This window comes from Cibotium barometz, chromosome 24 (genome assembly GCF_041138505.1).
Source record: "Cibotium barometz isolate CiBa-2024 chromosome 24, ASM4113850v1, whole genome shotgun sequence".
NCBI classification, from domain to species: domain Eukaryota; kingdom Viridiplantae; phylum Streptophyta; class Polypodiopsida; order Cyatheales; family Cibotiaceae; genus Cibotium; species Cibotium barometz.
The window spans coordinates 37,807,823-37,879,911 of record NC_141069.1 but is presented as its reverse complement, the minus strand read 5'-3'; the positions used below and the strand labels follow the sequence as shown (position 1 = coordinate 37,879,911).

General features: G+C 40.4%; 1 protein-coding gene across 2 annotated transcripts; it reads left to right on the top strand.

The window, feature by feature from the left end:
• The first annotated feature begins 26,194 nt into the window (after nt 1-26,194).
• Nucleotides 26,195-45,619, top strand: LOC147625263 (ubiquitin-conjugating enzyme E2-23 kDa-like). 2 transcript variants are annotated; one of them, XM_086818569.1, is made up of 6 exons: nt 26,195-26,460; nt 26,627-26,706; nt 28,419-28,533; nt 28,733-28,785; nt 28,947-29,075; nt 45,306-45,619. In XM_086818569.1, the coding sequence occupies exons 1-6, from the start codon at nt 26,417-26,419 to the stop codon at nt 45,431-45,433; spliced, it is 549 nt and encodes a 182-aa protein (XP_086674695.1). In that variant the 5' UTR covers nt 26,195-26,416; the 3' UTR covers nt 45,434-45,619. The 2 variants fall into 2 exon arrangements, with proteins under 2 accessions (XP_086674695.1, XP_086674696.1); XM_086818570.1 differs by having other exon boundaries at nt 26,458-26,522.
• The last annotated feature ends 26,470 nt before the right edge of the window (nt 45,620-72,089 follow it).

Here is a 72,089-nt window from a genome sequence, read left to right as displayed (position 1 = left end):
ATATATATTGCCAGTAGTAAAGAGCTATAGTTTATACCCACGGTATATAGGGTAATCACGGTCCTTGGAGCTATAAGGTAAATACCATCATATCTAGGCCTCAAGCAAGTTAGGGATTCCACACAATTGCGATACTTCCATCTGAAGACCCAATTTCCAATTCATGAATCTTCATTCTGAATATCAATTTGTATGAATTTCATCACATAATTACAATCTTTTACTGGTACATAAATTTTTGAGATTTCTTACTTCTTGGTTGATCCATGTAAGATTCCTCCTTAGCCTAAATAATGAATAAGCTTTTACCTCAATCCCCTGTAATCATTTCGTATTTCAGGTTGGAAGAAAATATTATTTTTTCCTTGTTTTTGCCTAGAGAGAGGTAATTCAATATTGAGATATTTTTGGATATAAAAATTCTCCTAATATCTAAAATATATTTCCCTGAAACAGAAGTTCAAAATAAATTCTCCAATATGCATTAGGAATCAATTAAAATGGTATAAGGGAACTTAGCCTAAGGGTCTAGATTTTCAGAAATTTCTGGATTAAGGTTCCAATGGGCCAATAGGATTAATCCAAGTGTTGAGATGAGATAAATTCAAAGAATAAAAGAAAATACCCAAAAATGAGTAAATTCTCACATAAGATGAAGAGTTAACTGAGTACAAGGTTTATTAGTTAAAAATTAAGAGATATTACTTAAAAAATGAGATATTTTAGAGAAATGATGAATTTTTGACACCTTGGTAAGGAGAGGGGGACCTTTGAGGTAGGCACCTTTTTCACATGTGTGGAAGGGTTTTTTAATTCAAAGAATTGTGATATTTTTATCTCTCCTCTCTCCTAGATCAAATTGGATCAAAAAGGGAGCCAAACTGGTCCAAATCTTGTCCAAATTGAGCCAAACTGGTCCAAATCTTATCCAAATTGAGTCAAACTAAAGCTGGAAAATTCTAGAACCCAGTTGGACTTAATTAGTGGCCTCCCTCACCTATAAATAGACCCTCATTCCTTTGTAATCCTATCTGTGAGCTATACCATGCCAGTATTACATTAAAATAATCATATTTTCTATTATTCCTTAATTTTCCTCTACTTTTGGGGAGTCTCTCTCTTCAACAAATCTTGGAGCTCTCTTCTCCTCTTGCTAAACCAATTGATTGGTTGGGGGCTTCACTTCTAGAAAAAAAAAGCAAGCTAATCCTTGAGGTAAGAAGGAATTTTATGGTTTTTTGTTAATTTCCTCAAATGACCTCTTCTCAACACCTCTCAAGCTTGAGAAGTTTTCTAAATGGTTGTTTTAATTCAAATCAAGTTTTCCCTAAGAATCATAAGGTTCAATTAGGAGAAAATTAATCATTATGCTTATTTTGAATGCTTTCTTATGTATATCTCTCTCTCAAGAAAAGTCATCTCTATGATGACTAATTCTTTATCAAAAGAATGCTTCTCATTGATAATTTCTTATTTCAAAACCAAACTCTAGGCTTGATAAGCTAGAGATTAAGAAAATGGTATTTTCATGATTTTGTGTTAACAAAATAATGGTTCATTCTTTTAGATTATTTATAAGTAGTTAAAAACTACTTTAATTGATTCTAAATGAGAAATAGATTATCCTATCAAATTGGGAAAAGAGGAATAATGGAATTAGCTTAATCTAGTGGTGTGATAATCATAATTAAGTTTATGATTATGGTTAAAATTATGATTTAAATTCATAGTTTAGATTTAAGCTTAAAAATAGATCTTCTATTGTATTTTCATTATGATTTATTCTTTTAGAAAAATTAAAAATTATCAGTAATATACATATCTTATTTTTATGCATAATACTAAAAAAGGAACTCCTACCATATTGTAGATTTAGAAATTTAAAGCAAAAAGAATGATTTTTTTCATATTTAGGAAATAATAATAATTTTTTGTAATTATGTATAATTATTTAATTAAGAAAAAGAGAAATTTTTAATAAATTTATTTTATGTATAAAAAATTTTAAATGATAAAAATCAATTCCCATGACATTTGGAATTCAATCATTTAAATGCAAAAAGATGAATTTTTGGCATATTTAAAATAATGGATATTTTTATTTAATTTAAAAAAGAGAAATTTTAGATAAATTTATTTTATGTATAAGAATTTTTAAATGATAAAAGAGGAATTCCCATGACATTCGGAATTCAATCATTTAAATACAAAAAGAGGAATTTTAAGCATATTCAAAAAAATGGATATTTGTATTTAATTATAAGATGAATTTTTATGGTATTTTAAGTAGAGAAAGGTTTAAATTAATTTTTGATGACAAAAGAGAAATTTTCACCATAATTCCACCTAGAAAATTAGGGTTGATAATTAAATTGGTGGTTCTTGGATATTTTATGTGGATAAATCACCAAATTGATACTTACCCAAAATTAGATTAATGGAAGAAGAGTATTTTTATAAAAACCCGATTTTCTCGCATAGAACCATTTCTTAATTTATTATGGTTAGGAAGGAATGAAATTCATAAAGTTAGAATTTTCCTTACGGTTAGAAGTTCAGTAGATGTTTATCTGAAGAAAATCCTTAGGAATCAAAGTTAGAGGTAAACTGAATAATTTTGGTTATACCATGACTGTGAGAATGGCGGCAAGTAAACTACTTGCCCATCTCTCGAATCTGAATCAAGCAAAAACTTCATGAGACCATTTCCAATTCTTGACATAAAGAATAGACTACCATTGAATTAGCATAGTTTTCCCTTAATCGAAATCACCAAGAATCTAGTTGAAAATTCAGTCAAATGATGGGTAGATTACCCTGATGAGAGATTCATGATTCTCATTAAGAAAATCTGGATTAACGAAAAAGGGTAAAAGGGTTTTGTGGAACCAATCTCGAACCGGGAATTCTACTTGCATAGAACCTCTATTTTCTTTTAAAGGACTGTTTTACGCCAGAGTGCTGGAGGAAGCATTTGGTATGTGATTAACTAGGAGAGACTCGTTGCACACAGCTGGCGGGGAGTCGTCGAGGGACATCACTCGCGGCGCGGCAAAGCCTGCCGAGGTCTTGACTAGCCTCGATATGGTTAAAATGGTGCTCTTCCAGTACGATGGGCGAGGATTGACAAAGCGGTCCTTGAGTGAAGTGCTAGGACACCTAAGTAGGATCCTAGAGGGTTCTGACCAGGTGATGCACGCGCTCAATTGATAGGACACCCATGCATACGTCGAGGAAGATATGGATGAACTGAAAAGAATTACTTTTGTGAACTGAATTTTGATATTGGATCTCGTTGGTTGACCAGCTGGTCTTCAACGGAGAGTCCGGATGATATATTTTGTAAAACAATAGACTCAATATTTTGGAGGATTATGATCAGTAATATTATGATTTCATTGAAAGATTGTTTTAAAGCCAGCCAAATCTGTTAAAATGGCAATTTCATATTGGGTGTGTAAGTGGTATGACTATAAATTTTTCTTGAACCGCCAGCTAGGGGGCCTGGGAACTCTTTTCCTCGGTACCTGGGAAAAACATAACCAAATTTTTATAAAGGAATCCCACCAATACAGTGGTTATGGGCGGTTGGCTAACCCATGGGCCAATTGGCTAGATCGGGGGATTCCTATGATATAAATAGTTTACGATTAGATTACGTTAGTTAGATTAAGTCCTAGGAAGACCCTTGTTCTATGGGAGGGAATCAGCGTGCCTTGCTAAAGGGGAAAAAAGCGATGATTCTATGTCTCTTCCGTGATCTGACCATGTGACTTTTGGGTTCGGTCAGATCAGTTTGGTTAGTTAAGACTTTTACTCATTAGATCAATTCTCCCATTAAATGATTTTTCTGGCGGAATCCCATGAATTCCGGGCGAGGGAAGTTTTTTCGGGTTTGGTTTCGGAGGAACCGTCAGGTTAGTCTCTTGTCGTCCAGATATCCGTGGGGCGAGGCCCCGAGTGTGGATCCCTGCCCCGCGCAAGAGGCCAATGCTACTTCCGCGCCAGCACCCTCGAAGGGGGCATTGCAGAGGGGGCGGGGGTCTCACAATCCACTTTAGCTCACCCATGAATATCTGGACAAGAGACTAATCCCTCGGTTCTTCCAAAACTGAATCCAAAAAAACTTCCCTTGCCCAGCAGAGACATAGGCAATTCCACCAGGAAAATCTATTCTATCATAGTCAAGAGCCTTAATTTACCCATTGACATTCCGACCTAACACGCAGGTCACATGGCTGGGTCAAGGGAGGGACTTGCACTTGGATCATAGAGACCAATGCTTTTTTCCTCATCAAGAGGCACAGCCGTTGATTCTTTTCCATAAAGTAAAGATTATTCGTGATTTACTTCAACTATCGTAACTTAACAGAATTTAGTCTTATTTTACAGATCCATCAGTACAACCTAACCCCATCCGATCCCATGGGTTAGCCAATCGCCCACCCACTGTATTGATAGGATCCATTTAGAAATTTGGTTATGTTTTGCCCCAAGTACCACGGAAAAGAGTTCCCATGCCCCCTAGCCAGCGCTTCAAGCAAAGTTCAAGATAGTCACACCACTTACACACCCAATATGAAATTACCTTTTTTTCACAGATTCAGCTTAGAATGAGTTAAAGCAATTCTTTTCTACTCATAAACCATCTAAAAGGAATTAACCATTGTTTTTACTAACTCAAAATTATGAAAATATCAATTCTTAATCTCTAGCTTATCAAGCCTAGAGTTTAGTTTTGAAATAAGAGATTATCATTGAGAAGCATTATTTTGCTAAAGATTTAGCCATAAAGATGACTACTCTTTTGAAGAGAGAGATTTACTTAAAGAAAGCATTCTAATTAAGCATAAAGATTAACTTAATACTAATTAAACATTAAGAATCTTAGGAAGGCTTGATTTGAATAAAAATAATCATTTTGAAAGCTTCTCAAGCTTGAGAGGGGTTGAGAAGAAGAAAGTCATTGAGATAATTGAAAAAAACCAAAAACATTAACCTTATCTCCAAGTTTGGCTTGATTCTTAATTAGCAGTGAAGCCCCCAACCAATCAATTGGCCCACCAAGAGAAGAAGAGCAAACTTCAAAAGTTGTTGGAGAGAGAGAGAAGCTCCAAGCTCCCAAGAGAGAGGAAAATTTAAGGGATAATAGAAATATTATTATTTTAAGATAATACTGGCATAGTATAGCTCCAATATGAAAATACAAAGGAATGAGGGTCTATTTATAGGTGAGGGAGGCCACTAACCAAGTTGAACTAGGTTCTGGAATTTCCTAGCTTTAGTTTGACTCAATTTGGATAAGATTTGGACTGGTTTGGCTCCCTTTTTTATCTAGTTTGATCCAGGAGAGAGGAGAGATAAAAATATCAAATTTTTTTGAATTAAAAATCCCAACCACGCATGTGAAAAAGGCGCCTACCTCAAGAGTCTCCCTCTCCTTACCAAGGTGTCAAAAATATATCATTTCTCTAAAATATCTCATTTTTTTCCTAATATCTCTTAATTTTTAACTAATAAACCTTGTACTCAGTCAACTCTTGATCTTATGTGAGCATTTACTCATTTTGGGGGTATTTTCTTTTATTCTTTGGATTTATCTCATCACAACACTTGGATTAATCCAATTGGCCCATTGGAACCTTAATTGGATCATAATCTAAATTTTTTTGAAAATGTAAACCCTTAGACTAAGGTCCCTTATACCATTTTCAATTAATTTCTAATGCACATTGAAAAGTTCATTTTGAACTTCTGTTTCAAGGAAATCCATTTTAGACACTAGGAGAATTTTTGTATCCAAAGATATCTCAATTTTTAATTACCTCTCCTCTAGACATTTTCTCTCTCTAGGCCAAAACAAGGTAAAACAAGATCTTTCTTCTATTTCAGAGAGGGGATGATTACAAGAACAGAAGGGAAGGTTCTTACACCTTTACACCTCAAAAGCTAGAGGGAGGAATCTTACATCTTACCCCACTTAAAAAAACGCGAGATGTCCTCATCTCACAAAACTGGAGGATAATCTCTCTCTTTTTATTCTTCTTCCATCACTTCCAGTGTTACTGCCTTGGAAGTGGACGGCCGATCTAGGAACCTCTCTCTTTGACTTCCCCTAGAGGTCGTGCATTACTTTGCATCGAAGCTGAGGGTTGGTTAGAGGGTCTACCTTTTGGATTTCCCTAATTTTGACGGAAAGGAACCTGATTACTCTAGAAGGAAGGAGCCTGATTACTCTGGAAGCTGAGGGTTGGTTAGAGGGTCTACCTTTGGGATTTTCCTAATTTTGATGGAAAGGAACCTGATTACTTTGGAAAGGAGGAGCTGGAGTCTGGAATCTTGGTCCTTGACTTCCTGCCCCAAAAACCATGATCCAAAAGGAGGTGGGCAATCCATATTGCGATGTCCAAATCGTTGATAGTTATAGCATTTAACTTCTTTGTTCAAGGGTGGAACTTCTTAAGTTCAATTCCAGGAAATTGAGTTCCGGGAATAGGACCTTTCTTCCATTCTGGAACTTCCCATATCCTGAGTTTGACCTTGTTGTCTCTTAGGCGGTGGAAAGTTGAAATCACCTTCCGGAGCTAGAAATCTTTTGAAAGATGATAGTGTTGGCTTCGGCGGGACCTTGACAACAAAGGCCTTGGCGAAATCCTTCGCCATACGTATAGCTTCAGCCATAGAAACTGGCTTGGCATTTTTCACCAGGGTATTCAAGGGTTCATTCATTCCTCGAATGAACTTGGCCACCATCAGCTGTTCTTCATCCAGCGGTGTGGTGAGTACTTAAGGAGGAGAGCGAACGCAGGGTGATATTCTTCAATAGTTCTGCTCCCCTGGGTTAACTCTAAGAATTCATTCATCTTGGTTTCCAAGAAGCCGGGAGGACAGAATCTCTTCCTTAGGTAAATCTTGAGATCATTCCATGTGTGGGTGTTCCAATCTAGACGGTTTGTATCGCAATGGTTTCTCCATGCCACTCTGGCTGTTTCTACTATCTTCAGCCTTGCAAGAGCCATTTTACTCTTCTCGTTGTACCCGGTAACATCGAAGTATCCTTTCATTGCTTCGATCCACTTCTCCACAGCTTCACCCAAGTTTTTCCCTTCACCCTTAAAAGGTTCAGGCTACGAGATCTATGAAGAGTTTTACGAATATCTGGGTCGAGCTCTTCCTCATCGAGTTGGGGGTTAACATTCCCACCACGACGACCTCAATCCATGATCCTATCAATACGAAAAATCTTGTTAAGTCTCTTTTTTTCAAATTTATATGCAACATCATTAATTTTGTGAATCACCTTAAAAGGTCCATGAAATCTTGGGGCAAGCTTAACAGCTAGGAATTTTTCAACACTTTTAAGTCGACGCTTTTTAATTCTCAAAACTACATAATCTCCAATTTCAAAAGATATCGCTTTACATTTACGGTTTGCTTTCTTAACATATTTTTCTTGAGCATGAGTAGCAATAGAATGTTTTACATCATTCAGAATTCTACTAAAATCGATAGTGAATTGATCAGCAGCTTCAGTTTTGTGAGAAAGTCTAGTTGCCAGGATAGGCAAAGGTTTTCCATACATAGTTTCAAAAGGTGCTCAACCAGTAGCCAAATGAGGAGTATTACTGTAAGCAAACTAGAGAAGATGAATGTACTTATCCCATGAATTAGGGAGGTTGTTGTGGGCAACATAGGCTCTGAGTAGATCCAAGATAGTACTATTAGTAACCTCAACTTGTCCATTCACTTTTGGATGATGGAAAGCTATAGAAAAACTACCTTAGTGCCTAAGTTTGGGAATAGAGTGATCCAAAAGTTACTACAAAATCTTGAATCTCTGTCAGAAACAATGACTTTTGGCAATCTGTGATGTATAAATATTTGTTTAATAAATATATTCATGGCTTGCTACGAAGTCAAAGTTTTCTTACAGGGTAAGAAATATGATTGCTTACTTAAACAGTCAACTATAGTCCAAATCATATCATTATGACTCGATGTAGTAGGCAAACCTGTAATGAAGTCCATGGATATTTGTTCCCAATTATCATTAGGAGTTAGTAGAGGACTCGTAAGAAGGCCTTGGGTCTTACCTTTTAAGCCTTTAGATTTCTAACAAACAAAACATTCAACCACAAAGTTTGCTACATCTTGTTTTAGATGAGGCCAAAAGAATTCTCTAGAGATTAATTGTAGAGTAGCTAAAACACCTCGATGTCCCATATATGGTGGTTGATCCATTTCCTCAAGTATGAATTGTCTAAAAGGTTGTGTAACACACAATCTCTTTTGGAAGAAAAGATAACTATCATGGCATGAATAATCACCAATAGGGTTCCAATTATTGTCTCTAAGCTTAGTCCAAACATCACTAAAATTTGGGTCCATATCATAGGATTCTCTCATAGGACTCAATGGTTCACTTTGAATAACGAAAATGTTATGGACACTAGGACGTCTTAAAGCATCTATCACAAAATTTTCTTTGCATGGTTGATATTGAATCATGGGTTGAAAACTGTGGATAAATGAAGCCCATTTGATATGTTGATCAGAGATCAATAGTTAGGCTAACAAATGACGAATGCTTTGCTTCTTGATTAAGAATTCAGATCCCATTAAGTAATGTTTCCAAAGTCTTAAAGCATGCACAACAACAGCTAATTCTTTTTCATATGTACTATAATTTCTTTCTGCTGGTTTAAGCTTACGACACAATGGGATGTCCATCTTGCATAAGAACAACACCAAAGCCTTGTCCACTTGCATATTAGTAACTACAACAAAGAATGGTCGTTGAAAATATGGTAGTGTAAGAACTGGTGCATGGGTCAATGCTCACTTAAGTTCAGCAAAGGAATGATCCTATCTACTAGTCCAACAAAATGTGTAGTTTTCTTAAGGAGTTCAGTCAAAGGATGTGTAATGTATGCAAAATTTCTAACGAACTTCTTGTAGTAGCTACATAATCCAAGAAAAGATCAGAGTTCGTGAATATGAGGTGGTCTAGGCAAATTAGTAATGCTTCTGATCTTTTTGGAGTCTACTCAAATACCATCAACAAAAACAATGTGTCCTAGATATTTAATTTCTTCTTGGAAGAATTTGCTCTTTTCCAAATTGACATAGAGTTGGTTCTCATGAAGAAGTGAGAACACTTTTTCTAATTGTTGTTCATGCTCTTCATGCTCTTGAGACAATTCTTACTGAAAACTAAGATAGCATCAAAAAATACTACAATAAATTTTTGATATTTCAATAATATTTTATTCTTCATTCTATTGAAAGTAGTCGGAACATCAATCAAACCGAATGGCATAACTAAAAACTCATAATTACTAGTTTGGGTTCTAAAGGCGACTAGTCTTCAAGATATCTCCTTCGTCCATTGAATCTAATGATAACTGGACTTTAGGTCAATCTTGGTAAATACTTGGGCTCCCTTAAGCATATCTAGCAAGTCATCCACTCGAGGTATCGGATATCTATTCTTAATAGTAATCTTGTTCAATGCATGATAATCGATATGTTCCATTCTTCTTTTTAACGAGAAGACCCGGAGCAGTAAATGGAGAACTACTGGGTCTAATCAATTCTTTATCTAATAGTTCCTCGACTTGCCTTTGGATCTCCTTTTGCTCAAATGTCTTCTCCTTTTTCCATATAGCACTTTTTTCTTGAGTATGGGTCAACAAAAATGGACCTAATTCACCTTTGGTCTGACATTGAAGACAAATTTCTTTGTCACCTTTTATTAACCACATGGTATGGGTTTCATAGTCAATTTGGGGATTATTCTCATGTCTCCATGGCATACATATAATGACATCCACACCTTGCAAAGGAGCCACTAGGAATGTTCTCTTTCAACCCATTTCTAATTCTAAATCTTTAACCTCTTTTGTGCAGTTGTACTTAGTACCTTGAAATGCAGCTTTTACTTTGTAACTGGAGTATGATGCATCTAGGTTAAGTGCTTTCAATGCTTTTTCAAAAATGAAATCAGGCGAGCTACCATCATTATGCAATATAGAAATTGATTTTCCTTTTATTTTCCCTTGAATTCTCAATAAAGCATGAATTAAAAACGTATCTTCATCCAAATAGTCAAGATCAGAGCTACCCTCTTGCTTGAAAGAATCTTCATCATCTTCTTCAATAACGCTGAGTCAAGCCACCAATGCGGAATTCTTCTTTTTGTTAGGACCGTCTTGTGCGAGGTGTCCTTCCTTGTGACATTTGTAACATTTGAAGATTCTATTCTTTGGTTGACCATTCAAGGGTTTGTTATTGTTGTCCTTTCGAGCATCTCCTTTAATCACATCTTTACCCTTTTGCATCGTGGATTTATCAAAAGTACTAGAAGGGAAAGAAGATTTAGTAGACTTTGTAAAAGATTTATCCTACATCCTGAAATCTCTAGATATAGATGTTTTATGTTTTGAATTTAAAGCAAGGTCCATAGCAAAACTAAGGTCGTGTGGATGAAACATATTAACATCAGCTCTAATTGTAGACTTAAGTCCATCAATGAATTTCCTACGTTGCTCTTTTTCATTGAATTTTTCAATTACTTGAACTTGGAAAAGAATATCCCAAAATTTGTCAATATAATCTTGGACATTCTCTTTTTCAATCTCGCATAGAGTGTCCCATCATTGATGTGCTTTAGCCTTGTACTGAGATAGTAGAAAATGCTTCTTTAAGAGTTTTTGGAACTCTTTCCATGTTGAAGGTCTATGTTCACCTTGTTTGATCACATTCCACTATAAAGCAGCATTTTTTGATCAAGTGATTACATGCACACTTAATTTTATCCTTTTCTGAGAACTTTTTGCCAGAGAAATAGTCATCTAGTTGGCTAATCCATGCAATACGAACTCGTGCATCCTTCTTGCCATCATAATTTTGAAAAGTGAACGCCTTTCGGCTAATTTTTGAGTTTTTCCAAGAATTTTGAGCGTGCCAGGTAGCTTTAACAATGTGTTTAACATGATCACTTTCCTCCTCGTCTGAGTTGGAAGAGTTAGAAGAATCACATTTGCGTTTGGAATGCTTCACTTGATGCTCTGTGTGAATGCAAAACACTCAATAACTTGACTCTCATAAAGAGACCTTACAATCTAAATATATATGAAGCAACCCATTATCAAGGCAAGTTACAAGATTATAGAAGATAAAAGGGCAAGTGATTGCACACTCTCATGTCTTGGATGGGAAATATTATAAATTTTAAGATTCGCGACATCTAACACGAAGAAGGTCATGAGAACTTGTGCAAAGACATTTGCTTGGTTAAAGTGTGTACCTTATAAATAGATGGATATCTAACATGAAGAAGGCCATGAGAACTTTGTGCAAAGACGTTTGCTTGGTTAAAGTGTGTACCTTATAGATGGACATCTAACATGAAGAAGGCTATAAGAACTTTGTGCAAAGATATTTGCTTGGTTAGAGTGTGTACCTTATAGATGAACATTTAACATTATTTTAAGCCCTCTTTAAAATATTATTCTACCCTCTTAGATAATTTGGGGACGCTTGTATTATCTTTACGTCAAGCCAAATTATGTTAATATCATGGGTGATGCCATTATAAATATTAAGATGTTTGGTGGATATTGACGTATGTTTGGGATCTCCAATGCTTGTTTCAGTTGGTTTGTATGGAGGGGTGATTCACCGGTTACTTACGCCTGGCAAACATGTGTTCTTATGGTTTGTATGCTTATGAAATATTTGCTTCACCAATTTATTGTTGGTTATTTTATAGGTGAAGAGGATTTCGAAGATTGAGGAGGAATTGCATAAATTTATTACTTGGCACACCATTTTCGTAAGCAAGCTTTGTATATACATGTGCTAGCTTGTACACAATTTGATTTATTTGAAAAACCTTAGTTTATCAAACATAGACTTGATCTTTAATATTTTTGTAAAGCGTGATATGCTTTAAACCCTAGCCTCAATTTATGGACACTCTATTTTTGAACATAAGAGAGTGTCGTGCAAGAAAAGCACCTTTTTGCATTTTTGGAGGCTATGGCCTAAATTGGAATAAAGTATCTCGTAAATACTCATATAAGAGGGAAATAGGCCATACACACATGAGGGGGAATGATTGCACCCAATCTTGGAGTCGTGCTTTGTGAGCTAAGCATTTTTATTTGTTTTTCTTTCAATTATTGAATATGCTGAGCATGTGATGTTTGATGAATTATTTGAATTAAATCAATTCTTGCAAGTTTTTTTAAATTCTATTTTCCTAGAAAATTAAATCTCACAGCTAGATAGAGACAAGAATTGAGAGCTTAAAAGCTTAATTTAAAAGTTTTTGAAGAGTTGCAGACCACATAAGGGGAGGGTGGCAAACCACTCTAAGGATAAGGGAGGGTGGTAAACCACTCTGAAGAAAACCACAAAACCACCTTTTCTATGAAAAGCGGTTTTACCAAATTCTTAGCCTCTTCTTGATCTATTTGTATATGGATGAAGTCTACAATTGAAGGGGAATCAGGCTTAGCTTTTGGATTGCTAAACTACTACAACAAGAAGAAATCCATAATGGATAATACATAATCTCCCATACATCCATTTATGGATAAAACGTTTGCAGGCTTCTTTTTTCTTTTTTGGAATTAAAAAGAGAAGAGCTTGATTTAATTGGAATAAAATCAAGCTTTCAATTGAGCCCAATAAAAAGCAATTGGATTCTTCTCTGGAGGACAATATCTAGCCAACTACTCGACGACGAATTTAAGAACTAAATCTTCCATCTTCATTTGCGTTATTAAATTGCAATGGCTACTTTACCCATACCACCCACAGTGCAAGAACAAATATTAGCACTTCAAGAACAAATTGCTAGTGAGTGAGAACTCCGACGCAAATTAGAGCGTCAAGTGAAGTCTTCCAAACGCAAACGTGATTCTTGCAACTCTTTCGACTCCGCCGATGAGGAGGAAAGTGATCATGATAGACACACTGTTAAAAATACTTTGCGTGCTCAAAAAAGACTCATGAATCAGCTGAAAGGCATTCACTTTCCAAAATTATGATGGCAAAAAGGATGCTCGAGTTCTTATTGCACAGATTAACCAATTAGATGACTATTTCTCTAGAAAAAATTTCTCAGTAAAGGATAAAATTAAATGTGCTTGTAATCACTTGATTGAAAGTGCTGCCTTATACTGAAACGTGATCAAACAAGGTGAACATCTATACCTTGAACATGGAAAGAGTTCCAAAAACTCTTAAAGAAACATTTTCTACCATCGTAGTACAAAGCTAAAGCATGTCAACAATGGGACACTCTACACCATTGAGAAAGAGAATGTCCAAACTTATATTGACAAATTTTGGGATATTCTTTTACAAGTTCAAGTAATCAAAAAAGTCAAGGAAAAAGAGTAACGCAAGATTTATCATGTGTTGATCCAACCATTGATCTCTAATCGACATATCAAATGGGCTTCATTTATCCAAAGTTTCAACCCATGATTCAATATCAACTAGGCAAAGAAAATGTTGTGGTAGATGCTTTAAGTAGATGTCCTAGTGTTCCCAACATTTCTATTATTCAAAGTCGACCATTGAGTCCTATGAGAGAATCCCATCATACAAACCCAAATTTTATTGAAGTTTGGACTAAACTTAGAGACAATAATTGGAACCCTATTAATGATTATTCATGCCATGATGGTTATCTTTTCTTCCAAAAGAGATTGTGCATTACACAACCTTTCAGACAATTCATAGTGGAGGAAATGCATCAACCACCATATATGGGTCATCGAGGTGTTTCAACTACTCTATAATTTATTTCTAGAGAATTCTTTTGGCCTCATCTTAAACAAGATGTAGCAAAATTTGTGGCTGAATGTTCTGTTCGTCAAAAAATTAAAAGTTACAAAGGTAAGACCTAAGGACTTCTTACTCCTTTACCAATTCCTAATGATATTTTTTGGGAGTAAATATCTATGGACTTCATTACAGGTTTACCTACTACATCAAATCATAATGATATGATTTGGACTATAATTAACCGCTTGAGCAAACAAGCATATTTCTTACCTTGTAAGAAAACTTTGACTTCTCAGCAAGCCACGAATATGTTTATCAAACAAATCTTTGTACATAACAAATTGCCAACATTCATTATTTCTGACAGAGACTCAAGATTTTGTACTAACTTTCACTCTATTCTCCAACTGACACTAAAGTAGATTTTTCCACAGCTCTCCATCTGAAAACGAATGAACAAACTCAGGTTACTAATAACAATACTATCTTAGATCTACTTAGAGCCTATATTGCACAACAACCTAATTCACAGGATAAGTACATTCATCTTCTCTAGTTTGCTTACAATAGTACTCCTCATTCGGCTACTATTGGAGCACCTTTCAAAACTGTGTATGAAAAACTTTTGTCTATTCCAACAACTAGACTTTCCCACAAAATCTAAGCTGCTGATCAATTCACTATCGATTTTACTAGCATTTTGAATGATGTAAAACATTTTATTGCTCATGCTCAAGAAAAATATGTTAAGAAATCAAACCATAAACATAAAGCCATATCTTTTGAACTTGGAGATTATTTACTTTTGAGAATTGAAAAGCATCGACTAAAGAGTGTTGAAAAATTCCAAGCTATTAAGCTTGCCCCAAGATTTTAGGGACCTTTTAAGGTGATTCATACAATTAATTATGTTGTATATAAACTTGAATTACCTTCTCATTGGAAAATTCATAATTCATTTCATATTAGCTTGTTAAAACCTTTGAAAGGACCACTTCTCACTCATCCAGTGTATGAAGAACCACCTCTTATTGAAGGTGAGCAAGAAGTTTTACTCCGAGACACTATCATTGATCATTAAATTACATCAACTCGAACTGGAAATCAATATAGCAAATACTTAGTGACTTTCCTAAATCATCCTCTCGTGAAGATGCAAGATGGGTGCCTGAGAAATATTTTTGTCCTTTCCCTGAGATCCTCAGTTCTTTTCAACAAGCTGGCAAGAGGGCAATTGCAAACTCAAGCAAGAGGGAATGTTATGGGAAATATTTTAAGCTCTCTTAAAAATATAATTCTACCCTCTTAGATAATTCAGGGACGCTTGAATTATCTTTGTGTTAAGCCAAATTATGTTAATATCATGGGTGATGCGATTATACATATTAATACATTTGGTGGATATTGACGTATGTTTGGGGTCTCCAATGTTTGTTTCAGTTGGTTTACATGGAGGGGTGATTCTCAGGTTACTTACGCCTGGCAAACATGTGTGTGGCTATGGTTTGTATGCTTATGGAATATTTGTTTCACCAAATTATTGTTGATTATTTTATAGGTGAAGAGGATTCCAAAGATTGAGGAGAAATTGCACAAATTTATTACTTAGCACAATGTAAACAATCTTTGTATATACATGTGCTAGCTTATGCACATTTTAGTTTATTTGGAAAACATTAGTTTAACAAGCATAGACTTGATCTTTAATATTTTTGTAAAGTGTGATATACTTTAAACCCTAGCCTCAATTTATGGACACTCTATTTTTGAGCATAAGAGAGTGTCATGCAAGAAAAGGACCTTTTTGTGTTTTTAGAGGCTATGGCCTAAATTGGAATAAAATATCTCGTAAATACTCATGTGTGGGGGAAATAGGCTATACACACATGAGGGGGGATGATTGCACCCAATCTTGGAGTCGTTCTTTGTGAGCTAAGTATTTTTCATTGTTTTTCTCTCAAATATTAAATATGTTGAACATGTGGTGTTTGATGAATTATTTGAATTAAATCAATTCTTGTTTCTTTAAATTTTATCTTCCTAGAAAATTAAATCTGTGACATGTGATAGTGGAATGAGAGCTAGACCTAGGAAGATGGAGACAAGAATTGAAAGCTTAAAAGCTTAATTCAAAGGTTTTTAAAGAGTTGCCTCTATTATCCAAGGGGCAAAGACCAAAGGATAAGGGGAGGGTGGCAAACCACTTTGCAGAAAACCACAAAACCACCTTCTCTATGAAAAGCGGTTTTGCCAAATTCTTAGCCTCTTCTTGATCCATCTGTATGGATGAAGTCTACAATTGAATTACTACAACAAGAAGAAATCCATAATGGACAATACATAATCTCCCATACATCAATTTATGGAGAAAATGTTTGCAGGCTTCTTTTTCTTTTTTGGAATTAAAAAGAGAAGAGCTTGATTTAATTGGAATAAATCCAAGCTTGCAATTGAGCCCAATAAAAAGCAATTGGATTCTTCTCTCTAAGCGATGAAAGGCGGCCGCGTGAATTATTCTTCTTTTTTTTCTTTTTACCTTCTTCACAGTTGCGTAGGGCGGCCAGCTGCGTTTAAAAGCTTAATAAAGCCTTACACCCACAAAAAAACGTAAAGAAAGAGAACTCCTTTTCTTCTAATTGTGGGCGGCGAGCGGAAATCATTAGCGATGCCCTCTTGTTCTATTGTGTAGCCCGCCGGTGCTTGCTCTAAACTCGTCGTTTTTCTAGAACTAAATCTTCCATCTTCATTTGCGTTATTAAATTGCAATGGCTACTTTACCCGTACCACCCACCCACGGTGCAAGAACAAGTATTAGCACTTTAAGAACAAAGTGCTAGTGAGTGAGAACTCCGACGTAAATTAGAGCATCAACTGAAGCGTTCCAAACGCAAATGTGATTCTTGCAATCTTCCAACTCCGATGAAGAGGAAAGTGATCATGATAGACACACTGTTAAAGCTACTTTGCGTGCTCGAAATTCCCAGAAAGACTCATGAATCAGCTGAAGTCATTCACTTTCCAAAATTATGATGGTGGCAGAAAGGATGCTCGAGTTCTTATTGCACGGATTAACCAATTAGATGACTATTTTTCTAGCAAAAATTTCTTAAAAAATGATAAAATTAAATGTGCTTGTAATCACTTCATTGAAAGTGCTGCCTTATGGTGGAACGTGATCAAACAAGGTAAACATCTATACCTTAAACATGGAAAGAGTTCCAAAAACTCTTAAAGAAACATTTTCTACCATCGTAGTACAAAGCTAAAGCACGTTAACAATAGGACACTCTACACCAGATTGAGAAAGAGAATGTCCAAGCTTATATTGACAAATTTTGGGATATTCTTTTACAAGTTCAAGTAATCAAAAAAGTCAAGGAAAAAGAGCAACGTCGAAAATTCATTGCTGGACTTAAGTCTACCATTAGGGTTGAGATTAACATGTTTCATCTACATGACCTCAGTACTGCTATGGACCTCACCTTAAATTTAGAACATAAAATGACTATATCTAAAGATTTTAGGATGCCGGATAAATCTACAAAGTTTACTAAATCTTCTTTCCCTTCTAGTACTTTTGATAAATCCAGGATGCAAAGGGTAAAGATGTGACTAAAGGATATGCTCGAGAGGACAACAACAACAAACCTTTGAATGGTCAACCAAAGAATCGAATCTTTCTTCAGATGCTACAAATGTCACAAGGAAGGACACCTCGCCACGCAAGACTGCCCTGACAAAAAGAAAAATTTCGCATCGATGGCTCGACTCAACGTTATTGAAGAAGACGACAAAGATTTTTCAAGCAAGAGGATAACTCTAATCCCGACTATTCAGTTGAAGGTTAGTTTTCAATTCATGCTTTATTGAGATTTCAAGGGAAAATAAAAGGAAAATCAATTTCTATATTACATGATGATTGTTGGAGGAAAGTGATCATGTTAGACACACTGTTAAAGCTACTTTGTGTGCTCAAAATTCCCAGAAAGACTCACGAATCAGCTGAAAGGAATTCACTTTCCAAAATTATGCTCGAGTTCTTATTGCACGGATTAACCAATTAGATGACTATTTCTCTAGTGAAAATTTCTCAAAAAAGGATAAAATTAAACGTGCTTGTAATCACTTGATTGAAAGTGCTGCCTTATGGTGAAACGTGATCAAACAAGGTGAACATCTATACCTTCAACATGGAAAAAGTTCCAAAACTCTTAAAGAAACATTTTCTACCATCGTAGTACAAAGCTAAAGCACGTCAACAATAGGACACTCTACACCAAATTGAGAAAGAGAATGTCCAAGCTTATATTGACAAATTTTGGGATATTCTTTTACAAGTTCAAGTAATCAAAAAAGTCAAGGAAAAAGAGCAATGCAGGAAATTCATTGCTGGACTTAAGTCTACCATTAGGGTTGAGGGTAGCATGTTTCATCCACATGACCTCAGTACTACTATGGACCTCGCCTTAAATTCAGAACATAAAACGACTATATCTAGAGATTTCAAGATGCAAGATAAATCTTTTACAAAGTCTACTAAATCTTCTTTCCCTTCTAGTACTTTTGATAAATCCAGGATGCAAAAGGGTAAAGATGTGACTAAAGGAGATGCTCGGAAGAACAACAACAACAAACCTTCGAATGGTCAACCAAAGAATCGAATCTTCAGATACTACAAATGTCACAAGGAAGGACACCTCGCACAAGACCGCCCTGACAAAAAGAAGAATTTCGCACATTGATGGCTCGACTCAACGTTATTGAAGAAGACGACAAAGATTCTTTCAAGCAAGAGGGTAACTTTAATCCTAACTATTAAGATGAAGGCTAGTTTTCAATTCATGCTTTATTGAGATTTCAAGGGAAAATAAAAGGAAAATCAATTTCTATATTGCATGATGATGGTAGTTCGCATGATTTCATTTCTGAAAAAGCATTGAAAGCACTTAACCTAGATGCATCGTACTCTAGGTAGTACAAAGTAAAAGTTGCATTTCAAGGTACTAAGTACAACTACACAAAGGAGGTTAAGGATTTAGAATTATAAATAGGTTCATAAAAGAAAAGAGAACATTCCTAGTGGCACCTTTGCAAGGTGTGGATGTCATCTTAGGTATGCCACGGAGACATAAGCATAATCCCTAGATTGACTATGATACCCATACCATGTGGTTAATAAAAGGTGACCAAGAAATTTATCTTCAATGTTAGACCAAAGGTGAATTAGGCCCATTCTTGACTCATACTCAAGCAAAAAGAGCTGTACGAAAAAAGGAGAAGACATTTTTTATTTTTGTCAACCAGCTTACTCCAAGATGACTCCAACTCAAGCAAAAAGAGCTGTACGAAAAAAGGAGAAGACATTTTTTATTTTTGTCAACTAGCTTACTCCAAGATGACTCCAAATCAAATGTGTCTCACAACCCTTTCATCTCTAAGTTCTCTAATTGCTTCATAGATGATTTACCACTTGGCTTACCAAGACCACATCTAGAAGACCATACAATCGAGATAATTCCTGGTAGCTCACCGCCATGTAATGCTCCTTATAGAATCAACATGCTTGAGCAAAATGAGATCCAAAGGCAAGTCGAAGAACTATTAGATAAAGAATTGATTAGACCTAGTAGTTCTCCATTTGGTGCTCCAGTTCTTCTCGTTAAAAAGAAGAATGGAACATATCGATTGTGTATCGATTATCGTGCACTGAACAAGATTACTGTTAAGAATCAATATCCGATATCTCGAGTGGATGACTTGCTAGATAAGATTAAGGGAGCCCAAGTCTTTAGCAAGATTGACCTAAATTCTAGTTATCATCAGATTCGAATGGACGAAGGAGATATCTTAAATATACTAGTCGCCTTCAGAACCTAAACTCGTCATTATGAGTTTTTAGTTATGCCATTGAGTTTGACTGATGCTCCGGCTACTTTCAACAGAATGATGCATATAATATTCTTGAAATATTAAAACTTTGTTGTAGTGTTTTTCGATAATATCATAGTTTTCAATAAGAATCGTCAAGAACACCAACAACATTTAGAAAAAGTGTTCTCACTTCTTCAAGAGAATCACCTCTATGTCAATTCTAAAAAGAGAAAATTATTTCAAGAAGAAATTGAATATCTAGGACACATTATTTCTGCTGATGGTATTCAAGTAGATCCCAAAAAGATCAAAAGTATTGCTAATTGGCCTAGACCATGTGATATTCAACAACTCCAATCTTTTCTTAGATTATGTAGCTAACTACATGAAGTTCGTTAGAAATTTTGCATTTATTGCACATGCTTTGACTGAACTTCTTTTAAGAAATTTAGACATTTTGATTGGACTAGTAGATAGGATCATTCCTTCGCTGAACTTTAGAAAGCATTGACCCATGCACTAGTTCTTACACTACCAAACGACCATTCTTCATTATAGTTACTGATGCAAGTGGGCAAGGCTTTGGTGCTGTTCTTATGCAAGATGGACATCCCATTGCTTATGAAAGTTGTAAGCTTAAACCTGTAGAAAGAAATTATAGTACATATGACAAATCTGAGTTATTCATGCTTTAAGAATTTGGAAACATTATTCTTAATCAAGACAGACGAGCAAAGCATTCGTCATTTGTTGACCCAACCATTGATCTCTGATTGACATATCAAATGGGCTTCATTTATCCAAAGTTTCAACCCATGATTCAATATCAACCAGGCAATGAAAATGTTGTGGGTAGATGCTTTAAGTAGACGTCCTAGTGTTCACAACATTTCAGTTATTCAAAGTCGACCATTGAGTCCTATGAGAGAATTCCATCATACAAACCCAAGCTTTATTGAAGTTTGGACTAAACTTAGAGACAATAATTGGAACCCTATTGGTTATCTTTTCTTCCAAAAGAGATTGTGCATTACACAACCTTTTAGACAATACATACTGGAGGAAATGCATCAACCACCATATATGGGTCATCGAGGTGTTTCAGCTACTCTATAATTTGTTTCTAGAGAATTCTTTTGCCCTCATCTTAAACAAGATGTAGCAAAATTTGTGGCTGAATGTTCTAGAGAATTCTTTTGCTACATCTTAAACAAGATGTAGCAAAATTTGTGGCTGAATGTTCTGTTTATCAGAAAATTAAAAGCTACAAAGGTAAGACCTAAGGACTTCTTACTCCTTTACCAACTCCTAATGATATTTGGGAGCAAATATCTATGGACTTCATTACAGGTTTGCCTACTACATTGAATCATAATGATATGATTTGGACTATAGTTAACCGTTTGAGTAAACAAGCATATTTCTTACCTTGTAAGAAAACTTTCATCAAATAAATCTTTGTACATAACAGATTGCCAAAAGTCATTGTTTCTGACAGAGACTCGAGACTTTGTACCAACTTTTAGATCACTCTATTCTCCAACTTAGGCACTAAAGTAAAATTTTCCCACAGCTTTCCATCTGAAAACGAATGGACAAACTGAGGTTACTAATAGTATTATCTTAGATCTACTCAGAGCCTAGGTTGCCCAACAACCTAATTCATAGGATAAGTACACTCATCTTCTCCAGTTTGCTTATAATAATACTCCTCATTCGGCTACTATACTGGTCGAGCACCTTTAGAAACTATGTATGAAAAACTTTTGTCTATTCCGGCAACTAGACTTTCCTACAAAATCTAAGCTGCTGATCAATTCACTATCGATTTTACTAGCATTTTGAATGATGTAAAACATTCTATTGCTCATGCTCAAGAAAAATATGTTAAGAAAGTAAACCGTAAACATAAAGCCATATCTTTTGAACTTGGAGATTATGTACTTTTGAGAATTGAAAAGCATCGACTAAAGAGTGTTGAAAAATTCCCAGCTGTTAAGCTTGTCCCAAGATTTGAGGGACCTTTTAAGGTGATTCATAAAATTAATGATGTTTTATATAAACTTGAATTACCTTCTCATTGGAAAATTCATAATTCATTTTCATGTTAGCTTGTTAAAACCTTTCAAAGGATCACTTCCCAGTCATCTAATGTATGAAGAACCACCTCTTTTATTGAAGGTGAGGAAGAAGTTTTACTCCGAGACACTATCATTGATCATCAAATTACATCAACTTGAACTGGAAATCAATATATCAAATAGTTAGTGACCCTCCTAAATCATCCTTGTGAAGATGCAAGATGGGTGCCTGAGAAATATTTTCATGCTTTCCCTGAGATCCTCCATTCTTTTCAACAAACTGGCAATTGAGGGTAATTGGAAACTCAAGAGGGAATGTTATGGGAATATATTTTAAGCCCTCTTAAAAAGATAAAAACATGTGTGTGGCTATGGTTTGTATGCTTATGAAATATTTGTTTCACCAATTTATTGTTGGTTATTTTATAGGTGAAGAGGATTCCAAAGATTGAGGAGGAATTGCACAAATTTCTTACTTAGCACACCATTTTTGTAAACTAGCTTTGTATATACATGTGCTAGCTTGTGCACATTTTGGTTTATTTGGAAAACCTTGGTTTATCAAGCATAGACTTGATCTTCTTTAATATTTTTGTAAAGCGTGATATGCTTTAAACCCTAGCCTCAATCTATGGACACTCTATTTTTTAACATAAGAGAGTGTCGTGCAAGAAAAGCACCTTTTTGTGTTTTTGGAGACTATGGCCTAAATTGGAATAAAGTGTCTCGTAAATACTCATGTGTGGGGGAAATAGGCCATACACACATGAGGGGGGATGATTGCACCCAATCTTAGAGTCGTGTTTTTTGATGAGCTAAGTATTTTTATTTGTTTTTCTTTCAAGTATTGAATATGTTGAGCATGTGGTGTTTGATGAATTATTTGAATTAAATCAATTCTTGCAAGTTTCTTTAAATTCTATCTTCCTAGAAAATTAGATCCGTTACAAACAAGAAGAAGGCTATGAGAACTTTGTGCAGAGACGTTTGCTTGGTTCAAGTGTGTACCTTATAGATGGACATCTAACATGAAGAAGGCCATGAGAACTTGTGCAAAGATGTTTGCTTGGTTAAAGTGTGTACCTTATAGATGGACATCTAACATGGAGAAGGCCATGAGAACTTGTGTAAGGACATTTGCTTAGATAAAGTGTGCCCCTTGTAGATCGATAAATTTGAAGATTCGTGACATCTAACATGAAGAGGGCCATGGTGGCTTGTTCAAGGACATTTGCTTGGTTAAAGTGTTTGCCTTATAGATGGACAATGAAAGGGCAACCTTAAATTCTTAGGAATTACATGCGTTTATTCTAGAAATTATTGATATCTATGATTGGGTAATTGTATTTTTGTGATTATGTAGCATTGTACATATGGATGAGAGTGAGAGGGAGATGAGCCTCCACTGTAATGGAAGGTTATGCATGCCTCTTGAAGCATGTGGATCTATGAGGAGATTAATACGAGAGGGAGACGAGCCTCCACTGTGGTGGGAAGGTTATGCATGTCTCTTTAGAAGCATGTGGGTTCTCCGAGGAGTTTACGGAATATTTGTAATGAGAGTGAGAGTGAGATTGGTTACCACCATGGTGAGAGACCTCGATAGCACTCCACAGAGGCTATTAAAGTTTTTTTTTGGGGAAGGATTTGGGTGGTATGAGCTCCTAATGGGAAAATATTTTCCCAATGCAACTAGTCATCAATGAAAGACTATGGTTTGGGCAGTGACCGCGGAGTCATTGAATGAATAGCTTGCCACATGTTGGTCAGGGCATTGTTGCAGATGTCCACAACAAGACATGCACAACTTATTCTAATGTTAGGGGACCACAATGACAAGAAGCACCTCAGGGAATGAAGGGAGGAGACTAGAGCATGCTCTAATTTCAAGCTAATTCTATTATTCGAAGCACGAATAGTAGAAATTGAATGCTACACCAATTTTTTTTTTGTTCATTAAGTATAAATGGATGTAAGTTATGGGCATCACACAACACTTATTATTGTGAAACGACTTGAATGAAAGTTTTTCCTTGTTCATAAGTTATGGGCATCGCACAACACTACAAAATGAAAAGGTCCTTGTGAAATGACTTGAATGTGAGTTTTTTCAAACTACAATTATGCTCTTTTCTTGATATTGGCCTATTCTTGAAACTTAGGAAGAAAATAGAAATGAAATATTTTAACCCCCATACTTCCCCTTAGAAAATAACACTACCCCTCGATTTGCTAAGGTTAAATATGTTTCCACCTGCCATGCTAATCAACATGGCATGCGCATATGCACAACCATCTCAATGATTAACAATGAGGAAGGGGCTAAGTTCCTAGCCATGCTTTGGTATTGTATGGTTAATACAATACCTACTTATGCTAATGTGCTCCTAGCAACAAGGTTTTTTTCCCAAAATTTATTATTATGAATCCCTACCCCATACACATGATGTATAATACACAATATTCTCCCACCCTTATGGTTGATTTAATGAGTAGCGATTGCTTACAAATGTTTTTTTGAGCAAACTCACATGTGGTTAATAATATTTTTTTGAAAATTGTAAGTTTGTGATTTCTATAATAGTGAAACCCTTGCCTTTTTTTAAAATGGTTTATTGCTTTGAAATGTATGCTTGGAAAAAAAAACATGTAAACCATTAAGAAGTGGACTAGATTTTTGATTCAAACTTTGAGTGTTTATGGCTATGGTAGACCCATTTACAAAATAGGTATACTAGTGGTGTATACATTTGCTAATATAACAACACTATTCAAAAGTGGTAGATTTTTAGTCCACCAACTATATGGTTCTTTATGCCATTAAGTACTCCACTCCATCAAGTACATGCACATGACCAAAAAAAAAGAGGACACTTTTTGTGAGTGTCAACAATATGATCTCAATTTAGGAAGTAAAGAAATAATGTATGGTAAAATCGAATCTTTATAAAGAGGATTGGTTACTTGTATGGCATGTATGCAAATGCTTCATGGCCTACAAAAAACCAGATATATTTTATATTTCGATTTTAGAATCCAAAACATGACTTGGGTTTTTCGGATTAGGGCCTTAATTAAGGAATATGTTTATTTATGTCAAACAGTGTGGTAGTATTAATTAGAAAACAAATTGATGCGTGAGTAGGGTGGAAAGTGGGAGGATGGAATGCCCTGACGTCACCATCCTACGGACGGGTGGACCCGATTAGTCGGGTAGCTTTCCAACGGATTAAGTGAAAGCCCTACGTTAGATAGTTAGGTTCTTGGGCAACTCTATTCTAGAAGACTAGGCCAGCGGCGGCTGTGCCTTGCATAAAGATGAGGAAAAAAGCGTTGTCTCTAGAAATCAAGTCTAGTAGTTGCCCAATTTTTGATCAATTGCCCTATGGGTGATTTGATGTTTAGAAGATCACGCTCCCCCTGCGGGATAGAGCTAGGTCATACCTATAAATCGTATCCTTGAATCTCTACAGGGTCAAGGTGTCGATGAATAGGAAATTTTTCCTAAGATAAGACTTAGCGGACTATCTTAAGTGTTTCTCCCATTTTTAAAGGGAGGAACCTTACAATTGGTATCAGAGCCTATCTTAGTTCCTAGAATTTGTTTTTCAAAGGGTAACTATCAAGGGATTAAAATAAGTGATTGGTTATCATATGAGGACGAATCAATCATCTCTACTGACCATAGAAGTGATTTGAATATCCTCACATGTTGAGACAATCATCCTACAAAATTGTACTTGTATCTTGGGGGTGCACACGCAAGATATTTGTACAATAAATTTTAAAAAATAAGATTGGGGAGAAAACCTTTTGTGAGGAAAAATATAGGGAGTTGGTGTACTTCTTCTTTGAAATTTAGAAGAAGACCAACTCCTCTCCCCCCCTTCTTTGAAATTTAGAAGAACACCAATTCCTCTCCCCCCCCTCCTGGTGTACTTCCTCTTTGAAATTTAGAAGAACACCAACTCCTCTCCCTCCCTCCTCGTGCACTTCCTCTTTGAAATTTAGAAGAACACCCGCTTTCACCCCAAACTAGATATACTTGTTGTTATTTATAGGCAAAATTCTTATGTCTTACCCTCGCTCCCCCACTTATTAGGAAGAAAGAGCAAGGTGATGATGCCACTTGGCTTTCTGAGAGCACAAAGCCCTCCAAGCCTTAGTTATAAAAACATATAAATGTATTGGCAAGAATCTTCTATGATAAAAACATATAAATGTATTGGCAAGGATCTTCTATGATAAATTTATTTTTTAGTTATAAAAACATATAAATGTATTGCCAAGAATCTTCTATGATAAATTTATTTTTGATAAAAAAACAAATTTATTTATTTTTTAATAGTGTCTAGTTGTTGTTGGAAAAGGAAAGGGGGAGTCGGACATTTATAATGCTAGAAAATGAAGCAATTAAATAAATCTACAATTTGTCCGTGTGTATGGATGCCCTGTCTTCTTCCCTTTCCAAACATTTTGACTGCGATCACCAACTCTTTCTAGTGCATTTGTTTTTATTCTTCTGGGCCCGAAAAAGCATTTCCACGAGGAGAGTTTTTCTGAAGAATCTGTGTCTTAGCGAGACACAGAAGAGTAAGAAGGGTCGCCTAAACGCCGCTTTATCTTCATTAACCCATTGATTAATCACTTATTAATCTGCCATGTCTTCTCCAAGCAAGCGAAGGGACATGGATGTTATGAAGCTGTATGTCGGCAGCTATTTTTTCAGAAACAAAAAGCCCTCTTTTTCTTCTTGTTTTTAAACAGGTTTCGATGCGCCCGCTTGAAATCCATTGGTGGGCATAATGTAGTAACCTCAAATCATATTAAATTTTTTTCCCCCCCTTTTTGGGTTTTGCGTGGGCTTGCAGGATGATGAGCGATTTCAAAGTTGAGATGGTAAATGATGGGATGAGCGAGTTTAAAGTGGAGTTTCATGGACCTCCGGACAGTATGCTCATTAACCCCTATTTCTCAATGGTTTTTTTTTTTTGGGCGAAAAATTTTACCTATTTTCCATAAATTTTATTTATTTTTTGTTTTTATTGGTCCACAAGATATGTTTGAGGGGCTGATTCCATTGGGCATAGATGGAAACATGAGACCAACTGCAAGAAATGCATATTGGACAGCCTATGGGTACTGAAAACCAGCCTATGGGGATTAGTAAGGAGCAAACCATTGTCTATTGTCCATCATCCATGCCAAGTTTAAGAGCTTGCTTTTGTGTGTGATCTGAACCTTTCAGCTGGCTTCCCAGCAATCTCGAGAGAGAGAGAGAGAGAGAGAGAGAGAGAGGGAGGGAGGGAGGGTGGGAGAGAGATTTTATTATCGTCTACAAAAGACCTGAAGGGTCGAGAGATTTTATTAACGCTTACAAAAGACATGAAGGGTCTATGAAACCAAAAAGATTGTATATGTAATCCATGAGTAAACTGGATGTCAAGACAACATGAAAAAAGAAAACTAACTGCCAAAAGAAAACTGGGCCAGCTTGCTATGTATGCCCTGTGTGTACAATGGAGCCAAGAAAGCCTCGTGTCCGGACTCATCACATGTGGTGCCCTGTGGACGAGTTCATGGCCTTAATATCGGTAACCTGTGGTGATGCCAGCATGCCGTGGGCCTGGGGAGTGCTTACTCGGTGGGGTTGTGTGGCTCTCCTGATCCGTGTGTCCTGCGGCAGTATCCTGCCTCTTGGCTTGCTGCCTTGATCATCTATCTCTGAGGTGATGCAGCTCTAGTAAGTATAGTCCCAGCATCTCTGATCTCTATTATGCATCACCTGTGACAGAGGCCGAAGCCCCCTTCTGCAGAGACAGTGGAAGTGTCCTGGTATCTTGTAGTAAACTGGGCATCTAAGCATGTAGTGCTCCTTTGACTGCATCTCCCCAATGCTACATAGTTGCATATCCATTGGTCCTGTAGGATACCCAAGGCACCCTCAGCTAGCCAACAGCAATCCTCATGACATGGGACACATGTCTGAAATTAGCTGGGCCTTTCACAATAAATCCATCCATGTGACCCTTAGAAAGTGCTCTCTATAGATGTGAAGCTTTGGGGAGAGCTCAGTGAAGGAGACCCATGTCTGGTCTGTATGAAGCCGGCTCAAATCTAGGTGGATGATGCAGTTGATCTCTTGCTGTGAGAGAGAGAGGGAGGGGGAATCCAGGTTATACTCGAAGGGAATGTGACTTGAACCAACTGGTGGTGTGTGCATACAACAAATTATATGGTCGAAGGTTATTTTCGTCATCGTAAAAGCAACTTTTTATTGAGAAATCTCTACATTTGCAAGTGGCTAGGTAGATGCCAATCAGGCCACCGTGTATCTAGCGAGCTAGAATCATGGAGATAATAGTTGGGCTAGGAGATATTCTGGGAGAAATCATAGGAGTTCACTTGGCTGCTTATGCTTTGTATTCAGCCTATATAAGAGGCGCCCCATTTATGAATAAAGTAGATTGTTTACCTCCTCTAATGATGCACGAGTTTGATTAAGCTCCCTAATCCTTTTACCATCGCTAATCATGCATATGTGTTTGTTTGATCCACCATGATTTGTGAAGCTCTCTCAAGAGTTTAACCCTCTAATCCATTGAGAGAGAGAGAGAGAGAGAGAGAGAGAGAGAGAGAGAGAGTTCTTGGTGCAAAATGCAGGTCCCTATCAAAATGGGGTGTGGAAGGTTAGAGTGGAGTTACCTGACGCATACCCTTACAAGTCTCCCTCGATTGGCTTTGTGAACAAAATCTTTCACCCAAATGTTGATGAAGTGTGAGTCGATTCAATCATACATAAGGAAAGCTAATATCACTTATTACATAGTTATCCCATATAGGTGATTTTAGAATGTGTATAATCACCCACTATTGTGCTTTCTTAGAGACTACATGCTATCAATCATAGGAATGGAGAAGAGAAACATGTGTTGCTTCTAATGCCAAAGATCGGCGTTGCAAAATGCATTAAACAGGTCTGGTTCAGTGTGTTTAGATGTGATTAATCAAACATGGAGCCCAATGTTTGGTAAGCCGTCTTCTCTAAGCTAGTAGCTACAAGTGGAAGTGTTCTTTCTCATGGATTTATTGATAGAGACACTGGGTTGTGACCCTTTTGATAGGGACAGGGGTTGTGACCCTTCTTTGAGGCCTGTGAAAGAAACTGGGTTGTCTCTTGTTTATATGCAGATCTCGTCAATGTTTTTGAAGTCTTTCTTCCACAGCTCTTACTGTATCCGAACCCATCAGATCCATTGAATGGAGAAGCGGCTGCATTAATGATGCGGGACAAGGCGAAGTATGAACAGACGGTTAAAGGTATTAATTTGAATTAGGCACATGTCCTACCTTCTTTTGTGTGTGGGGAGAGCGTGTGTGTGTGTGTGAGAGAGAGAGAGAGAGAGAGAGAGAGAGAGAGAGAGAGAGTAGAAAGATATATTAATGTCTTCAGAAGGCCAAAGTGACATATGAGACCAAAATAATTACATCAAGTCCATGTGATACAATGTCTGAGTTACATTATTTAAAAAAAAGGGACATGCTAGGAACTAAGAATGAAAAGCTAAAGCTAGAGAGAGAGAGAGAGAGAGAGAGAGAGAGAGAGAGAGAGTATTAAACATCTACAAAAGACGTAAAGGTTTGGGAGACTTAAGAATACAGTGATCCATGAGTAACTGGATGAGACATGAAAAAAGAAACACCTTGCAAAGGAAAGACGTAAAGGTTTGGGAGACTTAAGAATACAATGATCCATGAGTAACTGGATGAATAACTGGATGAGACATGAAAAAAGAAACACCTTGCAAAGGAAACCGGTCCTGCGTACTCTATGTGGACCTGTGTATACAAAGACGAGAGTCAAAGCTGCAGATGACATCCTCCTCTGTATAGTGCGGCGGTGTCCACCTCCTGTGGTGGTACATTTCTATGGTGTTTGAGGATGTCTTGGATCTGCAGGTGGTGGGTCTGGTGGGTCTAGATTTCTGAGGACGGGGATGCCTAGCTCTCTTTTTAAGAGATTGCACCCTCTCTCTAGTGACTCTTTGGGTGCGTGGTGCCAAAGGGTTGTGAGCTTGGCTGGGCCCAGGTGATTATGAGTGGTGGTTACTGTGGTTGTGGGACCCCAAAAAGTCTGTGATAGAGGTCCTAGAGGTGTCCTGCTGCTCCTGCCGTCTGAGTGTTGCCTCATCAAATTGTCTCGACGGTGACTCAAACCCCTCTGATCTCTATTTTGCATTGCCTTTGAGAGGGGGCCAAAACCATCTTGAAAGAGGCGATGAAATCTCCTGAGTATCTTGTAGTATACTGGGCATCTGCATATGTAATGTTCCTTTGTATCAATCTCTCCAATCCTGCATAACAAGCATACCTGTGCCTCTAGTGTAATGCTCCTCCATCTCAATATCTCGAGTCCTGCATAACGAGCATACCCGTGCCTCTCGTGGATTTCCCTCAGGTCTCTTAGACTCAATCCGCAGGTGCTAGGGCATACCCTCAGCTCGTCAAGGGTGATCCTCATTGCATGCGACGTGTGTGTGGAGACTTGGGTGCCTCAATGAAGCCATCCTCTGAAACCCTAAGAAGTGCACTCTGTATGCTGGAGCTATGTGGGCAATGGGGACACCCATGCCTGACTCATGTGAAGCTGGGTCAAGTTGAGGTGGATGATGTGGTTGATCCCTTGTGGCGGGTAGAGATTCAAGAATGGGAGTCCAGACTATACTCAAAGGAGTCCGTCTGAGGGTTTATGAGCACCTTGTGTAAAATGCTATGTGGAAGTGTGATTAATGATGATTAACACTATGCAAGAAAGATTCACGCTAATCACATGTGCAGTGATGAGTAGAGAGAGAGAAGGAGAAGAGACTCTTTACCTAACCTACTCCCAATGCTTATTACTGAATGAATGAGTAATTACAATGATTGTAGATCACAAATCTGACTCTTGAATGCTCTTCATAAACTAAATGCTTACTGTCCTTCTCTGTGCATTAGTGGAAAATGCTGATGTGGAGGTGTACTTGGCTGATTAAGATGTTCGTGGCTACATGCCCTTGGTCTTCGCACTGCAACCTCTGTCATGAATGGCTACAAATGACCCCTGACTTGCCTTTTTATAGGGATCTTGATAGCAAGTCGTATTCGGGTCGGTTTTGCCTTTTTGACCTACATAATAATGTCCAAAATGTTATATTCAGCCTCCAAACTACACCCAAAAGGTGTCCCAACTATTGGTCCATGCCCTGGACACCTCCAGGCACTATTTAGGTTCTCCAAATTTCCCATATATGACCTCTAACTTTGCCCTTTAGGTGGCTGCAAGGAATAATCATGGTCTACGTGGCACCGTTGGAGGGTGTGTACGTGACTTCCCCTCCTGCTAAACTTTCAGCACTAGGGCAAACCATGGACCTTTGCTTCTTTCTTGACTTGGTCTTTCCGTAGGCTCCTCTCCCAACTTTTTGGGTCATTTGCCACTGCTACCTCCATTGGAATTGCTAGCTCTTCTTCTGGCTCCTTTGTCAATGGATTCTCTTCCGACATGGGAGACTCTTCTGTCCCCTCGGAAATCGTTGTGGCACTATTCTCATCCTTCTTTGTACTGGATTTAGAGAGACATACTTGAACGGTAGAGGCGTTATTGCCTCCTTGGAAATCTGCTGGTCATTTGAGATGAAATCCGGTACTTGCGTCGACTCTACTCTGACTCTTACACCACCAACATTGGCACCTCTTGCAAAATGCAAAGCCCTAAGGTTGATGCAAACTAAAAATAGAGCTGAAAACACTCATTGAGGTGCTGATTTGAGGGAAAACCCAAAAACCCTAAAATTTGGACTGCAACCCAAAAAATGCAAACCCTCATTTCAAAAACCCTAATTCAGCATGCAAAAACTCTACTTAGGATGAACCTAGACGCTTTGATACCAATGTAACATGCTAACTATGCGGAAGTGTGATTTTAATGATGATTAACACTAAGCAAGAAAGCTTAACACTAATTACATGCGCAATGATGAGTAGAGATTCGAGGAAGAGGAGAGACTCGCTCTTTACCTAACCTATTCCTAATATATATTACTAAATGAATGAGTAATTACAATGATTGCAGATCACAAATCTGATTTCACGTGCACCTTGCATTGGGGTACCCAGGGACACACTGACATCATTATCAATGCAACATTTGTACAGAAGTAATACCGTTTTTAGGACTATCTGTCGTATGCCGTGACCCCATTGTGAGCCCTCAGTCCAGGGACATTCAGGCACAAGCTATGTTGGGCAGTCTCCGATCCATAGAGGTCAGTCTGGAGTCAGTCCTCTTAACCCACTTGGAGAATTCATAAGATAGGTGCATGTAGTAGTCAGCCTTAGTAGTAGGTTTGCATCAGAAGCATCTAGGTAAGGGGCATGAATGCAAAAGATGTTTGCAGCCCTGCATTGGAATTTGGACCATGGGCAGCCCATGCCTCATGGGCACCTTTGGGCAGCCCATACAACAGCCTAACCTGTCGGCCAGGCTAGGGGGCTGACAACAGCCTTTGGGTAGGCAGCCCACAGGCTGGGTAGCATCAAATAGAAGCGCAGCATTTAATGCTGGCATAAACATTTTTTCAGCATTTTTTTGGGATATTTTGCATGTTTTTGTCCAAACAGTGCTGGCCGACAGTTCTACTGGCGGACCAGCTACATAGTGACTATGTAAGCAAGCACATAGATTCAGCCATGATTCATTCAAGATTAGAAAGTCTCAAGCAAATTTCAGTCATCAAATCAGCGAATCAGTATCCTACTTCTTTGGGCAAGATCCTTGAAGCTCTCTTCAACATTCAGCCAGCATATGTGCAGTCTCTTTAAAGTTAAAGTTGCCGGAAAGTTGGACTATGCACAATGTCTTTCGTGTTTCTTGGTTGAAGCAATATGTAGGTCCAGCATTGTAGGATGTATCAAAAGAGCAACAACCAGATATGATCGACGAGGCAGAAGTCATAGAGCCGGAACAAATTCTCCACCATAGATGGAGCATGGTTCCTGCCCAAGAATACTACAGTTCCTGCCGAAGAATACTATAGTTTTATATGAAGTTCAAGGACCGAGGAACCCATGAAGCAGTATGGTTGGATGAAGAGTTCTTTCAAGAGTTCCCCTAGTTATTGACGGACTACATGGAAGCCCTAGTGCAACATTTGTACAGAAGTAATACTTCTTTTAGGAATGTTTGTCGTGCACTGTGACCCCATTGTGTGCCCTCACTCCAGGGTCAGTTTGGCACGAGCGACGTAGATCAGTCTCCAAGCCATAGAGGCGAGTGTGGAGTCGGTCCTCTTAACTCACTTGGAGAATTCATCGATAGGTGGAGAATTCATCGATAGGTGCATGTAGCAGTTAGCCTTAGCAGTAGGTTTGCCTTAGAATCATCTAGGCAAGTCAGGGGCATGAATGCAAAAGATGTTTGCAGCCCATACAACAGCCTAACCTGGCTGTAAGGTTCAGCCAGCAGCCCTAGGGGAATAAGGGACTGGCCGACAGCATGTAGGAGTGGGATTGCTCTTGTTGGCCAGGCTAGGGGGCTGACAGCCAACAGGCTGGGCAGCATCAAATAGAAGCGCAGCATTTAATGCTGACATAAAATGTTTATTCAGCAATTTTGGGATATTTTGCACGTTTATGTCCAAACAGTGCTGGCCGACAGCTCTATTGGTGGACCAGCCACTGTAGTATTTTTCTGGATTTTTAGGTTTTATTTCTTCTTTTTTGTGTCTTTTCTGTTGGCTGACAGCCTTTAGCCTGGCCGACCAGCAGCTCCACATACTATATATAGCTTTGCCTCATCACTTCACTGGCTGTACCATTTCATAGACATTCGGAACCACTTTTTCTCCTGTTGCTGCTGCCAGGGACTGCACGTCATCTGCTTCATCATCATTGGCTCTTCAGGTCAGCACATCAGCGTTTTACATCAGGACACACCTTGGGACAGAAGCCCACACTCTGCTACAGGTCAGTACATCAACGTTTTATATCAGGCCACACTTTCGGACAGCTGCCCACTCTCTGCTACACAGTACAACACTTCAGCGTTTTATCATCAGTACCTATCTTGGGACAGTAGCACACTCTTTGCTACAGTTTATCATCGTTTTTCTTCTTCAGTTTACCTTGGGGCAGCAGCCCACTCTTTGCTCACCATCTCACCTCATCAGGACGGTAGCCCTCTCTGCTTATCTTTACCATCGACACCACTCGGGACGGCATCCCTCTCTGCTCCTCTCCATCCCTCAGGTATTGCAGCACCCTTGTCACCAAAGCTTGCACCTTTACACCGCTTAGGACGGCATTTGCTACATGCACTGAGTTTGATCGTGATAACACACAACAGGGCCTTCTTTATACCTTTATGTGGTGAGAATCTGAAGCATCAACTTTAGAGAGAATGAGACGACACCGTATTGGGTCCCAATACCCACTGAAGCACCCCCCCCCCCCCCCCCCCCCTTGCTTGCAAGCAGGAGTATTTGCTTATATTATTCTTTGGAGAAATGCTGTACAATGGTGAGTACAAATGATATGAATGTCCAACACAAGGACGAGGAGGCTCAAACGTCGACGAAGTATCCAACTATCCCGAGGTTCTGCTCTGCTGAAGACTCTCCTTGGCCATTGATGCAAGTCTAGATGACTGAAGGACTGCACATATGCTGGCTGAGATGTACGGGAATCTTCTTTTGTTGCCTGGAGATGAGTAGGACTGCTGAACGCTGAATGCTAGAGTGTTCTTTTCTGAATAATTGATTGAGTTTACGTGGGCTGAGGGGAGGCTTTTATACATTCTTAGATCAGCAGTCGGCTGCCTCAAGGGGCCGTCGGTTGATGCATGAAGCTCCACAACTGGGAAAAGCTTAGTCGGTTGCTGAAAGTACCCTCATGACTACGAACTGCTAGTTGACTAGCATTAAATGCTGGTCGGGTTCTGCACAACTAGTTGGCTGGCCCATAGATGCTGGTCGGATGCTGTATTCCCTGTCGGCTGGCCCATATATGTTGGTCGGGTGTTGTAGCAATGCCTGTCGGCTGTTGCCCGACTGTGAGGCAAGGGCCTTGGCTGCCTTTGCAAGGCTAGCCAGGTGCCTTGGGGCTGGCCCCCTTCTATGTGAATGCACCTACAATGCTTTACATGCAACTAATGCTAAGGTTGACACATACATGCTCTTGAATGATGCTTTCTCCAAGTGGGTTAAGAGGACTGACAACTGACTGACCTCTAAAGCTCAGAGATTGACCTACGTAGCTTGTGCCTGACTGTGGTGGTAGGGGTGGTGGACGATGAGGAATGTGTCGCCTGTTGAGGGAGAGCTGCCTGAATTCTTGCCATTGTTTGTTGATTTTGGATTTGCACAGCCTCCCAGTCGAGTCTTTGCTGGAACTCTCGGTCGGCCTTCTCTGTGTGGCATTGGTCTTCCTCAAATTTGCATGTGGCTTCCCTATCCCTCTGTTCCTCTGCACATCTCAGTTCTTTTTCTTCATCTGCTTTTCTTTTTTGTTTCGTTGTCTTTTCTTTGTTGTTCTTCAATATGTAGTAGGACCTGTTCTAGATTTGAGATGCCTTCTTTGGGCTTCTCCTTTTGGGCGGCAAGCTGCATCTTCAAAGAATTTATTTGCTTTGTCATCGTTTTTAGGAGCTCTTCTATGCTTGTTGGCGGAAGCGGTTTTTTCTGTTTGGAAGCTTTGTGCCTCCATTCCTTCTTGCTGGCTTTCTTCGTGATGTGATGTTTCTCCCGACATGGTGGAGGCCTGGGTTTCTTTTCCCTATTGAAGTATAACCATCCACCGGATTCTCTCACCTCTTTAGGTAGCTGAGTTGGGTTACCAACGTGATCCTTTGATACCAATGTTACATGCACCGAGTCGTGATAACGCACAACAAGGCCTTCTTTATGCCTTTATGTGGGGAGAATCTGTAGCATCAACTTTAGAGAGTAGGGAGAGAGAGAGAGAATGTGGAATGTAGAAGACGACACCGTATTGGGTCTCAATACCCACTGAAGGGCCCTCCCTGCAAGCAGGAGTATTTGCTTATATTATTCGTTGGAGAAATGCTGTACAATGCTGAGTACAAATGATATGAATGCCCAACACAAGGACGAGGAGGCCCAAACGTCGACGGAGTATCCAACTATCTGAGGCTCTGTTGAAGACTCTCCTTGGCCACTGATGGAAGTCTAGATGACTGAAGGACTGCACATATGCTGGCTGAGATGTAAGGGAATCTTCCTTGTTGCCTGGAGATGAGTAGGACTGCTGAGCACTGAATACCAGAGTGTTCTTTTCTAATAATTGATTGAGTTTACGTGGGCTGAGGTTAGGCTTTTATACCTCATTAGATCAGCCGTCGGCTGCGTCAACGGGTTGTCGGCTGATGCATGAAGCTCCATGACTGGGAAAAGCCTAGTCGGCTGTTGAAAGTACCCTCACGACTGCTAACCGCCTGCACAACTAGTCGGTTGGTCCACAGATGCTGATCGGATGCTGTATTCTTGGCGGCGGCTAGCCCACAGATGTTGGACAGGTGCTGTAGCAATGCTTGTCGGTTGCTGCCCGATTGTGAGGCAAAGGCCTTGGCTGCCTTTGCAAGGCTAGCCAAGCTGAGGTTGCCTTGGGGTTGGCCTTAGGACTGGCCCCCTTCTATGTGAATGCTGTTAGAAGTCATCTCCTGTCTATATTCATACACCAGGGCCTCTGTTTTGTGGGTGTGCCCGCCCTGTATAAGGTGTTTTATCATTTTTCCACACTCCTCGTATTTTTTCCTATTTTTTTCCATTTTTTCTAGTGGTGGGAGGGTTGCCAGAGGATGCCAGGAGCACTCCAGTGCTGGCCGACTGTATGTTCATCAGTCGTGGGCTACTGGGCTGCTGGCCGACTGCATTTATGCAGTCGTGGGACCTTTTCATCATTCGTGGGCACTTCATCTGCTGGCCGACTGCCCTTCCAGGGATGTATATAAAGGCCCCTTGCCCCCACCACTTTCTCATTCAGTTTTCTCGGGATCTTGAGTATAGAGAAGAGTTTACACACCTATCTCTCTGTGTTTCTTGTGCTGTTTATTTTCTGCAGTCTACTTGCTCTTGTCTACCCAAGTTTGGTTATCATTTCCGCTGCATATTCTGACATGGTATCAGAGCCCTAGGCTCTAGACAGATCTTGGGCGTTTTTCTGAGCAAGAGGGGGAGCGTTAGGTTGCTGATTGGTGGACTGTTTTGGGCTGAACGGGAAGAGAAGGTGCAAGAGGAAGGCGGGCTAAGGTGCTGGACAGCCACTTGCAGGTTTTCAGATTTTTTTTTTCCCACCCACCCACCCTTTCAGGTTACTCTCCGCGATGGCAGATTTACTAGAGATGGCTGAGAAGCACGTGAAGATTCCGACTCTCCCCACGTTCCCAGTGGATCGTCAGTTGGACGGGTCCAATTACGGCATCTGGAAGGTCATGATGGAGTCGGTTTTGGAGTCATATGACCTTGCTGATTTTATTATCATCGGGGTGCCACGGCCGGAAGCTGAGGAGTTATTATTGACGAGGAAGGACCGAGAGGCACAGGCACACATGTGGGATCGTGTCAACGCCAGGGTCCGGTCAATTATTTTCCTCAATTGCACACCACAAGTGATCAATCATGTGAAGCACATGACGCTGGCGAGAGGCATATGGGAGCACTTGGCTTCTTTGTATAACAGGGTGTCACCCATGAAAAGGATCTCCTTGGAAGTGCAGATGCGGGTTATGAACCCTGCAAAGTCTTCGACGATGCGGGAACACATCAACAAGGCCCTTCAGCAGGAAGTCCTACAAGCTGGGAAAGAGATATCATCTGAAGATATGGCCATCACTTTGCTTTCCCACTTGCCTGGTCAGTATTCTGCTTTCTATTCCTTGTTGATCACGAGTGGCAGGCTCAGCACCATTACTTGGGAGGAGCTTGTGCCAATGGTCTTGGACCAGGAGGACCATTGGAGTTGATTCACACTGACTTGTGTGGACCACAGCAGATACCATCCTTGGGAGGATCTCTCTACTTCATGCTGCTTGTTGATGATTGTACCAGATTCACGTGGGTCTACTTTCTTTCCCAGAAGGACCAGGCTTTTGCTCGGTTCAAGGATTGGCACGTGATGGTGGAGAAAGAGTCTGGATATCAGGTGAAGACTCTCAGGGCTCATAAAGGAGGTGAATTCTCCTCGACTGTATTTTTCAAGTTTTGTGCAGATCATGGCATCAAAAGGGAATTGGCCAATACCGGATCGCCTTCGGAGAATGGAGTTGTTGAACGAAAGAATAGGACTGTGGTGGAGATGGCGAGGATCATGCTGGAGCATCGTGATCTTCCTCGTCCACTTTGGGGTGAGGCTGTGGCAACGGCTGTCCATACCATTAACCGCTCTCCGACGACTTCTGTACCCCATATGACTCCATTTGAGGCATATTTTGGCAGGAAACCCGTTGTCTCGCACTTCCGTGTCTTTGGGAGTGACGCGTATGTACATATTCCGAAGAAGCAGAGGGGGAAGCTTGACTCCAAGTCCCGCAAGCTGGTATTTGTGGGGTATAACTCTCTTTCCAAGGGATACAGGTTGTTTGATCCAGAGAGGAACGAGATTGTCGTCAGTCGGGATGTGGTCTTTGACGAGCATGTTCCAGCATCCACTGTCGAGGGGCCGCCACTTCTTGGAGATCCAGAGGAGTCTGATGATGATTCCCAGCCTTTTATTCGAGTTGATCCACCTCAGTCATCACAGGAGGTTGAGCCCGCAGCTGGAGTTGAGCCCCCGCGACCACAGGAGGCTCCACGATCTGTTCGAGTACCTAGGTGGTTGTTAGACACCCTTCAGGAGTTAGGTGTCACGGAGCTACCCTCCGAGTGGACCACAGAGGACGGCCCTCGAAGATCACATCAAGTCCGAGATAAAAGCAACACGACGGAGCTTCTTCAGGTGAACTATGCCTTGATGTCTCGTATCATGCGGGACAAAGAGCCCACTTCCGTAAAGGAAGCCCTTTCACAGGATACTTGGAGGAAAGCCATGCAGGTGGAACTTGATGCCATCGAGAAGAACAATACTTGGGAGTTGGTTCCGAGGCCGTTGAAGCGGTCAGTCATTGGTGTCAAATGGGTCTTTAAGACCAAATACGCGTCTGATGGGTCGGTGGACAAACACAAAGCCAGGCTTGTGGCTAAAGGTTATGCTCAGCGGCCAGGCATCGACTACGAGGATACCTTTGCACCGATCGCGCGGATGACCACGATTCGGACCGTTCTTGCCCTTGCTTCTTCTCAGAGGTGGCCCGTGTTTCAAATGGATGTAAAATCTGCGTTCCTTAATGGTGACCTGCAGGAGGAGGTGTACGTTGAGCAGCCTCCAGACTTTATTGTTCCAGGATCGGAAGGGATGGTTTACAGGTTACGTAAGGCCTTGTATGGTCTTAAACAGGCTCCCAGGGCTTGGAATCAGAAGATTGATTCCTTCTTTATTCGGACTGGATTTCAGAGATCGGTTGCAGATCCGAACGTGTATCTCTTTCGAGAACGCGGCATGGTCACACTTATCATCCTTTATGTGGATGATCTCATTCTCACCGACGGTCATGTGGAGCACATTGGAGTGACGAAGGCTGCCTTGTCAAAGGAGTTTGAGATGACCGACTTAGGCTTACTCCACTTCTTCTTGGGATTGGAGATCTGGCAGACCCAGAGGGGATTTTTCATCTCTCAGCAACGGTATGTTCATGAGTTGCTTGAGGCCTTTGGGATGGAGAACTGCAAGCCTATTACTTCGCCGATGGACCCGAACACAAAGTTAACCGTTACAGATCCTTGTGAGCCAGTTGATGCCTCGCAGTACCGGAAGTTGGTTGGTTCATTGATTTGGTTGCTGAACACTAGATTGGACTTGAGCTTCTCCGTGGGACTGTTGAGCTCTTTTATGCAGACGCCATTGAAGTCTCATTGGGACGCAGGATTGCGGATCTTGCGGTATCTGTAGAGTACGAAGGATCTGGGACTCTTTTACACAGGAGGGAATGGAGTCAAGCTCCAAGGTTGGAGTGACTCAGATTGGGGAGGAGATCCAGACACGAGGAGATCTACTTCAGGATACAGTTTTACCCTCGGCTCAGGAGCAGTTTCTTGGAGCAGCAAGAGGCAGCCAACTATTGCCCTTTCTTCGACAGAGGCAGAGTATCGAGCTGCTTGTGGTGCTGTTTGTGAGGTTGTATGGCTGCGGAGGCTGCTAGGCGAGATTGGGTTTCCACAGAGGGAGCCCACAGTCATCCAGTGCGATAACCAGAGTTGTATAGCTATTGCTCGGAACCCGGTTTTCCATGCCCGGACCAAGCATATAGAGATACAGTATCACTTTGTACGTGAGAAGATCTTGGCTGGTGACATCTTGCTACTTTATTGTTCGACGGAGGACAATGCGGCGGACCTCTTCACGAAATCTCTACCTCAGGCTACGCTCAGGCGGCACTCTAGCTCCCTTGGGTTGGTTTCACAGCCAGGAGCTGAGAGGGGGTGTTAGAAGTCATCTCCTGTCTATATTCATACACCAGGGCCTCTGTTGTGGGTGTGCCTGCCCTGTATAAGGTGTTTTATCATTTTTCCACACTCACCGTATTTTTTCCTATTTTTTCCCATTTTTTCTAGTGGTGGGAGGGTTGCCAGAGGATGCCAGGAGCACTCCAGTGCTGGCCGACTGTATGTTCATCAGTCGTGGGCTACTGGGCTGCTGGCCGACTGGATTTCCTTAGTCGTGGGCATTCGTCTACTGGCCGACTGCATTTATGCAGTCGTGGGACCTTTTCATCATTCGTGGGCACTTCATCTGCTGGCGGACTGCCCTTCCAGGGATGTATATAAAGGCCCCTTGCCCCCACCACTTTCTCATTCAGTTTTCTCGGGATCTTGTGTATAGAGAAGAGTTTACACACCTATCTCTCTGTGTTTCTTGTGCTGTTTATTTTCTGCAGTCTACTTGCTCTTGTCTACCCAAGTTTGGTTATCATTTCCGCTGCATATTCTGACAAATGCACCTACAATGCTTTACATGCAACTAATGCTAAGGTTGACACATACATGCTCTTGAATGGAGTGAACTGACTGACCTCTAAAGCTCAGAGACTGACCTACGTAGCTCGTGTCTGACTGTCCCTGGATTGAGGGCTCACAATGGGGTCATGGCGTACGACAAATAATCCTAGAAAAGGTTCTACTTCTATACAAATGCTGCACTGAAGATCATGCCAGTGTCACTGTGTACCTGAGTGCAGGGTGCACGTGACAGTAGCCGCCTCTGCTCCTCACTACCCCTCAGGTATTGCTCCTCACTACCCCTCAGGTATTGCAGCACCTTTGTCACCAGAGCTTGCACCACTTGGGACGGCAGCCCTCTCTGCTCTTCATTATCACTCAGGCACCTCAACACCCTTGTCACCAGTGTGTGCATCCCTTCCGCTGCCCACTACCACCTTGGAGTGCCTCTGCATCCACCGACGCGAGCCTTCGACACTGACCACCTCACGGAGTGCCTTTGCCTCACATCGACGCGAGCCTTCATCACTGACCGTGCTTTAGCTCCAACATTGTCTTTGCTTCTGCACCAGTCTTCTACTTAGAGTCTCCTCACATTAGAGGGCTCTTGTACATATATATGTTCACTCACCATTATACACGCACCTATTTCATGTTGTGTTGTTTTGCTCTGATCTCTCGTACATCTGGTCCTTTCGTTCTTTTGTCCTCAGAGCATGGTGACCATGAAACTCGTTTCGATGGCTTTGAAACTTGTTTCACGTTTCAATGTTGAAACGTTTCATGTGCACATTGAAACCATATCGTTTCATGTGGGGAAAAAGGTTGTGATTTCGTGCGCTTTTTAGCTTTTATATTTCTTTCTCTTTTCTTCTTTCATCCTATTTGTTCTTTTTCTCTTCTCTTTTGTATGTCTTCTTTGTTTACTAATGATAAATATGCTAATATCATCTTATAACAATTAGCTAACACCTTCACATTTTATGTATATGATCGTTTCAGTCCAACGTTTCATTGTCCACCTACCTGGTGTTGAAACGTTTTGTTCCAAAATAAATCGTTTTAGCATCGTTTCGTTTCGATAGTGAAACGTTTCGCGGTGACCTTGCCTCAGAGCAAGTGCATAGATTCAGCCATGATTCATTCAAGATCAGAAAGTCTCAAGCAAATTTCAGTCATCAAATCAGCAAATTAGTATCCTACTTTTCTGGGCAAGATCCTTGAAGCTCTCTTCAGCATTCAGCCAGCGTATGTGCAGTCCTACAACTATTTTGGACTTGCATACATGGCCCCGAAGAGTCTTCTGCAGAGCCCTTGGATTGTTGGATACTCAGCCGACGTACTGTCTTCCTCGTCCTTGCGTTGGGGAGTCATATCGCCTGTTCTCAAGGATTGTAAAACATTTCTCCAAAGCAGTAATATAAACAAATACCTTGCTTGCCGCGGCCGCGCGGGGGGGGGGGGGGGGGGGGGGGGGGGGGGGGGGTTGGCTTCAGTGGGTAATTGGGACGCAATATTGTTGCATGCGCGGAAGCCTTGCTATACTGATCCACAACCCTAAGCTCGATTAAGAACATTGATGCGGATTAAACATGATTAAGACAAAGGAGAGAGAAGGAGAGGGAGATTGGGTGTCGGGGTTTTTTTGTATTAATATGGTACAAAAAGGTTACATATATGCTTGTACACGACTTAGGGCTATGGTCAGCGCCATAGGTGTGAACTTGGCTTTACATATCTTCCTGATGAATGCCAATGTTGCATACGCGGACGCCTTGTTGTACTGATCCACAACCTTAACCTTGATTAAGAACATCGATGCTAATTAACATATGATTAAGACAAAGGAGAGAGAAGAAGAGAGTATTTGGTGTTAGGGTTTTTTGTATTAATATGGTACAAAAAGGTCACATAGATGCTTGTACATGACTTAGGGCTATGGTCAGACCCATAGGGGTGACCTTGGTTATATATATGCTAAGGGATGCAGTCGGCCAGCTGCTAAACCATGTCGGCCTGCTGTGGACAATGACCTAAATGAAATACGTCAAAATATGCGCTTTTTAACTGTTCCCTTGCCATTCTTGCTGCCCACCATGTAGCCATTAGCCAACTGCTGTACAGAGGCCTGCTGCCAGCTGACAGCCCTTTTGTACTTCCTTATAATGATGCTAACAATGCTGATGCTGATGATGATGGTACTGCTGATGATTACAATGATGATGATGATTTGATGATGATGAAGATGCTTCTGATGCTACTGCTATATGCTGTCTTAATTGCTGCATTAATCAAGGATTAAGACTGTTCATGCTGAAGATTAGCCATGGCACTGGTGTGCACGTGACAAATGCTGTCATCTACTTCTCTTCTATTCTCTTCTCTCTCTCTCTCTCTCTCTCTACTTTGTGAATTGGATGCTAAAGATCTCACCAAATAAAGGTATAAAATCATCCGTTGAGGACCAGCAAGGTTAATCAACCAGATCCATGCCCGAATTCAGAAAACAACTTTTACTATATCTTCCCCGATGTACGTGTAGGTATCTTCGGTGACCTAGAGCTAGAGCACCGTATGGTCAGAACCCTCTAGCATCCTTCGCAGGTCACCTAGCGCTTCACTCATAGGTTGCTTCCTTGGTCCCTCATCCACTGTACCGGAAGCTCACCATTTAAATCAAACCGAGGCTGGTCAAGACCTTGCTACACGAGACGTCTTCCGTTGACTCTCCGTCAGCAGTTGCAACTTTACCAGACAGGTCTCCACGACCTCATTCACAAGACGGTCAAAATGCTTCCACAGCATTCTTGACATAAAACAGTCATTTAAGAACAGATTTCACATACAAATACAGTTCCAACAATATTTCCATCTTTTCTCATCACTCCACATCCTTTCACATTAGTCCCCATCTTTTCTCATCTTCCCACAATTTCCCCTGTTGTGTGTTACCACGATCAACCTCAGTGCATGTAACATCTGACTCTTGAATGCTATGCAATAACTTAATAATGCTGACTGTCCTCCTCTGTGCGTTAATGGAAAACGCTGACGTAGAGGTGTACTTGGCTGATCTAGATGTTGTGGCTAGATGCCCTTGGTCTTGGCTCTACAACCTCTATCTTTGAATGCCTACAAATGACCCATGACTTGCCTTTTTATAGGGATCTTGATAACAAGTCGTATTTATCAAGACAGTTTTGCCTTTTTGTTGACCTACATAATAATGTCCAAAATGTCATATTTAGCCTCCAAACACCCAAAAGGTGTCTCAACTATTGGTCCATGTCTTCGGCGCCTCCTGGTACCATTTAGGCTCCAAAACTGCTCCACATTGCCCATATACGGCCTCTAACTTTGCCCTTTAGGTGGCTGCAAGAAATAATCACGTCTCTGTGGCACCGTCGGAAGATGTGCACGTGACACTAGGATCTGCTATGGCCCTCTTGTGCAAGCTGTCTAGAAGAATCAAATGTTATCCTCAGAATGCGATCCCTGTCCAATATGTATAAATGGGAAATGTAGGTGATTGTCTGGATGAGGGCATCAATGACCAACAGTGCTGCCAAACTCAGCCAAGACTATCTCATGTGGTACAGCAGGTTTTCTCACGATCATATATGAAACATCATCATCTGCACTCTGTTCTTCTCCAGCCATCCGCTCCCAAATCACCTCTCTAAAATGGAACCTTATACGTCATAGTTGGCCTCACCAATGTGCCAAAACAACACACTCTTCGTGCTACGATTCTGGAAGCGGGCCTGGATGCACCGTTTCTCCAAACTGGGGAAAGCAGCATATCCTCTTGCTAGGTGGGCCTATGCAGCCGGGTGGATGGAGAAGATGGGACTGGTGAAGGTTATCCCAAGAGACAGACATATGAGTAACTATCTCTATGGCTTCACCTTTATATGAGGAGTTGGTGAGAACTATTAAAGAGCGTGGCCTTGGTTTTACCAAGATTCACTGTGAGATCAGTCTCCTCACAAAAAGTTCCGAGTGCATCCAATGTCTTTGCAGCCCCTATGCTGAATCTGAGATCAGGACTATGTCAACTGGATACAAGAGGATGGGCATTACTGTTGTGGCTACCTATACTCCCAAATGTGTTGAGCAAGTTTGAGATCTCAGCAGGGCATCCATATAGCAGGGTGCACGTAGGTGGTCTGTGGACAAAATAAGAGCACAACCATTCTTATTGCTTTTCATTATCCAAATCCCATTAATACTTTTATTCATGTGCTCTTGCAGAATAACGAAAGTGTTTTCTATGTTTTTCTGCAAAAATGTATATCCAGAGAATCCCTTTACTATTTATTGAAAACATTTCATCAGTTCTTTAGAGCACATTGTACTCTCTTTGTTGTAACCCGATAGTTGGACTGTCTTCTAATGGCGTTGAATTTTTGTTGTAACCCAATGCTTGGTCTGTCTTCCAATGGTGTTGAACCTTGCTTTTCAGAACACTGTGAAAGATATGCAAAAGCTGAGAATACTGAAAGCCCGCCTGAAGATAGTAGTGATGCTGAGCTGAGTGATGCTAAGTATGAATCCAGTGACGAAGAAATGGCGGGGTCATCAGATCCCTAGCACTTTTGTTGGGTGTATGTTTGTAAATGGGGGTGAGGGTAGGGTGACTCTTTTGGATATTTGTTTTCACAGCAAAGTAGCTTAGGAGATTTGTGTGGCCTTTTGGCTATCTGAAAATATACCCAAACTGTAAATACATTGCGGGTCTGTATAGTGCTGAGATGATGGCCTTGGCTATTATTTTTTTCTTTAGTTTTAAACCTTCATCTGTAAATTTCTTGCCAAAATCTCTCAATGTCGGTATGGGGTGGTAGATTTTCAGATTTGTTTCAATGTCTTGTCCACTTGTACGCACATGAATACATGTATGCATGTATGTTTACATGTGCATGCATTAACATGATGTGTGTGTGCATTCACATGATGTGTGTGCATGCATGCAATGTAATGCATGTTTTTTAGTGTATGTATATATGTACATATGTTATGCATTTAGTGCATTAATGGAAATAGTGTATGAATGTATGTACTATGCAGATATGTCGTGTGATGTATCTGATGCAATATATGTGCATGTGCGTACGTGCATGCATGTATACATGTGTATGCAGGGCCGTTTTTCAAGGATCATTTTCTCAGCTATATCCTCTGTCTGTGTGTTGTATCACATGCGTGATTCTCTTCCTTCTCGTGCTTGCATGCTTAAAGCTCTAGTGCACCATAACAAAATCTTTTTTTAATGACAGTTCATCTTTTGATTTATTTTTTCATTTATGGGGGGCTGGGGTGGTTCCGATTGGGAACATCTTAAAAGTATTTAAGAAGATTGCTAGATTCAAGTGGAATTTGAGGACAAGTTTTTTGCTGATCTTAAAGATGCCATATATGCTTGGATGGGATTCTTTTCCCAACCTGGTGTAGCTATTTTAGGGTAGATATCTTGCTTTTGAAAGAAAAACCTTTAAATCATGAGTTGAGAGCTGAGTTGATACTGCCATATCAAGATTGAGAGACATTACCATTACTTGCTTTTGAGTGCACTTCACAATGAAGATGGGCCATTAAAGTTTGCAGTGCCTTTGTAGAGAGTAGTCACCAAGGATCAACAGATACAAGTGAGTGAAGTTTTATAAGCATTTAATTTTGAGCTAACATTATTTTTCTTCTTGGGCTTGGTCACATATATAATAGGTGGGCAACATGTACTAAATGATGCTTTATTTTTTCGATCACAATGAAAATAGATTATTAAAAGCTTTCAAGGTCATTGCAGAGAAGTAGGCATCAAGAATACAAACCTCACATAGGCTTTGCTATTGCTGATGGTTACTTCATCCATGCAAGCAACGTTTGCCATAGTGGATTTTTAGAGGAAGGTTTAGAGCAATCACACCCACCTTGGAGAACTTTCAAATGTTTTTCTATTGGTTAGATTTGAAGAAATGATATGAACAACAGTTAGTCATGTGAGTAGGCAAGCTCACTCATTGCATGCGGGGACAATAATAAAAAATTAACATGTCGAAGAATCTTTGGGAAAAGGATAGTGTGCAAGGAAGTTTACTTTTGAGATTAGGTCACATGGTTTGCAAATGTTGATTATATCATAAATTTTTTTAATGTTTTGTGGACCTTGCTCTAGGAGAAACATGAAAGTTGCAACAAGCATTGAAAAGGTGGTAGAATACAAAGAAAGTGGTGTGGTTCTCATATAATAAAGGCTCGTAATCGAGGTAAAGAACCTTCATCTCCAAAGACATCCCTAAGATACTATAGACATTTCCAAATAAAAATGAAAATAAAAATATTGAATTACGCAATTAAATGTACCCTCACAAATGGAGGACATATAATGCATTTGATGTGGTTTCGTTTGAAATTGGTTGATCCCTTTAATAAGGGATGATCCAAAGGAAAAGTGTAGACTCATCAATGGCAAATATATATATACATATATGCATATGCATATATGCATATGCATGTGTATCTATACAATAAATACACATATACATATATGTATGTGTGTGAAAACGGCCGTATAATTGGAACAATGTAAATGCTAATTTTGAGTGCAAGCCTTTATACAATTGATAGGAAGAATTGATAGGAAGAAGACACACACACACACACACACACACACACACATATAAAGCCATGGTACTAGATGTGATTTTGAAAGTAAGTAAATGATTTTTGTCTTTTTTTTTTGGAAGTAAGTAAATGACTTTTTATCTTTTTTTTTCCTAGCTTAAATAAAAATCGAATAATTCGTGTGACACAAAAAATAACATCTTTGAATTGGAAACCTTTAAAGGTTAGCTCTGAGTGTGAGCCTCCATACAATTGATGAGAAGAAGACCTACATAAATTAAATGTTTTTAAAACCATGGGACTGGATGTGGATTTGAAAGTAAGTAGATAACTTTTTATCTATTTAACTCTAAGTGATTTGTGTGACACTTTTTAGTTTTAATTTTTGTATATATTTAGTAGCTTTTTCTTCATAGCACATTTTAATAAATCTGTAAAATGGTTATAAAAAAATCTTGAAATGCCACAATTGCATGATTATGTGGTGATGACCACCTAACACATTCTCACACAAGTGTTGGAGGTGCAAATCTCGCATGGGTAGTGGGGATTGCAAGTTGGGAAAAGGGATGCCAAGTAATTCTACATGCAAAGGGAACGTGGGAGATGAAAGGGTATATATGGTCCAAAATGACCAACCGACCATATCATACGACTGGGACCATGTTAGACTACAACACAATCCTATAGGAACTATATGTAGCTCCCCTATGGCCATATTAGACGACAACAGAGTTGTGTAGGACTTATGTGCAACACAGTGCCCATCTGAGAGTGTATGGACTCTCAAACAGGCCTCGCAACTTGGGAATAGTGTGCCCTCGATTTGCTATTTTGTCCAGCACTACTTGCTATACGGTTACTTAGCCTGCACATGCATGCATCCTACTTGGTAGATTGCCAAGTCTACATAAACTGTCTCCTAACCATCTCACCACATTTAGCTACCATCCAATATCTAAGCTATCTGCTAACCATCTAGTTACATAAGCTGTCTCCTAACCATCTGGCCACATTTATCCACCATCCAATATCTAAACTAGGAACTGTCAACGACGGGGGTGTGCCTAGGGGGGCCTTATAAAATAGAGCACATCCATCACCCACAAGAATAACCTGAGGAGGGTGGAGCATTGACCAAACTTTTTTCTAACACAGGTGGATAGGTTGGACACAAGTGACTAGGATTCAATGGAGTATAGGAGCATTGTGTTCATGAATGAGATAGCTTGGTTGAAGGAGAAGATGGTGGCAAGGGTTGGTTTATGTGGGGTGTTGATGCATGCTAAGATGGTGTGGAAGGTGGGGGTTGAAATGGGGTCCGATAAAAAGATATTGAATTGAATATAGGAACATGGAGTGGTTGATGAAGGAACGGATATACCTGGGAGACAAGGTGCGGTTGAGGGTAAGGGTACCCATGGAAGATCAGATTATGGTTGGCAAAGTGTCGAGGTTAGTAGACCATGAGAGAAGCATGTCTAGTTTCCTTTTGGTCATGCCCTTCTAATGGGCTGTATCCAAGGCAAGAGTCTCCAATTTATAAATTTAGCATATGCCTTGGTTATGAGGGTTTCTTTGTGGAGGTGGAAGCCTTGGTATGCAGCTTCCCTCGGAGCCGCTTTTCTCAATGCATGGTTGTGCTCTTCTTGGAAATTAGTGAGAGAATTGGTGGCCTCATGTGTTTACGAGGCAAGGGCAGCATCACACTCCTTTCTAAATTGGTTAGCTGCATGGACCGCTTGGGCCACTTCTTCGGACTCTTTGGCTTTAGCATGCTTGAGCTCATGGAGTTGGTCTCTTTGGGCTTCATGTGCCTAAGCTACCACAATCTTGGTGGTTTTCTAGGGCTTGGTATTGAAGGCATAGGGCATGCATGTCTTGCTCTCGTGAGTGGGGACTAGTTCCTCTTGGGTGGCTATGTGGCTACCCACCACCACGAAGTCATTCTGAAGTTGACGATTTCACCTTTGGCTTTCTTGAGATTGGCTTCAATTTTGGTAGTCTTCTCATGGGTGGCTTGAAGTAGATGTTGGGACTGGCTAAGCTTCTAGCCGTCTTCCTAGATGTATGCATGACGGCTCTTTAGCTCTTGTTATTGCTAGAGGATGTGGCGCTTGGTTGATTCAACAACATGGCTGCCGATAAGCTCGACCTGCCATGTCGACATCAAAAGTACTAAGGGGAATTGTAAAATCATGGCCTCTTTTCGTGGTGGAAAGAGGTGGACTATGAGAGATCAATTTATAGCACCCTTGAGGGTGTCTTATATGGAGGTGGGTAGTCGAGGTGGGTATGGGACGCTCCCAAGAAAGGAAGGTCAACCAAAGTGGATGTGGTGGAGATTGGATGAAGTAAGAATTGGTTACAAATTTGGGGAGGGTGGTGGTAGCTGTCTCATGGGTCACTGGGTGACTCTCTTAGGCATATCTTTAGCTCTTAGGCTCCACGGGCTACCTTGCCCAAGAGAGTCACTGGGTGACTCTCTTAGGCATGTCTTTAGCTCTTAGGCTCCACGGGCTACCTTGCCCAGATGTGGGTTAGGTGTGGAGAAGTCTTGAGGCTCAAACGTATCACTAACAGAGCTAAGAGGAGCTTCTCCTTGAGTGGAATGGGGAATGCGGAATGCGGAATGCGGAGGGTGGTGACATAAGGTTGAGGTCATGAGATGAACGGTAGAGCAGTTAGTTGAAGGTTCCTCCATTACAGGCCTTGGGGATTAAATGGATGGATTACATGATGGCTCCCATTTTTGTTTCTTCGGAGGAGGTTGGGGCTTTGAAGTGTTGGTGGAATGCGGCTCCACAAAGTGCTAAGGGCTTAGTGAGGCGGCACAGGGGCAGGAAGCCCATTGTCAATATGGCAAAGGATATTTGTGAGCATATGTATGTAATATACCTTTCTTGTCCAATTCTTGCAAGCTTTGGAGCTCAACAGTGAAGGATTTGGCCCAATTTGTTGATTGGCCAAAAAGTAGCTTGGCTAAAATTAATGAGGGACACCAAGATGCCATGGTCCTAGGCCGAGGGTGAGCACATGGGTTGGTGGTAGCCATTTCAAGATGCAATCATGTCATCAAATTTAGTCCCATTGGAATGGTTGTTGGCGATTAGGTGCCAAACCTTGGTCATGGATCCCTCCCCACTATGGAATTGAGATGCATGGCCCGAAGATGTAGGGCTTTGTACATAGGATTGTCTCGATGAGGGAGATCTGATATGAAGTGACCCATTATCCGATATCACAACCTCGTCTGAATTGTCTATACTATTAAGGTAGGACAACTCACTGTAATGTAGGGTAAGAGGGAGATCTGAGTTCCATATAGATTGGTGGTGGAAGGGGGACTTTGCATCAAAAGCATTATGTCGGTGACCTACATACCATATTCTTGAGGTCTCTTGCTCTTGTTGCACCATGGCTTTAAATAGAGGGGCATATAGTCTATAGGTGATTGATCACGATACCCATGTGTTTCTTATTAGGTCCTATTGTACTGGTGTGCAAGTCTTGGAGGAAGCGATTGGGGAGGTAGTACACCATATCTCTTTATGGGAATAGGTGTGGGTATCTTGCTTAAGGTGCTATTTGGGAGTTGGCCTTGAGATTTCCCTTGGGGCTAGCCCTGCCACCACTACTAGCTTTGTGGTTGACATTGCGGCTAGCCTTGCGCCACTGCTCACCTTAAGGAGGTTACCCTCAGGGCTAGCCCTACCACCACTACTGGCCTAAATGGTTGAGAAGATTCTTTGCCATCCATGATTATGTCCTTGACTAGGACTCTAGTTATTGGTGTTGGTTAGGCACCCTTGGCCCCCGATGAGGCTTTAGATGTTGCATACCCTATCTCTTGGTTTGGGTGGATGACTTCTACATTATTATCTTGCAAATTATCTACAAGGTCTATGGTAGTGGGTGGCAACACTCATCAAATATATAGTTCATTTCCTATATAGATGGTCATGAAGCCTCTTGCTCTTAAGAGTGATCACGAATCAATCAATGAGTGATCAATCATCCAGTCTTTTGTGGGTGCTACATTTGATATGGAGATACTTGGTTCTAACATTGGAATCATGCATTATTTCTCTCCCCTACTTTTTAAGGGCAATTTTTAAGGGCAATGGGCTCCATCTAGCTCCATTTGGCAAGAATCCCACCCATGATAGTCCATCTCAAGACCTTATAGCCAGCCTTTTTAAGAGGAATTTAGAAATCTAAACCATTGGCCTACTTTAAGGCGAAGTCCAAATGAATAGATATGGTGGGATAATCAATCCTTCCCATGGCCTTACAAATTTGATCAAACTTCTCTAGGTACTGAATATAATCTCCACTTTCATAAAATTTGTTGAAAGAAGTGGATTTGAAAAGGGTATTAAGTGCATAACCATAAGAAGTGAGAGATATGGTGGATAGAAGATGGAAAAAGAAATAATTAGAGCATAATATAAACACTAATAGAAGTGATTAAAATATGAGTGAAGGCTAATCAACACATCATGTTTTTGCATTATGAGAAAGAGCTTGATACATCCATATGTAGCTCTCATAGAGCTTTCATCCACATGTTTTATGCAAACTTGTGCCATCCATGTGTTAAAAAATGCTCACATGCCTTGTGCACCCTCGCATTAGGGGAAATTTGGACTCAAATTGGGCCCTTTAAGGATTTGTACACATTCTCTCTCTACAAAAATGGGTTCATGGTGAAATTTTTACAAATCAACTTAGAAGTGAGCGGAGTTTGGACATTTGGAATCTAATCTTCGAGACCTTTCCAATGATATATAGCATGATGGGCAATTTTTCATATTCAAGACGTCCCCAATCTTGAATATGCAAAATTTTCTATGTTTATCTATTTATGCTTTAACCTTAGCCTCACTCCCTTCATTGAGTTCATGTTTATTTACTACCCCCCAAAGCTCTTTTTGCATGAGTAGATACATGACTTTTGTTTGCCATGTACGAAATCCTTCACCACCACTAAATTTATCCACTAGAATTAGGGTGGCCATAGCTTAATGAGGGGGGTCTTATTAAGCTTTAACAACATCAAAAGATGCAAATCCAATCATAAAATGCTCAAAATACGTCTGATAATTAAATCAAGATATTTAGTGATGCTAATTTATGTTAATTATGCAAAACATTGGGCAGCTTTGGGTGATAATTGTGAGTAGATTTGGCAATGAATGAGAAAGAAAAAACTTTGTAGCCTTGAATAGAAGTGAGTATGCTTGAGATGTAAGCCCATAAACACATGATTAATTATTTTAATCAAGCCTTAATCACTATATTACCAAAATTATTTTTTGAAGAGTGCTCAGGCACGTGAATGAGGTAGAAGGCAACATTTTTAGCTCAATCTAAGGTTGTAGAGCGGTTTATAGCCATCAAAAACACCTAGGGATCAGTGGGATTAACAGATTGTTGCTTGATGACCATGAATCCGTGATTTCCCCCAAAACATTTAGCATCGACTGTAGTGGTTGTTGTGCGCGATTCTTAATGAGATTGCTTAATTGTTTGAATGTGCTTGGTCACCGTGAGGTCCTCTAGCTTGAGCTAGAAGGATTTTTGAAATAGTTGCGTGAAATTGGAGAGCCAAAGCCTCCAATGGCAGCTCCTCATTCTATGTAGAGGATAAGATTAATTAGAGGTAGTAACAAGCCTATTTAGAACTAATTCAGCTCCTAAAATTAGTACTAATACTAAATTGTTAGGATGAAATGATGACCTAGCTCTAGATACCATGTTGAAAGAAGTGGATTCAAAGAGGGTACTGAGTGCATAACCATGAGAAGTGAGAGATATGGTGGAGAGGGGATGGAAAAAGACATAATTAGAGCATAATATCAACACTAATAGAAGTTATTAAGATATGAGTCAAGGCCAATTAACACATCACATTTTTGAATTATGAGAATGAGCTTAATACATCCATATGTAGCGCTCATAGAGATTTCATCCACATGTTCTATGCACACTTGTGCCATCCATGTGTTCATAAATGCTCAAATGCCTTGTGCACCCTTGTACCTTCCATGTGTCTACTTTTTGATTGTTGACCACCTTTTACATTCATCCATTCACATCCCATATTAACCTTAGCTTGCATCCATTCCAATTTCATAACATCCTAATCTTCTTCTACATTAATTCCCACATACATGTGACCCATACATGATATGATAGACACCATATTTCAACACCCCCCTTGGTGCCCAAACGGATCTCATCCCAAGAAGGTAATGTGACATACATAGACATGATATTCCCCTCCCCCCCCCTTAATGGAGACACACACACATACATCACTTAGCCTACATCATCGTTACATGATCATGACATAACATCATGGACATGAACATAGATAGCATCACATCCACAGAGATATGGGCACATCTTGAACAAGGGTTGCCCAATCACAAGGTTGACATAAACATCAACATAGACATAATTCATGACATAAAATATCATCATATACATCATCTCACCTGAAGTTTGTCTTGATCGCTGGCATCAATGTGATGAACCATCGACTGGCCTTTCCCACTACACATAAGTTCAACGTATGTACCTTGATGGGGTAGTTTGGATTTCCCACTAAGGCCATGTGTGAGTGCTCTTGTGAGTAGGGACTCACTTAGTCCTTTGTGAGCATCTAGGGGTTGAAGAGAGTTGGTACCTATAGGATTTATGAGAATGTTAGGCAAAGGACCAAAGCCCGGTGGGATTGAAGTGACAGGGGATGTAAATCTCAATGATACGCTTGTTGTTGGCATAGCACATGGTATTGGGAGTTGCAGTTAGGGCATGGATCTCAATGGCTCGAAGACATCAGCCATTGGGTTCAGTCTATGTGTGAGCCTACATAATCCCTCTATCATGCCCTTATCTTGACGTTGTCAATTGCTCCTTTAATTATCCATTTGGGGTGGTTGGGTGGGTTCTAGTTTCTTGATTGGTCTATGTGGTGCACTGAACGAAGAAGAGTAAGAACTTGTTTCATCCTCACTTAGTGATGTACTGGAACTTGTTTCATTCTCTGACTTTCTTTGGTTTGTCAGTTTTTCATTATGCTTACCCATGTGACGAGACCGAATTTTCTTTTGGGTTTTTGTATTCTGTGTCGCACATATGGGTGTTGAGGTTTGTGTGGTGGTCTTTGATATGGATGCTTATGCATCATGTATAGCTTTTGGCTTTTCGTGTTTATGTCCCTTTTTGGGTTTATGTCCTTTACAGACTCCTTTTTCCTATCTTTTAATTCGACATTGGTTTCGACAGTTTGTTGTCCTTTGTTTTTCTTTGTTTTAGAAGGTTTTGTTTTCTCTTTTGGGTTTTGTTTTAAAGCCTGTTCTTCTACCCATGTCGAGGTATTGTCTTTTACGTTCTTTTTGACCTTGGCTTAAATGTGTAAGCACATTCAATGGCACTGTGGACAATTGCTCATTTTGTACACTTAAGATGTTGAGAGTTGTATTTTGTGAGACAAGTTGCATTGAAGCAACTCATCTTGGGCAATCTCTTGGAACATGTGATCAATGCCACATCGTTCACACATTGGTAGGTGTTAGTGACTATGGGCATGGAAGTATTCCAAACTGTGTAGTCTACCACCTTGTGAGGTCCACTATAATAGAAACACTAAAAGTGTTCGTTAACTGCCTCATGAGCAGTTTTCGCTCACCTTTAATGTGATGCATCCTCCCCTCATGTACAAATTGATAAACATGCATTGCGAAGTTTATAAGAGGCTTCTTCCGTGCATGCTAGTCTTTCCCTAGCACAACATCAAAACGTGCTATTCAAGTAATATCAACGTTGAGCTCCTCAAAGTAGGATTGCATGATGAGACCAAGGCCTACAACCTATGATCCGAAACCTCTGCTCCTTTGCCATATGTTAGCTCAACTATGTAATGATATGGTGATGGTTGAGTTTTCAACTTTAACTTCTTGACAAGTTGAGAACAAACCATATTATGACTAGAGCCCATATCAAAGAGTACCTTCACTGGCCTCCCTTTTATATATATATATATATATATATGTTTCTGTTTAGTGCACGGGAGATGGAGGTTTTGAGTCCATTGTGGATGAAGCAGGACACTTTTTAGTATCATAGTCAAAGGTTTTACAATATATGCAGTATAGAGGAACATGTGTCTTTGTATGCACAATGAGGATTGGGATGATCATAGTGATTGCACTCAACACAAGGCATTTTGTTTCTCACTTTTAGAGGCATGAAGGATGTCTGGTTTTGAAGGTTTTCATCCTCTCTTAGAGATGTTGGCTGAGGCTGTATAAAATTCTGGGAATGTCAATTCTGAGATCGATCTTTCATTTGCAATTGCTTCACTTGGTTTAGATGAGGAACACCTCGTAGCATGCTCATCTTCTAGCATGTTGTCATCTAAACGTATTGCTTCTTTGCCACATTGATCGAATGTTTTTGGATTGGATACAATGATCAAGTTGTGTAAGTTGTTATTCTTCAAGCACATCATGAAACATCTCCTCAATTGAACATTGTTTAATTTTTTCCATCACTCACAATGTGAGTCCAAGAGTTTTATCCTAAGAATAAAATCTCTAATGGATTCATTTGATTGATGCTCAATTGAATAGAGTTCTATTGCTGCACTCCACCGATCACCTCGTCTGGAAAAGCCATGTATAAAGGCTGATTTCAAGGTTTTGAAGTTGGTCTTGATCGCTGGTCTCAATGTGATGAACCATGGACTAGCTTTTCCCTCTAAGCATTAAGAGGGTCTGTTGTTCTATCATATTTGCCCATAGTTTTGGAAATTTGTACGGCCGTATTTTTGTGTGTCACGGAGGCCGTATGTGAGTGCTCTTGTTGGAAGAGACTCAGTGAGTCCTTGGGCCACCCCCCTTCCTAGACTAGTCAGTATGTCCAAGGTGTGGGCATCCAGGAAAGGGTTGGCACTTATAGGACTTGCAGGAATGTTAGGCAAGGGACCAAGGCTGTGAGACCCCCGCCCTCTCTGTGATGCCCCCTCTGGGGCGCTGGCAGCAGAAGTAGCGTCAGCCTCTCACGTAGGGCCGGGCTTCCCACTCGGGACCTCACCCCACAAATATCCGGACAAAAGACTAGCCCGGTGGTTCCTCCGAAACCGAGCTCGAAAAAGCTTCCCTCGCCCAAAAGGCACGGGCGATTCCACCAAGAAAATCATCTAACGGGAGATTTATCTAATGGGTCAAGGCCTTAACTATCCAATTTGATCCAACCAAACCCATAGGTGGCATGGCTAGATCAAGGAAGAGACTTGCACTTGGTTCATAGAAATCACCGCTTGTATTTTTTCCTTAAGCGAGGCAAAGCCACAGAACAAGACTCTTCTAGGGACTTATTCTAACTAGCATAACCTGACGTATCTGACTGTATCGCAATAATACACCGATTCAGCGGCCCATGGGTTAGCCAACCGCCCAACCATTGTATTGGTGGGATCCCTTTATATAAAATTTTGGTTATGTTTTGTCCCGGGTACCAAGGAAAAGAGTTCCCAGGCCTCCTAGCCGGTGCTTCAAGCAAAATTCAAGGTAGTCACACCACTTACACACCCAATATGAAATTGCCTTTTTCACAAATTCGGCTGTCTTTAAAGCAAATTTTTAATGAAACCATAGTATTACTTATCATAATCCTCCAAAATATCCAGTCCATTGTTTTACAAAAATATCATCCGAACTCTCCGTTAAGACCAGCTATTCAACCAACGAGATCCAATCTTAAATTCCAGCTCACATAAATAATTCTTTTCCAGTCCATCCATATCTTCCTCGACATATGCATGGGTGTCCTAGCAACAGCGCGACGAGCCCATGCATCACCTGGTTAGAACCCTCTAGGATCCTCCTTAGGTGTCCTAGCACTTCACTCATGGATCGCTTCGTCGGTCCTCGCCCATCATACCAAAAGCGCACCATTTTAACCATACCGAGGTTGGTCAAGACCTCGGCAGGCTTTGCCGCGAGGCAACAACGTCCTTTGACGACTCTGTTGCAATGAATCTCTCATTAGTTAAATCATAAGCCAAATACTACCTCTAGCAGTATGGCGTAAAATATGGCGTAAAATAGTCCTTTTCAAAAACAGAGTTTCTATGCAAGTAAGAATTTTCTGTTGAGTTTGATTCCACAAAACTCTTTTTCTCACAATCTAGATTTTCTTAATAAAAATCACGAATCTCGTATCACGATAATCTACCCATCAAATTCAATGAAGTTCCAACTCATTTCTCGTCGATGAATTCGGTCTAGGGAAAACTTCTCTAATTCAGCCCGGTAGTCTATTCTTCATATCGAAGATTTGGAATTGGTCAACGAGGTTTTGCTTGATTCAAATTCAAGAGATGGGCAAGTATCTTACTGGCCCACCATACTCATGGTCATGGTCTAACCATAAATTACTCGGTCTAATCCTAACTTTGATTCCTAAGGATTTTTCTTCTAATTAACTGAAAAATTAACGGTGACTTTCAACCGTAAATAATAAGGAAAAATTCTAACTTTATGAAAATTCATTCCTTCCTGGCCACAATAGAATTTTAAAAAAATAGTTCTATTATTCGAGAATTACGGGATTTTATAAAAATAATTCTTCTTTCAATAATCCAATTATGAGTATATATCATTTTATTGATTTATCCACATAGAAATATCTAAAATATTCTTTTCATCAATTTGATCCTCAACCTTAATATACCAAAATTTCCTACATGAAATTATGGATAAAACTTCTTTTTTTCCATCAAAATTAATTTATGCATTTTTTTACTTAAAATACAATGAAAATTCTTCTTACAATGAATTCTTTGGATAGAAGTGAAGCCATCAAGCAAGTCCTTGGCCACCAAGAGGGGGAGGGTAATCTTCAAGAGAGAATGGAGAATAGAGAAGCTCCAAAGCTCCCAAGAGAAGAGGCAAATAGAGGGATAATAGAAATTACACTAAAAATGAAGATAATACTGGCATGTAATTACTCAAAGATGAAAATACAAAGGAATGAGAGTCTATTTATAGGTGAAGGAGGCCACTAACCAAGTCCAACTAGGTTCTAGAGGCTTCCAGCTTCAGTTTGACCCAATTTGGATAAGATTTGGATCAGTTTGGCTCCCTTTTTGATCCAGTTTGCATTAGGAGAGAGGAGAGATAGAAATATCTCATTTTTTTGAATTAAAAAATCCAAGTAATGATGATTAAAAAGGTGCCTACTTGATGGGGCTCTCCCTCCTTAATTGAGGTGTCAAAAAATCATCATTTCACCAAAATATCCCAATTTTTAACTAATAAACCTTAATTTTTAACTAATAAATCTTGTACTCAGCCAACTCTTCATCTTATGTGAGCATTTACTCATTTTTGGGGTATTTTATTTTATTCTTTGCATTTTTGTCATCCCAACACTTGGATTAATTCTATTGGCCCATTGGAACCTTATTTGGACCTTAATCCATTTTTTTTTAAAAATGTGGACCCTTAGGCTAAGGCCTTTAATACACATATTCAATTAATTCCTAATGCACATTGAAAATTTTATTTTGAACTTCTGTTTCAGGTGAATTCATCTTAGATTTTAGGAGAAACTTTGTATCTAGAAATATCTCAATTTTGAATTATCTCTCTCTAAAACATTTCCTCTCTCTAGGCGAAAACAAGGGAAAACAATATTTTCTTGCATTCTGAAATAGGGGATGATTACAGGGGATTGAGGTGAGAGCTTATTCATCATTTAGGGCTGAGGAGGAATCTTACAGGTGGAAAACCCAATGACATGCTTGTTACAGGCATGGCCAATGGCTTGGGGAGGTGAATTTGCGGCATAGAAGATGTCAGCCATTGGGTTTAGTCCTTGTGTCATCCCGAGTAATCCCTCTATTGTGGCCGTCAGAGTGCCTAAATGCTCCTTAATGAGCAATCACAGTTTGTTTGTGTGTTTTTTGTATATATATATATTTTTCGCTTTTTATACTTTCCCACCACAGCCCGTTTACAGCCTTAACAGGCTTGGCGTACTCTTCATTGGATCAAACAGGTGTTTGTTTGCCCTAATTAGCTTAGGTGCTATACGCACGTGAATGACCTCTGATATTTTTTCAAAAAAAGTATATGCTAGGAACTTCCCAAATGGAAGAGGAGGTCATAAAACCTATTGTGCATCACTGTCTCAAGATGAAAAAAAATCAAGAATTTTTCCCATGTTTCGCAGCACGTTTTTGAGGGTGTTCCAAAAGGATTTAAAAAAAAACTATGTATGAGGGACTTGTAGTATTTTTGGAGTACTGCAACTTTGTTTTCCTGAGTCGTCCGTGATTTTGTCATTTAGACCCTCAAAAAGTAGCCCGAATATGGCTCGTTGTCATTTTATCACGCTGTTTTTTGTAATTTTTCGTGGTTTTTGGGCTGTTTTTGCCTTGATTTTTGGGATGAATTTTGAGGCTGCTGGTCAGATGACAAAATGGTCGATTTTGACTGCGAACAACTAGGTGCAAAGTCGAAGAGCTCGATGTCAACTTTTCGATGAGCCCTAGAGCGCCTTCATCGAATATACGGTTTAGAAGATACAGGCCTCCAAACAGGGGTGTTTTCCAAAGTTTTTTTTTACAGAATATTAAATTTGTTTTTTTTAACGTCTGACTTTTCATGGCTTGGTCTTTCACGACTCACGGCCTGGTCTTTCACGGCTCATGGCCTGGTGTTTCACAGCTCACGGCCTGGTCTTTCATGGCTCGACATTATCTTTCACGAAATTTTTTATTTTTTTATTTTTTACTTACTTATTTATTTATTATTATTTTTAGATTCTAGTGAAAAATATGTGTTGCCATATATATAGGCAATGATGTGTGTGAACACACTTAGGACCGCCGGGGCACTTTTTTCCTCTTTAGGAGGTTTTTTCCCCCGGCTTGTATATACGCCCATCATTCTAGGGCTAACTTATCTTTTGTACATTGACACAATCTAATACTTGGTGTTGTGTGCATTCTTGCTTCTTCTTCTCCAAGCTTTGTGTGCTTTCCTGCAACCCTAATTCCAACAATTGGTATCAGAGCAGGCATCGGCTCCCAGGGCTACGCCGCCAGCACCCTCCGACTCACATTCTTCGATTGAGGTGAGTTTTCACGAGCGCTTGCAGGTCCCTATACTCTGCAAGTAAGCCCATAGGGCTTGGCGTTCTCAGAATTTGCATCTGAGGTCGTTTCAGGCTCTGTTTTTGCATTTCAAGTTCTGCACGCACAGGTGTTTTCGTCATTTTCTGCAGAAATTTCGACAGTGCAGTTTTCTGCAAAAAGGCATACGTGTTCTATTGTGGATCGTGCTACATAGCACAAGTTGTCTTCTGTTCAGTTTTTGCTTCATTACAGGTAGCTTTTGCATCAGTTTCAGTCAGTGGCCATGGCTGATAACAGCAATGATGTATTTCGCATGTTGTCTGCTGAAGACAAACTGGATGGAGATAGCAACTACCCACTTTGGGCATACGTGATGCAGCATGTTTTGGTTGCAAAAGGAGTGTGGATAAACGTCCAGATTGTGCAGGGTATGGATAAACGTCCAGGTTCTGTGGATGTAGGATCTGTTGAGGATGTTGCAAGTTCTAGCAGCTCTATTGTTGCTGTTGTTTTACCCACTGCTGAACAAGCTCGTTGGGATGGTAAAGATACGTAGGCTCATGCCTTGATTGCACTTTCTGTCAAACGTAACATCACCCCACATATTCGTTCAGCTAAAACAGCAAAACAGGCTTGGGATATTCTAGCTGGTTTGTATGCAGGTCGTAACGAGGCAAAAATCTCTTACCTGCGTAAAGAGCTAGAATTAAAGATTATGCAAGAAGATGATGACATGAATGTTTTTCTTGCTGAGATTAAAGATCTTAAAGAACAGTTGATTTCTGCAGGTGAGATTATTCGTGATCATTCTCTTGTGCAGACTGTTCTTGATGCTTTACCTGAGACATATCAGACTTTTGCTTCCACGTGGAGACTTCTTGCTGAGGACAGACCTGATGCTGTCAAGTATGATACTTTAGTCAACAAGCTCTTGCAAGAAGCGTAGTCCAGGCAAAACAGGGCCAGGCAGCATGCAGTTGATCAAGCATTTATTGCTGCCCAGCAGTAGAGAAGAAGTGGTAAGGCAGCCCCTTCCACTGTTTCTTCTCCTATTAGTAGGTCTGCAACTTCTTCTCCTTCTACAGGTAACAACAATAAGTCTGAGAAGGCTCTTGATAAAGGCAAGAAAAAGACCAGGTGCAACTATTGTAAGGCAAATGATCATGTCATTAAGAATTGCCCTAAGCTAAAGGCTAAAGAGGCAAAGAAGAAAGAGTCAAATGCAGCCACAATAGCGGATGCTTCTACAAATGCAGATTCTGCAAATGTTATGCAGGATACAGAATGGCCGTTTAGCATGTATTGCCAGTATGACCCATCTGTACATGATGCATGTTTGGCAGTTTCTGTTGACTCTAATTTATGGTATTTTGATAGTGGTGCTACAAAGCACATTACCTCACATCGTGATATGTTCACTTGTCTTGAGGCTGTCCCTAATGGGAATACTGTCACATGTGCCAATAATGCTTCTTACCCAGTGAAGGGCATTGGTAAAATTATGCTTACTACTGCAAATGGCAGCGCTTTCACACTTTCAGATGCTTTGTATGTGCCAGGGATAAAGAAGAATCTATTGTCTGTCTCTGCGCTTGCTAGACTTGGACTTGTAGTCAAATTTGTGGATGACAGATGTACTGTTCATGATTTGACTTCTGGTGATACGATTATTGTATCTGGCACCTTGTTTCGTGGACTGTATAGGCTCAATTCTTATGACAAGTGTGTGGAAGATTCAGCAAATGCAGTTTCTGATGAAAAGTGTTGGAATTAGGGTTGCAGGAATGCACACACAACTTTGGGCGTATATACAATGCACGGGGGAAAAAACCTCCTAGTGAGGGAAAAAGTGCCCCGGCGGTCCTAAGTGTGTTCACACACATCACTACTATAATATGGTAACAAATCCCCCCTGGAGTGATGCGGTGAACAAGAGCTAGCACTCATGTATAGGGAAGTGTCTAGCTATGTGGACGAATCCACAAAAGGGAGTAAGCCCAAAGCTTTGCGAAAAGCTTCGAACTTCTCACGAGGCAGAGCCTTTGTGAAAAGGTCTGCAAGGTTATCCTGTGTTGGCACATAAGCCAAACTGATCTCTCCTGCAGAGAGTCTCTCCCTGACATAATGGTAGTGCACCTCAATGTGCTTCGTACGAGCATGGAACACTGGGTTCCGCGCAACTGCCAATGCGCTCTGACTGTCAGTGAAGATGGTGGTGGCAGATGGCTGCCCAACACCCAAATCAGCCATAAGGCGTCTGAGCCACACACACTCAACCGTAGCTGTGAAAGCTGCCCTGTACTCAGCTTCACAACTAGAAGTGGCCACAGTAGGCTGCTTCTTGCTCAACCATGATATGCATGAGCTTCCAAGCATGAAGCAAAAACCACTCGTGGACACGCGTGTGTCATAACAACCAGCCCAGTCAGAATCTGAAAAAGCATGTAAATCTGGCGGCAATGATCCCCCCTTGGGATAAAACAACCCAAGATGCCGAGTACCACTCAAATAGCGAAAGATACGCTTCACTGCCTGCCAATGCTTAATGCCTGGGCTATGCATAAATCTGCTCACCTGTGAGACTGCAAACTGAATGTCTGGCCTCGTAATGCATACATAAATGAGGCAACCAACAGCTGTCTGATAGAGTGTGACATCAAAGTGATCTTCAGCATCATGAAGACTCAACTTCAAACCTGTCTCCATTGGAGTAGCAATAGGCTTGCAGTCTTCAAGGCCAAATCTCCGCAACAATGTTTCAATATACTTTGTCTGACACAAAGCAATACCTCCATCACACTGCTTAAATTGTATCCCCAAATAATGATGCAAATGCCCCAAATCTGACATCTCAAAAGAGGCATTCAAATCAGCCTTAAAATCAGCAATATGACTCTCATTTGGTCCTGTGAGCAGCATGTCATCGACATAGAGAGCAATGATTAGATGTACACCATCCACACGTTTAGCATACAAAGTGCTTTCTGTTGGACTATTCTGAAACCCATGTGCAGTCAAATATGCATGTATTTTTTCATACCAAGCTCGTGGAGCTTGCTTTAAACCATATAAAGCCTTTTTTAACCTGCACACTTTGCTTTCCTGCCCTCTTTGAACAAAACCACGAGGCTGCGATACATACACCTCCTCATGTAAATCTCCATTTAAGAACGCAGTCTTTATGTCCAGCTGATGTACATTCCAACCATTATGAGCTGCTAATGCACAGATGCTACGAACAGTGGTCATACGACATGTGGGAGCAAAAGTCTCATCAAAATCAATGCCCTTCTCTTGAGCATAACCTTTTGCAACAAGCCTAGCCTTATGGCGATCCACTGTGCCATCAGGCTTACGCTTCAATTTGTATACCCACTTAGTGCCAATGGCCTTCTTGCCAGGGGGCAAGTCACATAAAGACCATGTACCATTCTTCATAATAGCATTGTATTCTGCTTGCATAGCAGCCATCCAATTTTCTGAACTTTGTGCCTCATCAAATGAAACAGGCTCACTTTCATCGCACATACTAGAAACAGCCAATGCATAACAATCTGACGCATAAGAGGCACCATGAGAGCCAGAACGAGTGCGACTAGACAAAGGGGCATCCAACTTGCTGTCACGCAAAGTCTGCACCAGCCATCTAGGCATATTCCTAGAGCCCTCAATCTCTTGTCTCTCATCCTCAAGTGCATCATGCACATCTGCATCAGATATAGGCTGATCTGTGCCATCATTTAAAACCTGCATAGGCTGAAAAACTGCCTCATGAGGTATTGCACTTGACTGTGCACCACTGAAAAGAGGCAACAATGTATCATAAACATCACGTGAGCTGATATCTGTCTCCTTAGTACATGAAACCAAGGGCTGAACTGCATCTTCCACAAATACAACATCACGGCTAACCAAAATGCGCTTTGTCTGTGGATGATACAAACGATAGCCTTTGCTCTCAGCACTATATCCAACAAAAATACATTTGACAGCTTTGTCATCCAATTTTCTGCGATGTTGCACAGGCACTAATGCATATGCCAGGCAACCAAAAACACGTAAATGGCCAACAGATGGCTTGCGGCTATGCCAAGCCTCATATGGAGTGACAACCTGTAATGCTTTGGTGGGACACCTGTTTAGTACATAAGTGGCACACATGACAGCCTCAAGCCAAAAACCATGTGGTAGACTTTGACTCTTAACCATACATCTTGCCATTTCCATGAGAGACCTGTTTTTTCTCTCAGCCACACCATTTTGCTGTGGTGTATACGGCACTGTACATTGGTGTTTTATCCCACGCTCAGCCAGAAATGCATTAAATTCTGAAGACATATACTCCCCCCCTCGATCTGAACGGAGGGTGCCCATCTTACTTTCTGACACATTTTCAGCCATAACCAAAAACTGTTTGAAGTACAAAAACACTTCGGACTTTGCCTTCAAAGGATATACCCATGCATGCCTGGTAAAATCATCAATGAAAGTCACGAAGTAAAGGTAGTTTCCAAATGATGGAGTTTGCATGGGACCACAAACATCACTGTGAACAAGCTGCAATCTGCGTTCAGCTCTCACTGATCCATCTTTGGGAAAGGAAGCACGCTGCATTTTACCCAATATGCAGCCCTCACAAACATGCTTGACAGGTGCCTCAAGCTTAGGCAAAGAAGACACCATTTCAGATTTCTGCAGGCGCAGCAAACTTGCAAAATTCAGATGACCAAAACGTGCATGCCACAGTTTTGCATTTGAAATAGCCTGCGTATCCATAATAGCACATGCTGAATCCTCTACACATTTGCCATCCATATTGAGCTTATACAGCCCTCGACATAGTGAACCAGATGCTACAATGATGTCACCACAAGAGAGATCATGAACAGTACATCTGTCATCCACAAATTTTACAACCAAACCTGTTTTGGCAAATGCGGAGACTGACAGCAGATTCTTTTTGATCCCTGGCACATACAATGCATCAAAAAGTGTAAAGGTGTTGCCATTTGCAACATTCAGCACAATCTGTCCAACTCCTTCAACGGGATAAGAGGAGTTATTGGCACAAGTGACAGTATTCCCTGTGGGAGCAGACTCAAGGAAAGTGAATAAACTGCGCTGCGAGGTGATATGCTTAGTGGCACCACTGTCAAAGTACCATACATCTGAATCTACTGCAGACATACATGTGTCATGCAAAGATGGGTCATAACTGCACTGCGCATTGAATGCCCATTCTGTATCTAGCACAACATTAGCAGATTCATTGTTAGAAGGAGAGGCATCTGCAACAGCCATACCAGCCTCTTTCTTCTTAGCCTCTTTCGCAGCCAGCTTAGGACACGCTTTGATGACATGATCATTTCCCTTACAGTACTTGCAAAATGTCTTCTGTTTGTCACCCTTCTTCTCATCTTTGTCTTCCTTCTTTGGTTGCGCAGCATTTGCAGATTTCTGCTTACTAGAAGAAAAGCCAGCTTTACCTTTCCCGCTTCTCTGACTAGCAACGAAAGCTTGATCTGCGACACGCATAATATTCCTGTTTTGCCTTGACTGGTCTTCTTGCAGCAAAACAGAAACTAACTCCTCAAATGATAAGGCATTGGGATTGCCTTTCATCATCAAGCGAAGAGTGGAAGCAAAACCCTGATAAGAATCTGGTAGACCATTCAAAACAGTCTGCACAAGTGAACTGTCTGATAGGATTTCATCTGCAGAAATGAGCTGCTCTTTGAAATCCTTGATCTTTGTCAAAAAGCTATCCATAGAATCACCTTCGTTCATATGCTCACTCTCCAACTGTTTTCGGAGGTAAGCAACACGAGCCTCATTTCTTGCCTGATACAATGTGGCAAGTATATCCCAAGCATCCTTAGAAGTCCTGCAGGAGCGAATATGTGGGATAATGGTACGTTTGACAGACAGCGCAATCAAGGCATGAGCCTGCGCATCTCTACCATCCCAACGAATCTGCTCTGCTGAAAGTGGTGGTTCTCGAACAGCTGCTACAGCACTTGTGCCTGCACCATCATCAACAGTACCTGTTTCTGATGTGTTTGCAGCATTCCCAGCCACAATAGGACGTGCATCAATACCCTGCACAATGTTCCATAACCCCTTTGCTACCAATACATGTCGCATCATATATGCCCACAATGGATAGTTGGTGCCATCCAACTTATCCTCAGCAGCCAACATGCGGAATACATCATTGTTGTCAGCCATGGCCAATGACTGTACTACTAGATGTAAATGCTGTCTGTAAGAGGTAAACCTGTATAAAATCGACCTGTGCTATGTAGCACAGCCCAAAACAGACGAATGGGCACCTGTCCTGCAGATTTTAATCTTGACAGGAAATCTGCACAGAAGGACGATTTTGCCTGCGCAGTACTTGGAATGCAAAAACGGAGGGCGAAATGACTTCAGATCAAAATTCTGAAATGACCTAGCCCTACGGGCTTTCCCACGGCATATACTAACCTGTAGACGCTCGTGAAATCTCGTCGCAATCGGAGGAGATGAAGCGGCAGGTGCCGGTGATGCTGCCCGGGAGGAGGAAGCCTGCTCTGATACCAATTGTTGGAATTAGGGTTGCAGGAATGCACACACAACTTCAAGAAGATAAGTAAGCTTGAGCACAACACAGTAGTGTATTATGAGTGTCAAAAATGAAAGATAACAAGCCCTAGAAGATAATGGGCGTATATACAATGCACGGGGGAAAAAACCTCCTAGTGAGGGAAAAAGTGCCCCGGCGGTCCTAAGTGTGTTCACACACATCACTACTATAATATGGTAACAAAAAGGCAGTTTCAGATGCAAAACTATGGCATGCTCGTTTTGGTCATCTGAACTTTGCTAGTTTGCTGCGTTTGCAGAAATTTGATATGGTTGCTTCATTGCCCCCTCTTGAGGCACCATTGAAACATGTTTGTGAAGGCTGTATTTTGGGCAAAATGCAGCGTTCTGCATTTCCAAAGGATGGTTCTGTGCGGGCCACTCGCAAATTGCAGCTTGTACATTGTGGGCCTATGCAAACTCCGTCATTTGGTAAACACTTGTACTTCGTGACTTTCATTGATGATTACTCAAGGCATGCATGGGTATATCCACTGAAGGCAAAGTCCGAAGTGTTTTTGTGCTTCAAATAGTTTTTACTTATGGTTGAAAATGTATCCAATTGTAATGTGGGCACCCTCCGTTCTGATCGAGGGGGGGAGTGCATGTCTAAAGAGTTTGATGCATTTTTGGCTAGTCGTGGAATAAAACACCAATGTACAGTGCCGTATACCCCTCAGCAAAATGGTATTGCTGAGAGGAAAAACAGGTCGCTTATGGAGATGGCACGATGTATGGTCAAGAGCCAAGCTTTGCCACATACGTTTTGGCTTGAGGCTGTCATGTGTGCTGCATATGTACTCAACAGGTGTCCCACTAAGGCCTTGCAGTCTATTACTCCATACGAAGCTTGGCATGGCAGGAAGCCTTCTATTGGTCACTTGCGTGTCTTTGGTTGCTTGGCCTATGCTTTAGTACCTGTGCAACAACGCAAAAAATTGGATGATAAGGCTATCAAATGCATTTTTGTTGGTTACAGTGCTGAGAGCAAGGGTTACAGATTGTATCATCCACAGTCAAAGCGTATCTTGATTAGTCGAGATGTTGTTTTTGTGGAAGATGCTGTGCAACCTTTGTTATCATGTACCAAAGAGACAGGTGTGAGCTCACGGGATGTATTTGATACGTTGTTGCCTCTCTTTACAGGTGGGAATTCAAATGTAAGTTCTAATGAGGCAAATATTCAGCCTATGCAGATTTCAAACGACATCATAGATCAGCCTATTTCTGATGCAGATTTACAAGATGTAATTCATGAGGATAGGGCTGAAAATGAGCAGGCTAGAGGTATGCCTAAATGGCTGGTGCAAACCTTGCGTGATAGTAAGATTGATGCACCTATGACTAGTCGTACTCGTTCAAGTTTTCAGCATGCCTCTTATACATCAGATTGTTATGCTTTGGATGTGTCTAGTATGTGTGAAGAGGAAGAACCTCTTTCATTTGATGAGGCACAAAATTCAAAAAATTGGTTGGCTGCAATGCAAAGTGAATATGATGCTATAATGAAGAATGGTACATGGTCTTTGTGTGATTTGCCTATTGGTAAAAAGGCCATTGGATGTAAGTGGGTTTTTAAGTTGAAACGAAAGCCAGATGGCAGTGTTGATCGCTATAAGGCTAGACTTGTTGCAAAGGGTTATGCTCAAGAGAAGGGCATTGATTTTGATGAGACCTTTGCTCCCACTTGTCGTATGACTACCATTCGTAGCATTTGTGCATTGGCAGCTCATAATGGTTGGAATGTACATCAGTTGGACATAAAGACTGCGTTCTTGAATGGAGATTTGCATGAGGAGGTGTATGTATCGCAGCCTCGTGGTTTTGTTCAAAGAGGGCAGGAAAACAAAGTGTGCAGGTTAAAAAAGGCTTTATATGGTTTAAAGCAAGCTCCACGAGCTTGGTATGAAAAGATATATGCATATTTGACTGCACATGGTTTTCAGAATAGTCCAACAAAAAGCACTTTGTATGCTAAACGTGTGGATGATGTGCATCTAATCATTGCTCTCTATGTCGATGACATGCTGCTCACCGGACCAAATAAAAGTCATATTGCTGATTTTAAGGCTGATTTGAATGCCTCTTTTGAGATGTCAAATTTGGGGCATTTGCATTATTATTTGGGGATACAATTTAAGCAGTGTGATGGAGGTATTGCTTTGTGTCAGACAAAGTATATTGAGACATTGTTGCGGAGATTTGGCCTTGAAGACTGTAAGCCTATTGCTACTCCAATGGAGACAGGTTTGAAGTTGAGTCTTCATGATGCTGGAGATCACTTTGATGTCACACTCTATCAGACAGCTGTTGGTTGCCTCATTTATGTATGCATTACGAGGCCGGACATTCAGTTTGCAGTCTCACAGGTGAGCAGGTTTATGCATAGCCCAGGGTCTCAGCATTGGAAGGCAGTTAAACGCATCTTTCGCTACTTGAGTGGCACCATACATCTTGGGTTGTTTTATCCCAAGGGGGGATCGTTGCCGCCAGATTTGCATGCTTTTTCGGACTCAGATTGGGCTGGTTGGTATGACACAAGAGTGTCCACAAGTGGTTTTTGTTTCATGCTCGGTAGCTCATGCATATCTTGGTTGAGCAAGAAGCAACCTACTGTGGCCACTTCTAGTTGTGAAGCTGAGTACAGGGCAGCTTTCACAGCTACGGTTGAGTGTGTGTGGCTCAGACGGCTTATGGCTGACTTGGGTGTTGGCTGCCACCTCTATCTTCACTGACAGTCAAAGCGCATTAGCAGTTGCGAGAAACCCAATTTTTCATGCTCGCACAAAGCACATTGAGGTGCATTATCACTATGTCAGGGAGAGACTCTCAGCAGGAGAGATCAGCTTGGCCTATGTGCCAACACAGGACAACCTCGCCGATCTTTTCACAAAGGCGCTTCCTCGTGAGAAGTTCGAATCTTTCCGCAAAGCTTTGGGCTTGCTCCCCTTTGTGGATTGATCTACTTCGGGCATGGCACTCCCCTATACATGAGTGCCAGCTCTCGTTCACACCATCACTCCCAGGGGAGATTTGTTGCCATATATATAGGTAGTGATATGTGTGAACACACTTAGGACCGCCGGGGTACTTTTTCCCTCTTTAGGAGGTTTTTTCCCCCGGCTTGTATATACACCCATCATTCTAGGGCTAACTTATCTTTTGTACATTGACACAATCTAATACTTGGTGTTGTGTGCATTCTTGCTTCTTCTTCTTCTCTAAGCTTTGTGTGCTTTCCTGCAACCCTAATTCCAACAATACGAATTTTTCTTTTTGGGGGGGAATAGTTTTTTAATTTAAAATGAAAGGGGTATGGGCATTTTCCCAAAAAGATAAGTGGGAATAAAAAAAGTCAACCTTTTAATGACACCTCTTACACCCCTCATAAATGAACCCCAAAATGGATAATTTTGACAACTCATGAGCATCTACTCATTAAATGCTCATTAGTCTTAATGAGTTATGTAAAAAAGTGATTAAGTATTAATCCAAGATTAATCTTTTCACTAATCTTTTTCTCTTTTACACTAATCAAAGACTCTAATTAACCACTAATCCTTAATTAATTCACACAATTGAGCACATCATTGGATAGAGCAAGAGAATGCTAATCTTTATGCATCAAAAAATATGTAAATTAATCTAAAATAGGAGATTAACTAGACTCTTAATTATGGTCTCCTCTTATAAGGCAAAATTAAGCAGAGAGTCAAATTTCTCCCATTGATGAAAAAATTGATGTGATTAGGTGTTTTGATGCATGTAGATGCTCTCAAAACACTCAAAAATCCCAATTTCGACTACCCATATGATTAATTTAGATCCCAATTTCGACTACCCATATGATTAATTTAGATCCCAATTAACACATTTTCTAATTTTTTGGCCTCTTGAATAAGATTAATCACCCTTAATGACAAAAACCAGTCCATTAAGAGAAATTAGTCAAATTCAAGGATTTTTTGATGGTTTTAAGAAATTTTTTGAAAGATTAAGCTACTCCTAATGCTTGCTAGCACTCTAATCCAAACAATTTCAACAAAAAACACACAATTAAAGTAGAATTAATGATCTTAGATCTATGTTTAAACTAAAGAGCTAACATTCACTAAGAAATGCATTCTCTTGCATTGTTTGATGCAATGGATGCAAACTAAGCCTAATATAAACTATATGCAAGCCCCCTAACAACATGAAAAACTACAAAAACAACAAATTAATCTAAAAATTAAGCAAAAAGCATTCTTTTCAAAAACAAAAAAGAGCTATTCTACACCAAATCTCACCCAAATCACCATCAAATCCACATCTTTTTCATGGGAAACTATTAATCAAGATAATGGGAAATGGGTTTTACATAGATTAGAGGCAAAACGATGGAAAAAGCCAAGGGATGGCTCCCCAGTAGTAGCGGAGCCAAAAATGTTATGGCTCACCCTAACCCTCCTTGATGAAACACATCCAAAAAGAGATTACATGGTTGTCATAAGCATCTTTCCAATGGCCAAGCTCGTAACCCTTGAGGTCTCCAAGCTCTACAACTCCTTGAGAAGCAATTCCACTGCGTCTCCCACGAGCGTTGTCACACCACCACGTTGCACTACGAGTCCTTGTCCCCCTTGCACCTCACTTCATTCACACACACTCACTAGCATGCATTAGGGAGAGAGATTAGCAAGAGCAAGGCTCAATTGCATAATGGGAGAGTATGTTGTATTATGTTACAATGACTACTCTCATAATATATCCAAGAAATACATTGCTTTAGGACTTCATTCTAACTTGCTCTACCACACGCTCTTGAAGCGAGAATCGCCATAAATACTCCGTCGTCACACCATT

Bases quoted from the DNA above. Each gene is read 5' to 3' on its own strand.
- LOC147625263 (XM_086818569.1), top strand. From the start codon at position 26,417: ATGTCTTCTCCAAGCAAGCGAAGGGACATGGATGTTATGAAGCT. The intron at 26,461-26,626 runs GTATGTCGGCAG...GTGGGCTTGCAG, and splicing joins GACATGGATGTTATGAAGCT to GATGATGAGCGATTTCAAAG. The intron at 26,707-28,418 runs GTATGCTCATTA...TGCAAAATGCAG, and splicing joins GTTTCATGGACCTCCGGACA to GTCCCTATCAAAATGGGGTG.